The sequence below is a fragment of the Hypomesus transpacificus genome, chromosome 8 (genome assembly GCF_021917145.1).
Source record: "Hypomesus transpacificus isolate Combined female chromosome 8, fHypTra1, whole genome shotgun sequence".
NCBI classification, from domain to species: domain Eukaryota; kingdom Metazoa; phylum Chordata; class Actinopteri; order Osmeriformes; family Osmeridae; genus Hypomesus; species Hypomesus transpacificus.
The window spans coordinates 312,287-382,522 of NC_061067.1; the positions used below are offsets into that span (position 1 = coordinate 312,287).

The window sequence follows — 70,236 nt, forward strand, 5'->3', positions numbered from 1 at the left end:
CAGGCAAGACTGAATCACCAATAAAAAGTGTGTCTGTGTGTGTGGTGTGGTAGAGAGAGAGACAGAGACTCAGAGAAGTTACACAACACATCTTTTCATTCATCTTTTGTGCAACAAGCTCTCAAACCAACCCTCCACTGTGTTCAGTCACACTGCTAAGAGGAGGGCTCCATCTTTTCGTCTTACAGCAAGTGAAAGGGCCCTGAGGCGTGTGACAGTGCGGATGGAGGGATGAGAGAGAGGTGAGAGACAGAAACAGAGATTCTGCAGAATTCAATCTGATGAGCTCAGTCCTTATTGACTACTGAGTTGGGATGCAATTAGAGCAAAAGCTGGTGAGAATTGGGTTCATGCACAAACACACACACGGCATATTCTCCCTTAGCATGTTCTTCATTAGGAACACACACGCCACACACACACACACACCCTGAACATAATAAGATGATCCTTAAAGCAAGGTTGCATTTCAACCCTCCAGCAAAAACTCTAAATAGCATGAACGGACCCCAATCTGACACAAACTGCTGCTATGACAAAAGACAAGCTTAAATGAAGTAAAACACACATAAACACACACAGACAACCTGAAAGAAGATGACAAAAGCGGCAGCTTTGTGTGACACATCCAGGCAATAGACCATCCAGCCGGCCTAACAGCGTTCCAGTCAGCCAGCTATTTAGTCATTCAGCCATTCAGGCAGCCAGTCAGGCCCAGTCAGACAAAGAGAGCTGCTAGTGGTATCAGTCCTCCAGCTGTCCGCTAGGACCACCTCATCACTGGGGCTGCCCCATTAAAGTCAGGCTGTGATGAAGTTCACACCTCCTTTGGGACCACCAGAGTGGAGTGGCTCTGTGTGTGTTTGTTTGTGTGTGTGTACCAGGTGTGTAACGAAGGGCAGGGCGGAGGATATAGTGTGTGTGTGTGTGAGAGAGAGAGAGAGAGAGAGAGAGAGAGAGAGAGAGAGAGAGAGAGAGAGAGAGAGAAAGAGAGAGAGAGAAAGAGAAAGAGTGACAAAGAGAATTTGTGAGTGTGTGTTCTTCAATACCCCCTTGGTGGTCGAGATAGTTCTCAACTCTAGCTAACTGCCAGTGGGCTGTGCCGCTGGGTTCAGAGCCGATGTCAATATGGGCAGAATACATGGTGGCCACCCGGTCTAAATACAGCCCTGGGCCTGTGTGTGAGTGTGTGTGAGTGTGTGTGCAAGCCTGTGAGAGAGGCTGGCATTTTGAACCTGGTGATCTCATTGGTCCTGCTTGGCAGCAGGACTCCACAGCTTAGCAGGGCAGTGAGGATTGGGGTGAGCGCTGTAAAGAGGCTGTTGTGAGGGGAGCCGTTAGGTAGCAGGGCCAATTTTTTAGAGGATTTAGGTTTTGCATCAACAAGAAAAAGGTTAACGTGTAGAAAGCTGGTCTAGCTATCCGTGACTATAAGCACAGAAATAGGTGGTTTTACTTGGCACATGGTTGGTGTGTGTAGGTTTTGGTCCAAAATCTATTTCTGCTCAAGGAATGATGGACATGGTGTTCAGTTTACAACATCAAACCGGTTCAACCAGGTGATTCACCCCAATGTGAAAACCCAGACTGCAAACACATGCAGTAGAACTTCCTGAAAGTTTCAATGTCTGAGAGAGAAAAAGGAGACAGGGAGAAAAAGAGAAAGATAGAGGGTGGGTAAAAAAGAGATAAAGAGAGTGAGTGGGTGATAGAGATGTACTTTACTGAAGGAATAATAACAACTGTGAAACAAAAACAGAGGAAGTGAGGTAGAAAGCAAACTGGTGCTAGTTCTGGAGGAGTAGTGCGCAAGAGCATGTCATCATGGGAGAAGCGTCGCGACAGGTCCTGACAGGGGAAAGGCGTCTTGGATTACAAGAGGGAATAAGATCAGAACCTTTAACTCTGCGCAAACTGGTTTTGCCTCAATAGGTTACTCAATCTTCCTGACTCTCTGGTTCATAGAACCAGAATGACAGTGTCAGTCTGGGCGATGTTAGCTCGTTTGTTTCGCTCACGTCTTCTGTTGTACCTAGATGTATCAGATTGAGATTCTCTCGTTGAACCCTGTCTCTTCCAGGGAGAGACTACAGCATTGTAACATATGATGTTCCCATGTAGAAGGCTACATTGCTATCAGCTGATGCTAGTGGGTGTCTCCCCCCCTGGTTGCTACCCAGAGGAGGAAGGTAAAATTGCAGGACATATATCTCCTACCCTGTTATTACTGAGCTCAAAGAGGCCGGGAGGCTTAAACTACACATCTGTAATGTTCTTATCGTTCGTCTTCAACTGAAACGGTTGTAGAAACCCTGAGTCCAAAAGAGTGACAGTTTGGGTCTGTCTGTCTGTGTCTGTCTGTCTGTTACAGGTTGTTAGAGGCTGACAGACTAAAGTAAAAATATTTTTACAAAATCAACATAACCTGACTCGCCAGACTCTGATGGGTCCTAACCCTTTGGTTTGTACACAAACTGTAAAGTTGGAACTTGGCAAGATGGATTTTCACGTGGTCGTGATCTGGAGAATCCAGCTGTCTCACAAGGTTAGGAGGAACTTTACACACGCCCCGTTCAGATCAGGTCAAGCTCCCCAAACTCCTCCAGTCTGTAAAATCCACGAACACAGTTCAAACTGTGATGGATTCTATTAGCTTTGATTGTAAAGCCTGTTAGGATCAAGGCCCAAAACTGCAATAGAAGATGCCAGAAACTTCCCTAGCGCTCTCGTCTATAACTCTACTTCCCTTAGTCAGATATCCAAACCCAGAACCGTTCCTCTCTCTGTCCAAACCGCTCTTCTTGATTGGCTACAGCACATTAGCTATGGTTCATCAGATGGCGACTATGGAGGCTTACAGCGAGTGTGTATCATCTTGTTCCAGAACATCAGTGCGATGCGGGCAGCACAGTCATGGGGAAATCGCGTTATTACGTAACACTGGCCCTCTAAGCTACGGAGGCAAAGACGTTGCAGTGAAATGTGTTTTTGTTAGCAAGAAGCCACGAGCTCGTGCAGAACCACAAACACGTCCATGCAGGAAAATTAAAGACCGGAAACAGAACCAATCAAGGAATTAATGATTATTCAGAGGTTTGGCAAGGGTGAGCCATAGGGTGGGCTCACTACCCCAGTGTGATATAATAACAATGATCTAACTTGACAATGTAGCCTAATGGAGACCAGACTTGTGGGAAAATTATACGAAAAACAATTAGCCTTGATGAATACAACTCCTTTCAAGTCGTTAGCCTGCGTTGAACCTCGTTTTAGGGCTGGCTTCAGCTAATCGTTTGTTTCAGACTTCAAAAAAATAAAATGTGAACTTAATGATAGGCCTACAGTGATAAAAAATTGCCTGTAGGCATAGACACTACATCGGAGAACTGTGGTACACAGAGGACTGCTAATTAGCTGAAGCAGAACGCTTGTTCAGGTCTATTGTTTTCCCCAAAACATTTTTGTCCTTTTGTTTAACATCACATGACATTCATGCTTAATGTCATGTAATGTTTATACATTTAGTCATTTAGCAGACGACATTTGGTTTAGTAAAGCATATAAAGACAGTTTTTATCGCAGTCTCTTTGATGAAAGCTTAGCGTCACTAGACCCTTGACAGGCGAAAATGGTTTGTTTGTTGACCCAGGGGACTCGGGAGTATCTCTGTCCGCATCTCTGTCCGCATCTGCGGCTGAGCAGCAGAGGTGAATGACACGCCGAACATCCGGGAAGACCTCCAGCTCCAAGGACACAGTTCACTCTAACGCCATCTACTCTTCAGATCTCCATGCATTATTTACATGGCCTTAAACATAATCAGAACCTCCCTCGAAGCCTGGTTTCAAAGCCTGTGAGAGATATATGCTACTACTAGTAAAAAGTAGCCATACCTCAAATCATACATGAATAAAAAAAGACAGACACGCAGCACATTCGCAAGGAATCCTCTTTGACACCAACTATTTAGAATCTCCCTCATAGGTTGACCATGGGTGATCAGGATCGTCTCTATTTTCAGTCATGTCGACACCGACTACTTTCGTCAGAAATATTTTTTTCAACCTTTCGAAACTTTTTGTCATATTTTTTCATCTCTTCAAAAGGTATTTTCAACAAAAATCAACCTTTCGAAACCTTTTTTTCCAAAACTTTATTTTGATTTTTTTCAACCTTTCAAAACTTTTTTTCAAAACTTTGTTGTGCCAATCTTTCTTTAACCTTACGAATCTTTTTTTTAAATTTTTTTTACTTCCCATCTCTGAGCGGAGGGTTAGCGTAAACAATCGATCACTGCAAAAAACATTTTGCAGGTGGTTTTATTCTGTGAGGATTCATAAACTGAACGTTTGGAGTCACTCAGTGTGTGATTGAAAAAGCCGACTGTCTACAATAACAACGGGACTGTAAATAGAGAATCCAGGGAGTGGCTATTCCTCGTTGATGTTTTCAAACAGCTTTTAAATCAGGCAGTTTTGAAGCTGAGCGCTTAGTTCCAGGCATTCAACTCCAAGGGGGTTAAACACCGGTTTCTCCTGCGCAACGACGGCGTGTGAATAAACACCTCAGATAACAGAAAATACCCTTTCACAGACCATGCTTACAGGGCCTGATCCCTCGGATCAATCAAACACGTACTATACAGCTCTCTACAACTGTACTTTTGACAACTGATATGAGGCGGCAGACAAAACACATGGACACAAACGCACAATGACGAACGTGTTGCAACACCACCTAGCACATAGTTGGCCTTTGCTACAACTTGTCCTGTAATGCTTCCAGCTTTGCGTTCATTACATTAGCTTAAGGCCAAGGTTGCCGTCTCAAAACCACCAGAAAAACAACAATTAAAATACAGTAAAGAACACAGTTGCATAAATCTCAAACAAGTCCTTGTGTTTAGGCTGGCATCAAAAGCATCGGGCCATATTTTCCTCAAGTCCTAGCACTTCCAGAGCCTGATCTGTCATCTGTAAGCTGAATGTTCAGATGTTTTTCCTTTGATGAGTGGATGGCTGTCAAGTCATTTCAAGATCCACCCCTCCTGCATTAATAATAGGCCTAATAGCCTATTAATGTCAATAATGTTGTTGTTAATAACTTATCAGACGCTTTTGAAGCCAGGCACATGGGGATTCGAACCGGAGACTAACGTGCACCACACATCTGTCCACTAAAGCCCTGGACTCTGATTTGAACATTTAGACACTCTTATCCAGAGCGACTTACAGTAAGTACAGGGACATTCCCCCCGAGGCAAGTAGGGTGAAGTGCCTTTCCCAAGGACACAACGTCATTTGGCGCAGCCGGGAATCGAACTGGCGACATTCAGATTACTAGCCCCATTCCAATATAATAAAATAATGACATTGCACGTTAAAACTGTTTACGCGCCGACCTCACACTAGATTCCCATAAGAAATCCAAACACTCCTGATTTCTCGACCAGCGATGAGCCGTGTCATTTGGTGACGTCGTGTTGGGAACACATAGTTGTGGCTCTAACTCATGGATGACCATGCACACACTCACTTGGTTAAGGAAATATACACCGTCAATGTGATCATGATTCATGAGTGACACTGTAACATTATTAGCCAGACCAATAAAAATACTAGAGATAATAATAATGACATTCAGAAACTTTTATCCAAAGAAACATGTAGCAAAGGCAAGATTTGAACCTGCAACCTCTTTATCAGCAGTCAGTTGCTCTTACCACTGAACTATACCAGTGGTTCTCACCCTGGTATTCATGGCTACCCCCCCCCCCCCCCACCCCCCCATATGTTCTAGATGTTTCCCTCCTCCATCACACCTGATTCACATGGTCCTTACCACATTACCAGGCTTCTAGTGAGATAGATAACGACCCATTCATTTGAATCAGGTGTGTTGGAGGAGGAAAACGTCTAAAACATGCAGGACAGGGGGTCCCGAGGACCAGGGTTGAGATCCGCTGTTCTATATCCTCCCCACAGGTCCAGTCTGCTGCACGTGATCACGTAAGCTCTCTACAGGTCCCGTTCTCCTGCAGCCCCGCGACGAGATGGAAGGCTTGTTTCCATTCCAGCCTGAGATGGCTGCTTCCACAACATGCCATTATTCCATACAACAGGAATGTGAGCGCGTGTGTGTGTGTGTTAAGGGCAGTCCCCCCAAAAAAGAAAAGAAAAACAGCTTCCAAGTTAAGACTTGCATGAGAGGTTCATAAGGAACTGTCAAAACAGGCTTGGAGAAGGTGTCAAGGACAAGATGAGTGCTTTTTCCATTTTAATTCCATTAGCAAACACAACATACTCTTGTTTCTGAAAATACTGTAGGGACAGTATGTGAGACAGTACAGTAGATCCCACCCTGTTTTAGCTCTCCTCTAGAAAAACATTCTCGGTGAAGGCGATGGTGACAAAAACCTAACATTCTCATCCATTCTCACTTCAACTAGTCTTCCTGAAGAACAGCACAGCACAGGCCAACTCAGGTCTTTCAACAGTGCTGGAAGACACAGGTCATGTACATTAATCACCTTGCTGTTTCTCAACACAGTCAAACCTCTACCAGGGCAGAACCCCCTGGCTAAAAAAGGACTGAGGACACAGAAGGACGGTGTCATACACTTGGCTGTGAGACACGATGCTTGGACTCCACATAGTGTATTAGATCCAGGAACACAGATAAGGGTGATTCGTTTTATGTCACCCTGGAGGTGGCGTGACTGGGTGTGCATGTCTGAAACATTCACCTCTCACAGAAAGGCATGTTCTCTGACAATGGAGTTACGTAAATGCATGCATCCCTATCCAAACGTGCCCACGCTCTCTGCTAATGACTCACCTGAGCCAACACAAGGGGCGGCCTAGCATGGGAGGAAACAGGAAGCAGGGGTGGAGAGAGACAAGGGGAGGGAGGGAGGGAAGGAGTGCGAAAGGGAGAAGGCGGGGAGGAGTAAAGAAAGAGAGAGAGATACTTTGTGAGAGACAGACAGAGAGAGATAGAAGAGTAGAGAAAGGGAGGGAAAAATAATACAGACAGACGACAAGATCTTTTTAGACGCCAGCAGAAGGGTGTTACTACGTTCCAAACCTCAGGAGTGCCGTAACCCCGGCAACAGCTGTGGGGGAGACATGAAGTTGTGGAGTTCATAATACCAAGACTTGAACGACAAATAAAGGGTTCTGGGCCATGCGTTTTAACAGCTAACGTTTAGCGACCAGTAGCTAAAAGCTTTGAGCTTACTAGAATGTAAATATATCTCTTCAAGTTGAGTTGACACATATGTTTCTCCAAGGCTGTTTGGGGGGGGAGGGGGTAGCCTTTTTGTCATTGGTAGCTCAGCAAGGTTCTGTGCTTTCCAGCTCCTTTCATGGAGACTTTCCTTCCCTGCTTATTGTCCGGGCTAATGATTGGCCCAGCTATCTCTCCCAACGGGCTAATATTTCAACCAAGGTCCTATGAGCAAGGCCAGGCCGGAGCAGGCCAGGCCAGGCCAGGCCAGGTCAGGCCAGGCCAGGTCAGAAGGGGGAGAAGGGACAAAGAGAATGAGGCCAGCCAGTTACACCCACACATCACTGATCTCTGCTGGAGTCAAAATATCCTTAATGAGTCACACACAAACACAGAGCAAAGATAAGCTGTTAATCTGCGTCAAGGCCACACTGGTCTGTGAAGGACTCCTATCAACCAGGGTGTGGTTATGGTAGTCCCATGATCAGCTGTATATGTTTAATATCCCACAATCCTCCAGGTGTTCTACAGTACAAGGATGAACTGTCCGTCTGTGGGCTGACTACCAAGTTTATTATTCATTACACTCGGTTAACAGCCAATATCCATGACCACCTATGAGGGGGACGTCAATGATTACAGTGGATGTAAAATAAGCAGAGTAAAACAAACCTGCATCTGTCAGTGTGTGTGTGTGTCTGTGTGTCTGTGCCCATGCAAGCAGATGGGCATCTCTCTGACAGAGAAGCAGTGAGATAGCTCAGAGGTCGCTGGTGTTTGTGACCCCAGCTTGACCCCTGTGGAAGCTGTCTGCTAAAGAGAGATAAGGACAGGCCGTGGTGCTTTCATCCTCAGTCTAACAGCGAAAGTGAACCAGACACCCTGTCAGTCAGCACTGCAGGCAGCCAGTCTCTACATGGCATCACAGATAACTAATCTCTACCGACCCAAATTCTGACAAATATGGTGCTGCTGTGTAGTGTTTGATCCTGTATCCCACAGTAGAGTGGTAGCATTATAGGATGGTTACACTACTAATGCCCTAGACCAGAGGAAATCCTAAGCTTTATTAGTAACAATTAAAACATTACCCTTTAAACAAGCACAACCACCAGAAAGTGTGCTCACTGCCCAGCGACAACTAAATCACATTGTTTCATCTCTCTGTGTTTGAGGACGACTGGGGTGGGGGAAGGAACGTAGGACCTTTTGATCTGCAGCCAGAAGCGACCACTGAGCTGTTCCAACCCCCTGGGCTGCTGTGAACCCTGTCTGTCTCACTTCAACCCCAATGTTCTGTCTTAGAGTTCCACTGGTGTGTCACCCTGCAGATGCTGCCTGTGTCTCCAGGGGCTTTCACAGTCTCTGGGCCTGAGAGGTCGTCCCAGTGAGGTCAGGCTCCACACCTTCCGCTGGGGAAACTGGACCTGTGGACCAGCTGAGTGGAAGAGAGGGAGAGGTGGAGAGAAGAGAGGGGGAGAGAGAGGGAGAGTCAGAGAGAAGGGGAAGGGAGAGAGAGAGAGGGGGGAGAGGGAAAAAAATTGAGAGCTACAGAAACAGAGAGAGAGCGAGAGAGACAGTCAGAGGAGGAAAGGGAGGACTCCGCGGTGTCCTGTGGCCCAGATGAGTCGAGGGTTGCTGGGTTCAGCTTTGGACTGGTCCCTTGCCCCTCCCTTCAGTTCTGAACACGAACCTCTCCGCTTTCCAACTTCAACACAGACAACTGCAAACGCACGCTGAAAGAGCCGGAGCCAAGCTGCAGCCAGGGCTGATCACATCCTCCTCTGTGCAGCACTACAGTCTCAGTCGTTACCATAATAATATCACTGTTGTCAGTTTGCTGCCCTTGCGCTGACAGGATGAAAGGGGCTTGTCTCTTACGTAACCACGGGCCCTCACAGTGCATCAGAGCTAACGAGAGCTGACACACATTCCACAGACTGGATTCCTACTCTCCTTGTTTGGTGTTTGGATGCAGCTGGCTTCTCAGAGCTCCCCAGCGGAGGCTCAGCAGGGAGGAGGGCTGAGCTGGTCAGCCCCGTGTTGAGCCCTGACTGCCCCTCCGGAGGGGTCCGGCTGAGAGGAGGGGGAGCCGTGCTCACCGGCGTGGTGCCTTCCAATCAGGCGTGTCTCAGGACCTTCCTACTTCCTACACAAATCAGCACTGAGCTGAGAACTTCCAAGAACCAGTCTGACTGAGGGCTGCTGGTGTGAGGTCAGGTGGTTGTGTGTGTGTGTGTGTGTATACTGTGTATGTGTGTGGGGTTGTGTAGAACTTTATAAATCTCCCAATCCTGGGATAGTCTGAACAGTTCTAAGAACTGTACTGTGTGTGTGTGTGTGTGTGTATGTGAATTTGTGCATGTATGAAGGTTAGGAGAGGATGTCAAAGTGCGACCAACCAGAAAATGATGTAAGAAATGTGGCCATTCAGGGGACAAAAGGAGGGTTCCAGGAGAGTCACAGAGCCAAGAGGGAGGACACACTGAAAGGGGGGGCTGGGGGGGGGGGAGCAGGTCGACTTAATGGTTTGGGATGCACAGGAACACAGACTAAGACAGGGTCTTAAGAAACACCAACACTGTAGGTCTCACTTCTTTCAACACCTCTCTCTCTTCAGTGTCAGGGCTAGGCTATATCATATCCAAAGACTGATGTTGCCGTGTTACAAAGTAATAACACAAGTGAGTAGGGTGATCCCAACTAACGTAGAAAACCATAAACTTGCACCAGAACCTGTTATCTTCAGGGAAGAATCGTTTAGAGGGAATAACAGCAACTGCCCATGTAAAACTGGTGACTCACAGCACTCGTAAACCCACGACGGGAGGAGCCTAGAGGCCTGAACCTGGAGAGGACACGTGAGGGTGAGAACCGACACTGACATGAAAGACTCAAAGATAAATCATCATCACTCTTCACGGTCTGGCTTCAGCCCACGGCCCTCACAGCTTCTGCTCATGTGCAGTACAGCCACACAGCAACGCGAGCAGCAACATATATGGAAATACAGGGGGATGTTTCGACAAGATGTATGAGATGAACGATCCTCACGTTGGGTCGGTCTCCAGGAGGAGAAAGTCAGAGAACCGTTCTCCTCGTATCAAGCCGTTCACTCCCAGATGAGGTCACCACACAGCGCACAGCTAATCAAGATAGGAACTGAAGGGTTCTACCACGACATAAAACAATCTCACCTAAACTATCCAACTTGTGACCTGGGGGTTTCTCTCATCCTACAGATGGTTTCATAAGGCCTGGAGTGGGTGGGGTTAGCTAGAGGGCCCTGCTACCTTGTCGACAGCAGGCAGTAACACAGTCTCATGGGGTTCAAGACTGACAGGCCCCAATCAGACTGGATTTTAGAGGAGTCCTCATCAGCTGTCTAGCTGCTGCTCTCCACCAGCCAGTAAACTACAGAAACAGGCTGCAACTGGGTTTGGGTAGGCATCCATCTTATGTGGTGGAAAGGAAAGTGAGTAGATCTAGAATCGTCAAAGACTAGCTCAGCTCATAACAGAGTTCATGGTTCACCAGACCCCTCAGGTCGAGGCTTCCACAGCGCTGCACGGATCTGGCCACGGGGAACTGACAGCCGAGCGGCAGGTCCTGTTGGGGGTAAACCTATCCTCCGCTCTTACCTAATCAATGGAACAGTCGCCTACGTTCTGCTGAAGTGTGGGAAACCGTAGCCTGTGTTGGGGGAGGGGTCTTAGTGTCTTCGTCCATGAGGAGACGGAGGAGGCGCCGTGGAAGCAACAGCAGTTATGACACCATGGCTTTATTTAACTGAATTAAGCATGCTGCAAATAATCATCTAGTATTTATGGAGTGAGATTCAAGGTAACTTAAAAGTGTGGGCAAAGTAACTAGACTTGGTCAAAGTCCACATCCGCAGAAAAGCCTGATAATGAGACTAAGCGAGAGGAAGCATTTAAGACTTTGGTTTCATTCTTTATTCTCGGTATGGCAGCTTTATGAAGGGATTAAAACACATCTGAACGCTGTTGAATGACCAGGAACGCTACCCTCAGACAACCTTGCAAAGACTGGCCCGGTCTCTCTCAGGAACGAACAGGGAAACTGCTGAATACTTTCCACGAGAGAACAGCTCCCTGTAAATATCTTGGCCGTAGTACCAGCTTTGGTTCACCAAACTATTCAAAGCCCATGAAACAAAGGTCCATGACGTGACTCCAATACCAATGCAGCCCCATCACTAAGGACCAGTCAGTGTTGGAATTGGTCGTAGCAACAGTAACACACTTTCATTCATCCAATAGACATTAAATGGGTCTAACGCAAACCATTAAAATTCCACAATGAGAAAGTGTTCCTTTGAGGGCCCATTCAGTACTGGCAGATATTCACCAAGACCTCAAACAGGGAGAAATATGAAGCCATCACTGGATTAAGAAATGATCGTGGAGCAGATATCAAACTTTTGGTCTACAATGCAACCTTATGACATGGCGTTGCAAGGTTTGTCTACCTGCTTGACTAAATCACCACATTACAGTATCTGAATGTAGAAAATGACTCGTAACTGTCCAATCCTCTGAAACTGTCGGGCAAGAACAGACCTGAACAGAAGCAGGAACTGGCTCATCCAGGTAGGCAACAATCTGGATAACGGGGTGTATACTGAAATATGCATACATTACACAACCGCCCAATCAAATTCAACCCGAATCAAAACCTTTCAAATGATCAGACTTAATGACTGATATTATTAAAGATCTTTAGGAGGAGGTGTACTCCTAACATACTGAGGTTCTGGACACATTTAGCTTGATTGCTTTTTAAATGTCTTTGGTCAGCTCAGTTAGGGTCAATAACAAGTCCATTAATGAACGTAAATGTACTTCAGATCCCTACACAGTAGACTACGGAGATTGTTGCTCATTGGAAGCGGACTTACTATAGCCTACTATAACACACATCTACTCTACGCTACTACATTGGAGATCCAGTGTATCATACACTGTGTACGATAAATTCAGTTTATTAACAGCGACCTAATGTAGGCTGAAATGTAAACTATGTGCATAGCATCACGATATTTCCCATAAGTTCTCATGTCAGGAACTGCTCGGATGCTGCTGACACCGCGTTGCAACTTTGACACCACGCGTTTTCTTGCCAATGTGTCAATCAAACCGATCGACCATTCTTCAATCAAACAACTGTGCACAGTATTTCATTCGTATGCTTTCCATCAAAGTATCATAATCAGGTTGTTTTCTTAAGAAATGCGCCATATTGCGAAAGCAGCTTCGAGGACAGGCGAAAATGTTTCCATCGGGAATACACATCGAAAATGTTGAAAAGCACCATCGCTTACCTTGGCAATAGCTTTTTTATATCTTACGGCCGCTTGCTCGATAAGACAGTGGATTTTAATGTTTCCATTTCCACACGGAACGACCACCCTGGTCGTCCCAAAACACACAGTCACTTTCATAGTTTTCTAGGTCGCCCACCTGAGCGGATCGTTACTTTTTAAAGACGTACATTAGATTCCTTTAGAGTCGAGTAGGCTACATACAAATCCCAAAGGGTCGGGCGGCACGAATAATATCCTCGCTTGATATCCTTAATGTGCTCAACAGCTCAGACCACCTGTTCATTCCCTGAAATGCGTCTTCTGTGGTATATTCCGATCCACCACGAAGCTGGGTGGTGTCTGTCTTTGCGCTCCCGACTCCAAGTAGGCTAGGCTGTGTGAAGCAGCCTGGGTTGACTCATAAACCGAAACTTCCAGGCAGGCCTATCCATATGTCAGCATAGAAGACCAGGTAGATCATGACCTGGCAAACGACACCCTTTCTTTCGATTAATGTAGTTTGGCTTCTGACTCTCCTTTTGCATTCCGCAAAACATTGTTCAACCAACACATCTGACATCAAAGCAGCAATATGTTCCATGATTAACTGAAAAAAGGGTTATATTGTGTCAATTAATACATTATTTTTATTATTGTATAAAATGCTTGTAAAAACTAGTTTTAGCCAGTGGTTCAGATCATAAAACTAAGAAGAATATGAATATCGGTGCAGAGATATCTGGGCCCATAACGACTGTTTGTTAGGAGTGTCTGTGACCAGGCAAGTCACCCAAGTTATACAGTAGTTAAACATGTAAAGTGTAACCATAATTACAGAGCAACATTTCTCAGTATAACCACAGTAAAATTCTAAGTGTGACTTACTTTTACCCACCCTAAAACCACATCTATAACAGATCATAAAAATGACCAAAATCTCCCTTGTTTATACTGAAGTTTATGGACTGTCATATATCCCACAAAGGTTATTATTTTGGTTTTCTGGACCCCTATGGACTCGCAATACTAAGTCGAGATCAAATTGATCCAGTTGTCCCAAAGAACTAGACAGATGCCGTTAAATCGTAAGTAAACACACACCTGAAGACTCCCCCTACTGGTAGTGGTCAGTACGACTGACTCCCGCATGAACAAACCACAGGAATACAATTCTCACGTCAGAGACACACGCTTGTCCAAAACATTTTACATAAAAACCGTGTGTTTTTATTAATTTATTTGACAAGCAGCGGGATCATGTTTGTCACCTCAATTGTTTTTTTTTCTCTTTACATTTGAAAGTAGATACAATTATCAGTATACCAGTTTTATTACAATATTTTTCTAACTTCGATACATTAAAAAAAAGAAAGAGAGAAAAACACACACACACACACAACTGCAAACGTGTGAAAAGAAAGCATGGTTTCCATCTCGTCTCCACCTGCCATGTCACAGCTCTTTTCCCCAATTAATTTTTTTATATTTTTCGGTTTAGTCGACTAAAAACGTATTATCAGCTTGGCGCTCGAATAGCTATAGAGGCATTTCTTCTCGTTGACGCACTGGTGCGTGGCACTGGTGATGTTGTAAACAGCATAAAATCAGATTGGGCCGAAGAGGGTGGTCAGAAGTCAGGGGCGGGGCAGGTAGAAGGGCTGGGCGGTGTGTTGTGGTGGTGGGGTTGGTTGTCTGGCGTGGTCTCTATAACCCTTTTCCAAGATGGAGGCGCAGCCCCTCTTCCCCCCCCCCCCCCCCCCCCCCCCCACGAGAACACAAGAGACAGCGACAGTCCCAAAAATAAATGAATGGTCTCTCTCTCGTTCTCTCTCTTTCTGTTCCTTGTTGGCGGGTGAGCGCCGCCCTTCTCTCCTGATTCATGCCACGTAGCTGTACTCGTCCGCTGAGCTCTGGCTGCGCTCGATGTACTGCTTGTCGATCAGCACCTCGATGCACTTCTTGATCATGGCGATACTGGGGTTGAATCTGGCTTTGGACTGGTTGATGACCTGGGGAGAGAGAGGCAGGGCAGAAACAGGAGAGAGGAGGGTTAGACTGGTTGATGACCTGGGGAGAGAGAGGCAGGGTAGAAACAGGAGAGAGGAGGGTTAGACTGGTTGATGACCTGGGGAGAGAGAGGCAGGGCAGAAACAGGAGAGAGGATGGTTAGACTGGTTCTGTCTTCCGGCTCGGATCATCGGCTATGTTTCCCGATGCCTCGACTTCATCTAACCCCTTCATAAACACACAGAGAGAACTAGGATAGGGAAATATAACAAGTGTGTGTGTGTGAGCACTTTGCATCAACAGATAAATGTTTTTGTGCGTGCGTGTGTGTGTGCGCACTTGGGATGGACAGATAGATGTTTTTGTGCGTGTGTTGACAGCTAGCAAGGTGCCATGTTAAGGCCAGACGTGTCATAACGTTTTCCCAGAGACAGACACTCATTCCTGACACACGTGTCAGTCAGGGCTGTCTTTTATCATCTTAGGCATTCCCCTCCACGACACTGTGAAAGCCCCACTTCAAACAGCGACACATATAGGGGCTCTCTCCCTGGGGGCTAAACAGGCCACGGCGTGTGTCTTCATCCATGTAACACGGCTCTAAGAGAGCCTACAGAGAAGAGATCTTATCTTCTTGTTGCAACCACACAGTTGTTATTGGCCCTCTCTCACCTCCTGGATGAGGGCGTTGTGTCGGAGCAGTTTGCGCGCCTTCATGATTCGCACGATAGCAGCTTGTAAATACATTTTGCGGTCCTCGTCCACAGCACTCCTCGTCTGCTCCATCTCCTGCCAGGACACACACACACACACACACGCTCCGTTAAGACAGGCACAGGCACAAAACATTGCACCGTCAGCCAGGATGCCTAGCCGTCACACTCACCTGTGGTGTGTCTTTCTGCATCGACGTCGTGATCTTGAACTTTGTTCTTTTACTGGTAAAACTCATATTTAGCGAAAACGTGGATTCGGGCTCGATCTCCTCCTGTGAGGAAGGACATAAACAGCGTCAGAGGAAATCACGTTCCAGCAAGCAACGGTCAAAGAAGATCCTCTAGTAGGACAGGACTCCTAGTCCCAGACTAGCTCCTAGTCCCAGACTAGCTCCTAGTCCCAGACTAGCTTCTAGGCCTAGAAGTTTTTGGAGGGGCGTGGTCTGACCTTCTGGGAGTCGTGGTTGAGCATCTTGACGTCCAGCAGGGACCTGATGGTCTTCTGCAGCTCCTTCTCGTTCATCTGCGTGCTGTCCTGCAGCTCCTTGTAGCCTGCCGTGGTGCCGCTGTTGAAGGCCAGAAGCACGGCCATCTGGTAGGTGGTCACCATGGCTACGTAGGGCTTGGACAGGTAGTTCATCTTGACCTCGCCTAGGGGAGAGGGTCACACCATGAACACAGACTCCAGAAACTATTTATCTCCACTCTGTATTTAAAGAAGATACAAGAAATAGTCTTTGACTACCCCCCCCCCACACACACACACACACACGCACCCCCCCCACCCCCCCAGTCTCCCCCATGCATTCTAAAACAAGTTGGGATTAGGCCCCGATCCTTTAATAGCAGTCCTGATGTGCCCCCATACAGCAAGCTGGCACAGTCTCACTGAGCTGCTGCTCAAAAGATTAGCAAGTGCAGCGTTGGGTGGATCAGTGTGTGTGTGTGTGTGTGTGTGCAACCGTGCATACCTGTGCAGAGATAGTGTAGCCAAGTCAACTTCCTCCCGCTGAAGTGTTGATTATAGAACATCTCAAACTGTTGGGAAACAGAGAAAGACACACAGACAGACAAACTATCATCATCATATCAGTATCAGACTATAGAGCAGCTGAGGGAAGCCTTAGGACAACGTCCTCAGACAACCCCCCCCACCCACACCCGTCCAGGTCTGGACTGGGACTGAAAAACGGCAGACCAGCCCACGACCTTGTATTATTATTATAGATTTTTGTTGTTATTACATTATGCCACAGACGTTTGACCGACCGTTGACGGCCTGTCCGACCCCGCCCCCCACCCTCTGCCCCCCACCCTCTGCCCCCCGCCCTCTGCCCCCTGCCCTCTGGCCCCCGCCCTCTGCCCTCGTCTCCCAGAGCCACGCTCTCACCATCTGTACACTCTTCTCCAACTCCTGGGGGATGGCAAACGTAGAAGAAGGGACATGTGTGAGGGGCCAGGCTCCAGCCTGTAAAGACGCACACACACACGCACACACACTCACACATTGAGAACCCAACACCAGAGCCCTCAGCTAGAAACTTGCTGGAGATGCGTGACCTCTGAAGACTCCTGTAGAGAACTGTGTGGGAAAGTACCTCTGCTACTCAGATCCCAAGGCAAGACAGAAGAAACAGTGAATACTGATTATTCCATAGATGAAGGACATGGTACGAACCAGAAGAGCAGCTAAAACCTAAACACTGATTTAAATAATGAACATATTTTCTACAGTTAATTAACATTTTTTCCTATTCACCCTTCATCGCCTTTTTCTATTGGGCCGATCTCACCCCACCTCTAACCCCGGACCCTGTGCCCCCCTGCCCAGCCAGCCCCCACCTCTAACCCCGGACCCTGTGCCCCCCTGCCCAGCCAGCCCTCACCTGTAATACGTAGATCTGGAAACTGATCCCCAGGTCCACCACCGTGTCCTGGGTCTTGATAAAGTTATTGAATTTGTTGTTGAGGTCGGCGCTGACGCTCATGTCTGTGTACATTCGGTGGAGCTTGCTAGTGAACTCATAACCGCACGCTTGCTGCAGAGAGAAGAAAAGACAGAGAAGGGGTGTCACACAGAGGGCAGGAGAGGGGGGGGGGGGGGGAGAGGGGGGAGAGGGTGGAGCACAGGCATGCAGAATTTAATAAGCCTGTCCTTCACTGTTATCAGTCAAATATCACTCGCTGACAGAAGACTCAAAGCAGACTGGCGGGGGGAATCGCGTGATTACACACTCGTATCATTCAGCCAATGAGAATGAGTTCTACAGGCTAGACACAGACTACAATGAGGGTAATGGAAGGCTTTCAGCATAAGGACTTTGATTTAAAAACAGTTTAACTTTCATTCCCACCTTTAGTTTGTTGATCATGGCTTCTTCCGAGTCCATAGACAGAGACAGGCCATGTATTAACCTCTTTGCAAGCATTCTGGCGTAAAACTGTGAGAGAGAGAAAGAAAGAAAGCAACCAAATAGCACTATTCAGTATCAAATAGCAGCTTCTTATCAGGAAAGTAACATCTCCACATCCTCCTTCACTCAAGTTTGCAAAACAAGAAATATGGAGGATAGCGGCGCCAGCGGTCACCTTCTGAAACACGTCCTTGTCGTCTATGTACTTGAACACTGTGATGAAGCTGGTCAGCTTGTCCTCCACCTCGTTCTCCGTCATCCCCTTGGCGGATTTCTTCAGCAGATTGTCACAATACTTGGCAAGCTGTGTGAGAAAACAGGATGACAATAGGAGGAAGTTAACCTCGAACAAACACAAGGCGGAAAGATTCTGTCTCTCTGAGTGGCAGTTGGCTTCCACGCACCAGTTCTGGGGCTTTGCAAATGGATTTGGGCTCTCTGTAGTTTACCACTGATGTCAAAGCCTGAAGGAGAAAAACAATGATTTTAAGGTAACAATTAAAATCTCAGTCACTTTTATATGATTCTACAGGAATCATACACTTCAATAAGTTAAACATGTGTTTGTTTAGGAAATTGATTCTAAAGGCATCTGAGGTGAGACAATTACAGATCGCTCATTCCATTACAGGTGTTTTTAGCGCCATCTACTGGACAGTGGAGTCATGAAAAGCTTATCCCACTAAGGCTCTTTTCTCCAGAGTCAGAGGTTAATACCTTATCAAGTGCGCTCATAAAGTGCTGATCCCCGTTCAGCACCGTGTTAATGAGCTGAACAAATTTACTGTGAACCTCCAACACGGACTCCACAAACAGAGTTGGCATCTGTGAGGGGGAAGGGAAGAAAATGAAATCCAAATAAACATCTCTACTGAACAGAACTTCAGAATCTCACCAGGCAGAAAGGAACAATCTCTGAAGTCACTGGTCATTGGGAACCAATGCAATGAACTAGATTTCTTTTCTTGAGGGTATGGTGTTGTGTGAGCGTGCGTGAGCGCGAACAGGGGACTGACGTTTTCCTGAGAGAGGTTACTGGTGGCCCGAAGGCCCTCGTCGTGGATGTGGATCTGGAGTTCCTGGATCATGTGAGGTAGGCCACTGGCCACAGCCCGGAGCAGGGTGTACATGTTGGCCATATCTGCAGCAACAAGCACACAGGGGAAGAGGAGACAGGCAGATCTCAGGGATGGATAAGCAAAATGTGTGTGTAGGCCAACTGATGATGGACACAGATTGCAGCAGACGCCTGCTGGGGTGTGTGTCTGTGTGTGTCTGTGTGTGTCTGTGTGTGTCTGTGTGTGTCTGTGTGTGTGTGTGTCTGTGTGTGTCTGTGTCTGTCTGTGTGTGTGTGTCTGTGTGTGTGTGTGTGTGCGTGTGTCTGTGTGTGTCTGTGTGTGTATGTGTGTGTGTGTGTGCGTGTGTGTGTGTCTGTGTGTGTCTGTGTGTGTCTGTGTGTGTGTGTGTCTGACCCTCTCTCTTCTCCTGCCGGATGATGTTCTGACACTCCCCGTGGAGGAACTGCAGGTGGTCTGCCACCATCCTCTGTTGGCATTCATGGATGACTTTGGCATAGGAGCTAGGGTGCAGGTACTTCCGACACCTCACTTCCTCATCTTTCAACCGGCCCAACACCTGTGGGGGAGGGGGACACACGAGGAGCTCATTTACATAACATTCACTCAATGTCCCAGGGCGCATTGGCACTGGGACAAAAGAGACTTTTGACATCATCGAAAGCTACACAGCCCTAGTCCCTGATAGGCCAGGCTGCCAACAAAGCAAAACAACATGCAAACAAACAGGCTGTGAATGCAAGAAGAGGCTGTTGACTTGGATGTAAACACATCTAAATGGCTGTCTCAAACAGGATGTGAACACACTGTCATCTACATGGCTGTCCCAAACAGGATGTAGACACACAGTCATCTACATGGCTGTCTCAAACAGGATGTAGACACACAGTCATCTACATGGCTGTCTCAAACAGGATGTAGACACACAGTCATCTACATGGCTGTCTCAAACAGGATGTGACCTGTGGCTCAACCCCCATCATGTCTGTCTAAACGTGTGCTTTGCCAACGCTGGGCGGGGTGTCGTGATCGTGTGACACTGTTAGAGCTTTTCAGTTGTCACGGTGACAGATGAGTCACACACTGCTGCTCTGGGTCTCTTCAAGCTGATGACTGGCCGTGGTCTACAGGGTCAGGGTGACTGGCCATGGTCTACAGGGTCAGGATGACTGGCCGTGGTCTACAGGGTCAGGATTACTGGCCGTGGTCTACAGGGTCAGGGTGACTGGCCGTGGTCTACAGGGTCAGGAGACAGCCGACAGCTGGGATTTGTGAAATTGCCCCAAAGGGAGACTGTAGGCACAGCGACGCAAACACAGATTAAAATATTTTGTCCCCAAGTCAACAAGACCTCTGAAATATCCTTGCTACACTTTCCAGTTAGTCCCAGAGTTATAGAGCCTTTCTTTGACCTCATGACACACACACAGATGCACACTCACACACACACACATACAGATATACACACACAGATGCACACACACACCACTTCCACTTTCCAGTCAGCCTCAGAGTTATAGAGCCTTTCTTTGACCTCATGACACACACACAGATGCACACTCACACACACACACACACACATACAGATATACACACACAGATGCACACACACACCACTTCCACTTTCCAGTCAGCCTCAGAGTTAGCACAGAGTATATTTGACCTCATCAGACACACATAGACACACACACGCACACACACTGCCCCATGGGTTTTCTCAGAGACAAAACTAAACTCAAACTGTGCAGTGAGTCAGTGAAGCCACCACAGCACGTCATGAGACACAGAGCAGGTAGTGTTGGACTCAGACTGCCGTATTGCAGGGCCCCAGCTGTGTCACACCTGCCTGCATGTGCATGCATGCTGACCCCCTGACGCTGCGCTCGCTGATCCCAGAGCTGCACAAAGGAACAAGGACGAGCAACCGCTTACCTTTTCCATATACTGTGAACAATTGGACTCTTGCAGTAAATTGGAGGCTTCTTGCTTGTAGTACTCTCCTGTTTTTGTTAGAAACGGCCCTTCGAAGATTTCCTGATAAAACTGGAAGACAGGACAAGAGAAGAGACCCGTAAGCACCTCAGGAGTTAAGAGGACACACGCTGGCAGTGTATGGCACTCTGAGGAACCATTGATCTTTGTGGACTATCTCACCTTGTGGGGAGGATTAGCCAGGATTGAATCAGGGGGAGTGATAGTTGTCTTGAGATATAGATCTGAAAGACTTACCTTTAGAGGAAACTTTTTCTTGTACTGTTCAACATGAACAAAGGAGTTGATGACGCCGTGGATTACTTTCTGGTTGGGATCCTCACCACACCGATCGCTGACAGATCAAAACAAAACAAGCATTTGTGAAAAGGGTCCATGGAGACGACTGTTAACTTCTTTTTGCTTTGATGTCCAGGTCGCCATTATGTGCCAACCAATAGAAAACAAGGATGCAATGACTTACTTCTTGATTTCGTTCAGCAGCATGCGGATCAGAACGGCTTGAAGGGGCTCAATCATCAACTTCCTCCACATATCGAGTGCCAGCTGAAATACAAAGGAAGGCAAACACAGGCATGAATCTCACTAAAAGACCAAAACACACACAGCCTTCTTATACTGGGTATTAGGAGCTATCATCGCCTCCATGCTCCTCAGGTAAAGCACGGTGTCCAAGTTTGGTTAACACAGAGCTCGTCACCAATAGCAGCACACACTCCGTATGCAGCAGAGATCATATGTTTTACCTCCCCGATTTCCATAAGTGGTTCGTTCAGGTCGACCCCGCCATAGCCATACTGCAAGTCTGCCTCGGTGAGCTTGTTCTTCTTTATGAACTGTGTGTTCAGGTACCTACATAGGCAGGAGGGAAGATAGTCTGCATTAGTCATCATGTAGCGTCATAGCAACAAGCATAGACACATGCACTCATAAATCCCATCCTGTATCATATTCACAAAACTTTATTTACAATCTGGGGGAATTACCTATACAAGCAATCCATGTAGTCTGCTCCCTTACTATACTCCTCCCAGTATCTGTGGTACATCACTAAAACCTTCTCCTCTGACTCCAGAACTTTCTGAAATGTAGACAAAGCCAGAATATCAGTTACTAATGTGTCAGTCACCGTAGCCTATGCTCAAACTCACATTCACTTAAGGATCAATGTTTACCTTGTATAACTGTCCGACATGGTTCTCCAGAAACACTTTTGTCTCTGTGTACAATCTTTCCCCTAGTGGCTCCGGGTATGCGACACACAAGGCATAAATGTCACTGATATAAATGTTAAAGAAAGCAACATTGAGAAGAGAAACAGGTCATTACAACTAAGGCAAATTACGTAACGGTCCACACCCTAGACGGACATGAATCTCCTATTGGGCAACACATTTAGACAGCTCATTTCTACAGCAGAGAAGAACCAAGAATGGAGGATACGAGAAGCGGTCGTTCCACGTCGCCCTCTCCACATAGTCAAGCATCACAACTGCCTTGATCGTTGTCAGAAGCTTGTTCCATGTCTCATCGAAATCCACCACCCGCGGCTTCAAGGACATTGTATGGCTTCTTCACTCTGCAAGAGGAAAAAGGGGTTAAGGTGTTGGCTGAGCTTTTTGGGTGAAAGGCTACACCTTAATCTTTATTATTTAATTATTATTATTTTTAAAGCAATATGACTAATTCTGTAAATATGACTTTATATTGTATACTTAATCACATCATGCGACAAAAAAGTGTATGGTTAGAACCCCTTACAGAATCTTTGTTTAAAGTTGCGAATCCTACAACCCTAATATGAAATATACTTTCAGCGTTGGCCTCCTTCTGTCCATTACAATTTTGCAAGCGATGCGGCATATCCCACAACAAACCAATAGCCTTGTTATATAAATCTAATTATTAGCTTGTTTTTGTCACTGCACAATGACAAATTAATCCAAACAATGAAACCGTTAAACAATGCTAGGTCGCTTTTTGATTATAATGTCAGGACCGTCCACGAACGGCCACTGACAGTCACAACAAGACTGTAAACATTTGCCGAATCAGTACCTTGCCCGCTATTGGCTACAGTTACCTGTGTATGTAACTAGCTAGTGTGGTATTGTGGTAACTAATGATGTAGCTTCATTCCTTTTGGCAAATGCATAGGCCTTACTAACAGTACTGTGAGAGTGTTTGCGTGGTCTGCAAGCTTATTCGCAGATAATATTAGCAATCGAGTTCTACCAGCTAATGTCACCTGAAATGTGAGTTTAGCATGGCCTACCTAGCTAACATTCTAGAAAACGAGAATGTCAGAGAAGGCCTGGCTGGATAGCGAGCAAGCTAGCTTAGCTAACTCTAGTATCAATTTAATTCGTCATTCAACCGATAGTGCTAACGTTAGCTAACTAGCCTAGCTTTGCTAACTATTAAACAAGACAACATTGCATGTTGTGGTATCAGTTTTCATACTTATTGAATCTTGCTGAATATTAAGTATTTCAACTAAATTGTATATTGCCTTCACAAGCATTGACCACGATAAATGGCTAGGCTACTGTCTGGATGATCTGCTACCAACCAGTTGTGCAGGCTAGCTAGTTGCTAATGCTATCAAGGCAGCTGTCAAGCGAATTTGGGCATTGGGAAGCAGCGACCGTCTACGGTAGCTAGCCAGCTAGCACTAGCTTAGCGAGCTTTCTTGCTCCGACTTTCTTACACTTTTTCCTGACAGCACGGACCCAGGTTGTATTATTGTTTACAAATACATGTTAAAAAGGTCAAGCGATGATTTATGTGAGATACGTACCCCTGGCCAATATGTACTTGTTTTAATATCTCAAGTTTCGCCGATGTCACAAGCTTGATCTCTTTTACTTACAGGTCTTCCATTACCCCACCACTTGGATTATACCTTTGAATCAGCTGGAGGGGTAACCGGGACTGTCATAGTTCCGTTCTTTGTAATTTCCTGCATTATTTACAGGGCAATTTTGAAGGATTACCAACAATGTTCATATTTAAAATGTATGTTGTGTTAAAAATGTACACTTTACTGAAAATAAATACTTGAATACTTGCTTCCCAGAACAAATAAATATTTGACTTCCCTGTGTCTGATTAGTTTTGCCTAAAACTACGGGGGACTACTTGGTAACTTTAATCAAATTATTAATCGCATTTTTAGAGTTATTAGATTGCTTTCTGTTGGGAAATAGTACAGCGAGGTGTAATTCACATAATACAACTCGTGACATTTAGTGGGTTTATAAAGTTTTATATACTTTTACTGAACACATGATAAACATAAAAAATGTAAACTGATTATATCCTTGTGTGTGTGTGTGTGTGTGTGTGTGTGTGTGTGTGTGTGTGTGTGTGTGTGTGTGTGTGTGTGTGTGTGTGTGTGTGTGTGTTGTAGGACCTACATTCCTAAAGTTTTCTGACAGTGTGTGTGTGCATGGCATTATTTGTGTTGTAGCCCACAATTGTTAATACTTTCATTCAGGCATATATCCATATAAAGTACACTCATTCCATTTTAAAAGTTCCTACACCGGTGAGTGTTCACAGTCAAGGGAGCAGATGACCTTAACGACGCATTTAAAGGGTAGCAGAGGGATTTTGACAAGAATCTGGTAGGAGACGGAGAGCCATTGGAGGTGAGGTGGTGATGTGACAGAGTTTCGACACTCTAATCTGGATCGGGTAGCCCTAATCCAGGCAAAACAGTTGACGAGTTTCTCATTATCCTTTTTAAGATGGTATTTAGATGTGCACAGTATTTGACGGTGTTGCTGTAGCCTGTGAGGGACATATTAACTGACATGTTAATTGAGACGAATAAATGACTTGTAGGCCTACATTTGTGAACATTCTAAAGTTCACCTCTGTCTTGGTCTTGTATCCCTACATTACATCAGTATTTTTACATTGAGAAAATACGCAATAAGGAAAATATCACAACCGTATTAGAAATATCCATCTTTTCAAGAAAGTAAACCCTGGACCAATCAAAATCGTCAATGGACCACGCGCTAAAGTCAATGCTTTTTAAATAATTACGGTTATAGCTGGGCAAACCACCAGATAAACTACGGTAAATTTATCCTTAAATCGTAGTACTGTAGTAGCTGATATCTAGTTGGTGGTTTATGACACTTTGTTTTGTCAGAATTTTGGTTCTCAATCTTTTCCCGTTTCAAATCGCAGCATCATTATATTACGTATTTTCTACTGTACTGTAGGCCTACGTGTATTCTTCGCTTCAGATTATCCTAACAGGTCTGTGATCTTGGACTACTGTGTGTAGTGTACAGTACAGTACCAGTACTGTAGCTAGCAACTGAACTGTATAGTAGCCAGTAGAGCTACTAACTGTAGCTTTATCATCTCACAGATAATCAATTTTCAGACGAAATACTACATAACCTTACTTGATAGAATTAGCTAGCACTGTTGGATTTCGTCAGCTAGCAGCGAGGCACATCTACAGTTCAGTAGTGATGGATTGAGACCAAGTACAGTCCCAGTGTGGTCTTGATTTGCCAAAAAAAGTGTAATAGTCTAGCCTACCAGTATTGTCAACTGTACTGTAAATAATGGGCAGTACAGTACCATGGTGGACCATAATGGTATTATTATTATCCCCATTTATGTAGACTACTGTAACGTCCAGCCGTATCGTTACTAGTGTACTAGCAGCAGAACAACGGTCTTTGATTCGTTAAAATCAGGGTAGGCCTACATGTGTAGCTAATTATAGCTATTAATGTGGGCCTTTCTCTTTACAATAGTCAGCATGGAAAGTCTTGAGGGGCAGAACCACAACAGTGCTTCACAGTCCTCTCTAGTGCAGGTAAATGTAGGCACAAATTGGTTCAACGTTTCTATAGTTTCTGCTTAGCCAATAGTTAACTGAAAAGTGTTCTTACTGTATACAACTGTTGTTTAGCTCCACTGTCATGCACCATGTTTTTAAGAGTGTATTCTGGTCTCCATGTTTCATCAGTTGACAACTGTTCTTTACTATCTCAGGTGGCAACTAGAGCAAAATCAGTTGACAGGGAGTCCAAACAAGATGTTTTAAACCCACATAAGAGAAGAGAGGTTCCGCCTAGACGAACGTGCAGGTGAACTGAAGGGCATTTCTTTGATCAGAAGAAGGGATCCTGTGAAGTTTGTGCTGCTACAGTAGACATAGACAGAGAAGGCACACAATCACTTCGTTTGACAATAACAAAAATGTTTTCACTTTAGAAGAAATGCCAATGATGTGCAGCCAGAGGCAACAGGCATCCCCCAGATAGAGCAAGTGAAACCAGAAGCCCCCTGTAATATGCCGGCAGAGCCCATGTCAACAACTCTCTACCAGACCAATCATGGCCAGTTCAGTAAGTTCCTGACGATTTTGATTAAAGTATGACTCTACATACTACAATGTTAAAGGTTTCTAAATATGTACATCTTTTATTTCCTAACGTATAGTTGCTTTCACCCCTGGAGGTGCTATTCAGCTTTCTCAGACTGTGCAGGGTCTGCAGCCTCTGACCATGACCAACAACGGACAGTCTGCCGCTGTTGTTCAGTACTCTGCACAGCCAGGGAATAACAGTCAACAATACTACCACATGCCGGGCAACAAGGTGATGGTGCAAGGTAGGCTAAACACATGACTGAACATTACTGGTTGGTTCAGTCCGGTTGCAGGCATTTATAGTGTAAAGACATTTAGGACAGTCGTCTTGTATTTCTTAAAGATATCAGATATTAAATGTATAACTTCTCCAACCACCATTTTTGGTGTCAAATGAGCTATGTTCAGTTTGCATCTTTGAGCTTAATGACCACCAGGAGAGGGAGCTACAAGTCATATTGTTGAAGTGGAATCACCTCTAGTGGGTACATGACTAGTTGCTAAAGCATGTATTCACCCTCCTTTAATTTCCTCCAAATTTATCTCTGAGGGATTAGGCATGTCTTGTTTTTGAGGTACATATGTCATACAGAAAATATTTTGACAATCTCTCGACTGAATGGGCGACACCTGGTAATCCTCCAAAATGTAAAAAAAGAAGAAAGAAGAAAATATATATTAATACTTAAAGCTTTGTCAATGCAGTAATAGCTATGCCTTTAATAATACATACTTAGGAAATATCTACTTTTGCATTCTGTTCCAGTCCAGTGAAAATAATCAATAGAGAGTCAAGAGCTAAACACCAAGGATTAAGAGGAGAGCAAGGGGGAGGGGTCACAACTATCCATGACACTGACGTCAGGGGGGGCAATGATGTCATAGTGATGTCAGTGCCCTCAATTGTAATAGAACACAAGCTGCTTTTGGAAACATTTCAGTCAGTGACTTGAAGACAGGATTTATCTGGGAACACTTGGAGGGTATGGTTGTTACCGAGAGAGATGACACGGAGTCTGGTATGTGCAACTGTACTTTTATTTATTTCATTAATAAAGTTACAAAGGGACTACTGTACATGGCTTTATATTGTTTAGATGACTGCTTTCTGAAGCTCTGTTTATAAATCTTACAGTTCGGTTCTGGTAAATGGCCGAAACAAATTTCACCATAAAGATATTCTGAGAACATATAGCCAAATATCCAGGGATATTTGGCTTTTCATACACACTGCACTGTTGATGGTGTTGTAGAAAACACGCATGCAAACTCAAAATAACACCATAATAATGTTGTCAAGAAGATCGAGAGATGATGTTGGCTAGTCGTAAGAAATGTGTAGAACCAAGGATCTGATTATTCTCCTCGTTCTGAACGTAACCGTCAGAAATGACTGAGGATATTATCAATGTTTCAGCGCTATACTAACCCGCTCGCTTTCGCTCGGCGAAACGCTTCCTCGCTCGGCTCAGCCCACTCTGACACACTGGGGATGACTTCACCGGTGTTCCTGTAACAGCCCCCCTGTAGCGAAATGCACATTGACGTCAGTCACGGCCACACTGCGATTACCAGTTCCGTTGATGTTAGCAAATGAATCAGCGTTCTAGAATCTAGATGGTGCCACACAGCTTCCGTGCCAGTAAGAAAGCACCCAGAGCTAATAAGTAGAAAGGATTGCAACGTCTCAGGTTCCCTCGAATCGCTGTTGAATGCCTGACTTCACTGTCTTTTGGACTTGTATATAACTTTTGATACATATCTGTGTTACATTACAGGGTTGCTCAATTGAAATAAGGAAATACAATGAAAGCATATTGTTGTGAGACATTAAAATCTGTATCATAACACCAAATAATGTGTATTACCCTCCCTAAACACACAAATACTGAAAGTTCACAGTGACATCATAGCCTGAATCAATGCTGAATCGCATTTGCTAGTATGTTCAATATAAAACAAACTGCCTTTCTACAGACCACCCACTTAATTGCTGACCTCCTGTGTATTGACTGACCTCCTCTGTCCCGTGTGTGTGTCTGTTTCCCAGCTGCCACCGGTGACATGTCGGCCTACCAGCTCCAGACTCCCACCTCCAGTCTGCCCCAGGGCGTGGTGATGGCGGGCTCCCCCGGCCCCACACGCAACCCTCATCAGCTGGTCGAGGACGCCACGCGCAAGAGGGAGGTCCGTCTCATGAAGAACCGGTACGAGCCACCACAGCACCCTCATCTCTCTCTGTCTCTCTCTCTCTAAGTCTCTCTGTCTCTCTGTCTCTCTCTCTCTGTCTCTCTCTCTCTCTCTCTGTCCATCCCTGTCCTGCTCCGACGCTCCTCCCAGCTCCACACCCGCTCCCTGGTCACCTCTCCTTGTGCCTGCTGAGGGCTTGTCTCTCTGGGGACTCCCTGTCCTGTCTGCTTGGCTGTGTCCCTCACTCCTGTGAGCTCATAATCTGCCTCGTACACTTCCTGTTCCTCCGTGTGGTTTGGTTTTCTGGGGAGTACGAACTTGTAGTTCCTTTTGGCGCTTGTTTGCTTTCCTGTGATTGAAATGTCTGGCACCTTTGAAACAAACAAACATCCGGAGAACTTTGCTGCATGCGCCAGTGCACCGCTTGTCTTTGATTCATCCTTTTTTTTAAACGATTTCTCTTGAGCTAACCTGCCGCTTAGCCTCTCACAAGGTCCACTCTGCCTGTGGGGAAGTGAATGTCGCTTACTGTACAGTCGTACGGGAAACAACCAGCTACAAGCCTTTGTTGTCTCGCCGGACAGCTGCCTTGTCGTTTTGATCGATTGCATTCCCCTGAGCTGTGCACGAGTCTCCTCTGTAGGTGAACACACAGGGTGTTGTGTTGTCAGAGGGGCATATTCTTGTCTCTGCTGTGCTAAGAAGACTCAGAGCAGTTTGGTTCACGGAGGCTGTCTGTTCCCTCACTTCCAGGGAGGCTGCTCGCGAGTGTCGCCGGAAGAAGAAAGAATATGTCAAATGTCTCGAAAACCGAGTGGCAGTCCTTGAAAACCAAAACAAGACTCTTATTGAAGAACTTAAGGCTCTAAAAGACATGTATCACAAATCACACTGAGGACAATGTGATTATAGACTAATGTGGGCTTTGGAGTATGTTTGGTTTACATAATGGTCTGAGACCAACCACTTGATATCCAGCATTGTTGTCCAGGATTCATACACACACAAACACATTTTTACTGTGTCTTTTTACACAGTAGCCTATATAAATTGTATCCAGGTGTTACTGGATGATATTATAATAATGTACACCATATCTGTTTTTTTTTTATATGATCCACAATCATATGCCTTCTGGTCAGGTTAGTGAGTATTATGGGGTGTCTTTGTTGCATGTGCTCTTATCAGAGAGGCTGCCAAAGAGTGTCGTCGGAGGAAGAGGGAGTACGTCCGTTGCCTGGAGACGCGTCTCACCATGCTTGAAGCAGCCAATAAAAAGCTGATGGATGATCTTCAGTACTTCCACGAAGTATACGGCTCTAAGACAGGTTAGGAGAGCAGGAAAACAGATGTTATCTTTTCACACACGTTACTGAACATTGCTTACATCAATGCCTTTGAAAACCTGCCTGTTAATAACATTCCTCTGCAATCGGTTTAGATTTTCATGGATTGAAACACAGCTTCAAGCTTTTTGAAATGTCAAGTATTTGTCCCCAAAATACTAAATTGTCGGCACGATTCGGGTTAGATGACCCATCAGGGAAATGACCTCCTGTGGGGGGTTACGTTACAATCAGAAGCTGAAGTCCTGACACAAATGTTTGGTTTAGATAACTGTGATAACTTATAATACTGAGGCCTCAGCCTACCTTACCTTCACTGTCATTAAACAGAGACACCTACTGTACCAGCACAAAGCCTAATGGCGTTCTTACGAGTCATTTAATATTTTTAAAGATTTTAGTTTTATTTATTGGATATTTATTAGGTTGTTGTCAGTCATTGTTATGTACTGTAGCTTTGACTTTGTATTTACATTGTGTGCCTTTCTTTGTTTTTTATCTTCCAATGAGCCTTGTTGTTGTCTGAATGTGAATGAATGTACTGTTTTTCTATGAAACTAAGCACAACTTGAAAATGCTAAGAACACAGAGTTCCTTCACTCAGTGGTTAATATGTTTGTTTTGTTAGATTCAGATTAAATTATACTCTTGTTTCTATTCATATGAACCTGCTTCGAATTCCATTTATTTCACAATTGGAAAATGTAATAAACTATGTGCATAGTATTAAAAGCATATCTAGCTTTGCTTTTATGTATACAATACAATACACAGTCAGTAGTCAGTGCTGCCGAATACTATTCAGTGTGACAAGTTAGCCAAATACTGTAATCAGACATGAAGCCTCAGAACAACTAAGAACCGTTGAGATCTAAGAAATAAACTTTGAAGGCCTCATGATTCATGGCAGACTTCGTGTATCACAGATTTTCAACCTTGAAGCTGTCTCAACAGAACATGATGTGCTGTCCTTTTGAATAGGCTGGCAAGAATTACAAAGTACCGGTATTTGTGTAAAACGTTTTAGGAGTAAAAGTAAAAGGTTGTTAGAAAAATAGTGAAGTAAAGTACTGATACCAGAAATGTCTACTTAAGTACAGTAACAAAGTTTGAAAACACTGCATCACATCATGTTACAGTTCATAATATTTTATTACAAAAATAAAAAACTACAGCTGAATAAAGTCAAGATTCATGTTCAGGTGTACACAAGTAGAATACCAGAGTGAGTTTAATTTACTCACTATGTTGTTTGTTATGCACCAACCTACCAAAGGGATTTACTTCTTTGTGTGAACTTACTTGGCAATAAACCTGATTCTGATTCTGATTTAGAAAATATAAGTACACAAATGTAAATGTACAGTGTATATGTACAGTCATTATATTTGTAATATTTGAGCTAAATGACTTCAGATAGTGTAATACATTAAGAACGTTACGCTCCCTGAAATTCACTCATGTTGATCTTTGTTCTGGGGATGTTCATGTTAGAGGCTATTGGTCTTCATAACAGGAAGGTTGTAAACACCAAACATGCTGTTCTACTGTTACAGAGAGAGGAGGAACCATCTCTAATGACTATGCTGTTGTACTGTTCCAGATTGAGGAGGAACCATCTCTAATGACTGTGCTGTTCTACTGTTACAGAGAGAGGTGGTACCGTCTCTAATGACTGTGCTGTTCTACTGTAACAGATAGAGGAGGAACCATCTCTAATGACTGTGCTGTTCTACTGTTACAGAGAGAGGTGCTACCATCTCTAATGACTGTGCTGTTCTACTGTTACAGAAGCCTTCACTGGTAAGATCCTCAGAGAAGAGAGAGTGCTCCCATTATAAATGTATGGAAAGACTCTCTCAGTGAAGGTGTGTGTGAGTGTGTGCAAGTGTGTGTTTCTATCAGGGTCAGAGAATGACAGCTTTCCTCTGTCCCAGTCCAGCTGCACTCTGATCCTCTGGGGGTTCTGTCTCACTGTGAGAACAGTGAATGGATCTGATAAGGATTCTGATGTGTATACAACACTGTTGAAGCAGATTCCACAGCGTTCATCCTGTATGTGTCCCTTCCTCTGGACAGACTCTGCTAACACACCCAGGTCCCAGTTTGTACTGTCTCCCACCTCAACATCCCAGCTGTGTGTCCCTGAGTTAAAGCCCTCAGAGCCCAGGACAAGTACAACATCAGCAAAGTCCAGGTTTCTATCAGAGCAGAACGGTGAATCTCAGAGCCTGTCAGTGAGCAGAGAAACACTGAACTCTACTTCCTGGATTCTGTCCTGAAGGAAGGAAAACTCATATTTTTTCTAAGTTTCAAAAAACAAGTTTCGAAAGGTTGAAAAAATCATTTTGAAGAAAGTTTCCTGAAAAAGTTTACAAAAATAAAAATTAGCGCATGTTATGGATGAGACAGAAGGAATTAGCGATGTTGAAATGACAGAATAGAGACATTCCTGATCACCCATGACCATATGTGAGATAATGGCGGTGTCAAAAAGTATTCCTTGCATATGTGCGGCGTGTCTATAGTGTATTTTTTTATAAATGTATTAATGTGATGTGAGGTCCAACAGGTAGTAGTAATGGCTACTTTTTACTTGATAGCCTACAACTGCACATTACTGTCATCTTCATTTTATTGTAAGACTGTACTCAAGTAAATGAGATGTTATTGTTGCACTGTAGTACTTTAGTGTTTCCCGCGCTGATGGCTGAGATGGGGTAGTAGAAAGGACACTTCGTGAAGTGTCTCTGACCAATGAAATAGCCTACTGTTGAAGAATGCACTTCTTTTACCCTTGATCTTCTGCTGAACTTTCTATGCACTGTTTGTGCAAGATTGTGCTCAAATGGGAAGTAGTTTGAAGCCGTGAATAGTCTCCTTAAAATAATTGCTTGAATTATACTTTTCTAGTAGTATAGACTGTTCCTCAACCCTGATCACGTTTTAATCAGAGAATATGTCTCCACCAAGTGGACAAACATTTAACTACATTTCCACTGTCCATTCAACTTGGTCTATTAATGTTAAGTGTGTAACAGGAGCAACCAACCGTCTTAGATTCCAAATCCAGCCTCACCCCCTTAAACCATGTTTTGCTACCAAACTGATTATGAAAAATGGAACTCGAAATTGTGTTACGGTAATTGAGGGATATTTATGTGAAAATACCATATCCATCCGCAAGGCAGTATTCCTATATTCTGACACGGTATCTCAAAAATCTGTTATGATCAAGTGGTCGTTTTGTAACTTTTTAGACTAAAAGAAAGTTTATTGTTTGTAATGCGTTGTCTACACCAGTAGGAAGCACTAAAACACTACACCAAATCAGTGTTGTAGTGTACTCAAAACAAAATTATCACAATGTCTCCATGGATAAAACCCAGAATTCTGTAGAAATTGATTTCAAATCGATCATCTGGGCCAGGAGTGATTAAAATTATGATTCGCTTTTACAGGAATAACACACCAATAATCCATTATCTAAAAGATACATTCCAGAAGTTATCTGTTTACCCCTATGCACATATTTTGAAGAATAAGAGACACAAATTGTACAGTATGGCTTACGTGTGCATTGCATTGCACTGTGGTTAATATGACATTGACATAATGGAAATGTTATCAAAATTAATGACATCCCATCTGTATGGAATCTACGGACGGTGATGCAATCACACAATAATACAAAAACACATCAGGGTATACGGACAAACATTGGCCTATAAGTTAGCTGTAAAGTCACTCATATAAGTGACATTACAGCATTTATTTTGCAATTTCAAGTCTCTGAGAGTATATTTCCCTGTCCATATAGCCTAGCTTACCAGTCTACCTGACAAACAAAAATGGCAAAGAAGACCCACTATGATTAAAATCGTTTAAAAATGCAAATTATCTGGAGAGGAGATAAGAGTTGGTGCGTAAAGTGTTGCCTTGGTTTTTTTTGCCTCCCATTTGACCCGGAACCTTTTTTATTGGAGCGTACAGTAGCCTAGCCCCGGCTTCTGCGCGCCGTCTCTTCGCTTGCGCTTTTTTTTTTGCTCCGGAGACTCAGTTGCAACAGCGGCCATGCACTAGCAACAATGTAGCGCACATATCACTCTCAATTGTGACTATTTCCGATTAGCTTGAAAATGTTCAAAATACAGATGGACAAAATATCTGAATTATAAGGGGTGTGTGGACGAGAGCACATCTAGCAAATGCGTGGGAAGAGCATCATTTTGTGCGTCCACATTTGAAAAAGATGCGATATTGATTTATTAGTATTTCTTCTCACTTTTTGAATGGGTGTACCTTTACCTCCGCCTGTCGGAATCGTTCACTCATCGCCATAAGTATCCGCGTTACCGCCCCATTTTCGCCTGTCTCCGAGGCGCGGATAAAAGGAATTAGATAATTTTTTGCTGTCAGGCGGCTACTTCTACTGCGATCTGACGATGGGGAATACTACCTCCTGCTGTGTGTCTTCAAGCCCAAAGCACCGGAGAAATAATCATTCAAGGCTTGAACCCTACCGCCCTGAACAGCAGCTTAGTAGGGAGGACACGGGCTGCAACCTTCAGCACATCAGCGACAGAGAAAACATAGACGGTAGGATTAATGAATGGATGCATTTATGTTTGTTAAGCTCATTAAACTGTCTTAACCAACACACATTTGTTATATAGGAATTAGAGGTAGAAGTAAGAATATATTATTGTTTAACTAATATCTTGCCATATTAAAACAACGTAACTTACACTTGACGAAATTGATATAACATCGTAAAAGCCTGCAAGCTATTACAAGCATCAAGCTCCTCTCGTGGGGTAGGGCACTGTCTGAACATCCAACCAATGCAAAAATCCCCCAACTTTCTATTTTGGTGAAGGGTGTGCAGGAAATAATTATTTTACATGATTGTCCCAGGATGGTTGTATGTGTTTGTGTGAGGCTGGTCCATTCTTCATACAAGGCCCCAACAGGAATTCTACAGTAGATTACTTGATGTAGGCTGTAGCCTTCCACCTGTGTTCTTTGTGTGTGTGTGTTCAGTGTGTGTGTGTGTGTGTGTCAGTGTTCATAGGCCAGAAATGTGTGACACACGTATGTGATGGTGCCAGGTACTGGCTGCGTGTTAGACAGTGTGTGTTCTGCACGCTCATTAGGGGAGCTGTCCGCCAGCCTAATCTGATGTTACGTAGCGGGCGTTCTGGGGCAGTGGTGGGCGTTCTGGGGCAGTGGTGGGCGTTCTGGGGCAGTGGTGGGCGTTCTAGGGCAGTGATGGGCATTCTGGGGCAATGGTGGGCGTTTTGGGGCAGTGGTGGGTGTTCTGGGGCAGTGGTGGGCGTTCTGGGGCAGTGGTGGGCGTTCTGGGGCAGTGATGGGCGTTCTGGGGCAGTGGTGGGCGTTCTGGGGCAGTGGTGGACGTTCTGGGGCAGTGATGGGCGTTCTGGGGCAGTGGTGGGCATTCTGGGGCAGTGGTGGGCGTTCTGGGGCAGTGGTGGGCGTTCTGGGGCAGTGGTGGGCGTTCTGGGGCAGTGGTGGGCGTTCTGGGGCAGTGGTGGGCGTTCTGGGGCAGTGGTGGGCATTCTGGGGCAGCGTTGGGGGTTCTGGGGCAGTGGTGGGCATAGAGATTGCAGAGATTGGGAGGTAATTTGATCCCTGTAGAACATCCAGGAGTTGATGGACTGGACATAGTGTCATTGCTTTTGCGGAAAACAACTTTAACCATGTGACCATGAAGCAACCAACCACGATCACATCAACCCTAGATTGCAGTCATCAGTGGTGAACAGATCACAGCTTGAAAACAATCTGATGATGGAGTGGTCATTCCATATCAGTGTCATCAATGCCTGGGCCAGTGATGTGTGTGTGCCAGATGCATCTGCCAGGTGCCGACTGGCCTCCAGGCCTCCAGGCCTCCAGGCCTCCAGGCCTCCAGGCCTCCAGGCCTCCAGGCCTCCAGGCCTCCAGGCCTCCAGGCCTCCAGGCCTCCAGGCCTCCAGCCTGTCGGTGGCAGACTGAATCTGCCCAGTCTCCTTAAATCCCCATGGTAAGATAAACATTGACCATTGAGGTGAGTTAGTGCTCATTAACATCAGCATGATGAGCTGGAGCGCTGAGTCTCAGTGTTTTCTGTGAGTCACTCGCGGAGGAAGCTCTGTTCACAGATAACAAAGGCTGTGTAGAACGCAATTAAACAGATACCCGGAATTTGATCACAACACCCACTTTTAATTCACCATCTCTGTTATCACGGTTTGTTTTTGCAGATATAAGATTTGAGTTATAAACTACATTCTAATATTAATCTACTAACAACCTAGCCGATGTAACAACTGAGAAAGAACGCACCATGTAGACCAAGCCCGTAATCATAATACACATTGGGGGGGACACAACAATACATATTGGGGGGGAGGCAACCACGCAGAGTGAGAGAGCCTGTCTCTAAACCAGGGCTGCATGGTGACAGAGCCTGTCTCTATACCAGGACTGCATGGTGACAGAGCCTGTCTCTAAACCAGGGCTGCATGGTGACAGAGCCTGTCTCTAAACCAGGGCTGCATGGTGACAGAGCCTGTCTCTAAACCAGGGCTGCATGGTGACAGAGCCTGTCTCTAAACCAGGGCTGCATGGTGACAGAGCCTGTCTCAGGTGTTGCTGCGAATCCAAGCAGACACCCGGTGGTCCCAGCGCTCTCACTAATGTAACCTCACGGCTCGTCCTTCAGCTCTCCTCTTCCTCTCCCTCTCCTCTCCCTCTCTCTCCTCTCCCTCTTCTCTTTCTCTCCCTCTTCCTCTCTCTACTCTCCCTCTCCTTCTCCTCTCCTCTCCTCTCCTCTCCTCTCCTCTCCTCTCCCTCTCCCTCTCCCTCTCCCTCTCCCTCTCCCTCTTCTCTTTCTCTCCTCTTCCTCTTGTCGTCTTCTCCTCTTCCTCTTCCTCCCTCTCCCTTTCCTTCCTTCCCCTGTACTTCATACTGAGTTGTTTATCTTCAGGTATTCACTCCACTGATTGGGTTTGACCTGTTGACCGTCTGTATTGGTGTCCGTGGGACATTCCAATGTCAAGTGACTCCTTCAGGAGTATCTGAACTTGTAATCACCCCGTGCCTTAATAAGAGGGCTGTGGAGATAGACGTCTGAATGCAGTGTCAATTCTTGAGGTATTTTGAGACATTTAAGTAGCGTGCACACATGCGATAATGCCATGTCTGTGTTGATAGTGCTGTGAATAGTAACATTGGGTCAACCTGTGTGTACGTTGGCACGTATGAATGGACTGTGATATGAAGGAAGTGTGATAATGCAGAGGTTGCATGAGCCACTCGATACTGATAGCTGTGTGTGTGTGTGTGTGTTTAGGTCTGCGTATGACCCCAGCACTCTTGTGTGACAGTGAGAAAATCAGCCATGGGAACTGCTGACTGCTATGACCAACCACCCCCCCCCCCCCCACACACACACTACACACACACTACACACACTACACACACAACTACAGACCCAAGCCCTACACAGCACTCTGTCTCTCCATGTGTCCTCCAGTTTAATGGCAAAGCCGACAGATCCCCCATACCAAAATATCAGACATACCCCAGCATAATCCCCCGTGTGAATACATCACCCCATTACAACTTTACCAGGGGATAGAAGATGTAGCGTGAGGATCCATCTGTCAGCCAGGCATCCTGTTGATGTGGAAGCAACAAGAGTGTTTATTCCTCTTCAGCCGGGTGAGCAGTGAAGTCTTGAATCCAGTCCTCTGGTAGCAGTCGGAGAGAGATGGTTGTGTCTGATCTGTTAATAGACCCTGGCTTCATCTAGGGTGACACCAGGTCACTGCAGGAGACTTCCTCTACAGAAGGGATGGAGAGGTAGATGAAGAGATGAACACATAGGATGGTGATTTGGTGAGATGGGAGCGATCACAGGTGGGAGAGAGGAACAGGTTGTCCAGAAGTGAGTGAGAGACTATGCCCTGGAGAGGAGAGATGAGGTGAAGAAAGGAGAGAAGAAAGAAGACTGTGGAAGCTAAAATATGAGATTTTCTTAAGGTAAAGGATGGACATAATTATCTGTCTTGGGGAGACATAAAAAGACCAGTGAGATGTTTTTACCGGAACCATCTATTGAGGAAGTTATTATTTTGGAGCGATAAGCCTGAACATGAAGCATGCACATGTCTTTTAGATAGACCAAAGAGCCCAGTAGGTGTTTTCTAGGAATAGCAAGCAATGTGCATGATTAAAAATGATGTCTAACCCAGTTGGGATTTGATTCAACATTGACACAGCCCACAGGCAGTTCTCATTAGCAGGCCTAGTCTCACCAGTGTGAACACACTTGTTTTAGTACGCAACTGTTATCTGAAATTACTGAATCATGTCTGGCTGAATATGAAAGAGCAACACACACACACACACACCGCTTCATATATTTGCTTGTTCTCTAGTCCGTTCTGTCAGAGCAGACACACACCCACCTACACACACACACACACACACGGTCCCCTGTATGCAAGTGTGGGGTGATTATGTGACATTAGCCTGGAGCTCACAGCAGGCTGGTGTGTTCTTGTCTCCCAGTCTCCCTGGGGGAGGAGAGGGGGGGGGAGAGCCTCTCCACAGCCTGGTTCAGCCTGGTTCAGCCTGGTCTGGCACGGATCATCTCTGTCCTGGGCTCAACCCCCTCAGCTGGACGTTTCGGTTTGTCTGGAATCTTCTCTCTCGTCTTCTCTTTACTGCTTTCTCTCTCTCACACACTATATCTTTTCCTCTCTATGTCTCTCTGTGGTTGGGGAGCATTTGGAGAGGTTGGCAGTTCTGATTCTTATCAGTTATTTATAATTTAGAGAGACAACCCAACATAATCGTATTCATGGTATTTCTCAGGGGGTGCACACCTTCACTCTTGTGAAAGAAGCTGTGTAAATGTGGTCTGGCATTAGAGGCCTCTCTAATATGTTGGAAGGTTGTGAAGAATGTCTGTGAAGACAGACATTAGCAGAGAATATATATTTTTTTCTATAAAGAAGGGCGTTTTGTTGATTGTGTGTTAAAGCCCATTGGAACCATCACCTTGGTAACATTTAACATCAATCTACTGTTATTCCTCAAAGGAATGACACAATTTCCGCTCAATGGATTCCAATTGGCTGATTCACAATGCAGTAATGACAGAAAAATTGCCTTTTACAATCTCATCTTTTCCCCAGTGGAAAAGACTGTTGTTCTGGAGAACATTGGATTATAATCACTGGCTCCCAACCATATTGTAGTCATGTTCCAGAATGTTCAGTGAGAAATGAAGTATTTCTTTGTTAATGGAGAGACGTATTTCCCTAGTGGGGGAAAAATAAAGAAAAAAGCTATCTCCATTGAAGATCCATTAGTGCTCGTGACGCATGACAGCGGAAACGGCTTCTCAAATTTTAAAATGTCCTCAATCACTGGTTTCCACTGAGCTGATTTGTCACAGAAAAAGGATGTTAAACTTTAGGATTATTTGGTTCCGGTTTGAGAAGCGTCTCAGTTTTAAATCGCAAAAAGTTCAAAAGTGCATGTTCTGCTTTTGCTTTTGAGATCTAAAGACATAAATGCCTGGCGCTGGGCTGTAAAGTCCTAAAATATGAGCTGCCTGTAACGTCACTGTCGATTCACACGGGTGCCATCGAGACATTGACACAGGAGGGGTGTAAATATATATTTTTTTAAAACAGCTTTTAGAGAGGATTCTGGGAAAGGAAAGAGCAGTTAAACAGCAGGAGTTTGACTTTGGTCTATTTCAGACTTTTACATATCTGTTTGAAGATCATATAGAACTTCTTGGTTTGATATCAGCCCTCACTGTGCTCCACTTAATGGCTTCTCAAAGGAAATTTTGAAAATGTTCTAACATGGCAACATATTAGACAATAAGGCTTTTTTGAATTTGAATTGAATTTGAATTGAATTAGAATTTCTCCCTATTCCCTATGCTAGTACTATGGTTCCACTCTCAGGGAACAGGAAGGGGTTGTGAATGAGGACTTACACGAACTGGTCGAACTTGATGGCAGGTTTTTTCCTGGATGCATGATGGCTGGTTTGTAAATGGGACCAGATCTGAATGTGTTGGCATGAGCAACATCAAACAGACTATCCTTTTTAACCCACCAGTAATAGGCTTCCAGTCTTCAAACACATAGCAGCAGGCAGCATTCTAGTCACCTTTGGTACTTTGAGTATGACTTTCAAAGTTACTGTAGCTTTAACACTGGCCTGTTGACTCTGTTGATACTGCCAAAGCTACTGGTGGACAGACAGCTTCTCTGGTGAATAAATGGGCTGATGTTTTGTCTGAAAGTAATTATCTTCCCTGATTACAAAAGAAAAGGACTGTATTGTTGTGTTTCTTTAGTTTCTTTCGTGTTTTCGAATACCTTTGTTACCGGAAGAATCACTTTTATCTGTGGTTCTCGTAGTGTCTGGGCTCAGACTTCAAACGATTCAACAGAATTGTGGTTTCACTGTAGTTTGTGAAGATAAACATTTTACTCTCCTAAAGCATATTGAGGCTATTGTCTGCAGTGTGTGAAGGCATCTGTGTAGTGTCTGACTGTGCTGGATATCGGGTTCAACAGCGATTGGTTTTGGTACTTTATTTGATTTAGAGATCTGTTCAAGGAGGCTATACTGCTTGTCCACTGGCATCAGCTTGTCTTCTCTCCTGCAGGGAATGTCCAGATAGTATCTCTGGCCCTATTCCAGTGGGTATTGATAAAAAGAAGCCAGTGTTAAAATGGAATGGAGAGTTGCGTGAGAAAATAGTGACTGTTTTTTTCCGGAACGAATACTGCGTTATTTCTACACCCTATGATCCATACTTTCCTAGTTGCACACTGTTATTCAAAACGTGTTTTTCTCTCCTTGCAGGCAATTAAAAAAAGAGAAAAGGGCTAATCCCTGAGGCTAATTGCGCGCGCAGCAATCAGGGTAGCAAGCTAGCTAGCAGGTGTGCTGCCGATGTGATTGACAGGTCCTGGACTGTCTGACGGCGGCGCGGTGCAACCAGGCTTTCATGTTGCGTATAGTCATGTCTCAGTTCTGCACAGGGAAGGTAGAGAGACCACCGGGAGTAGACAGAGGAGGGTCAAGGATGAACACTTTGAACCGTCTGACGCGAAGGTCTGCCTTTGATTTTAGCGGTCCCTTATCGTGGTTTCCAATGAACGTGAAACTTCGGGGTTAATATTTCTGGTGCTAGTGACAGATGGATGATAATGTAGACAAAACCTGTGTATGTGTCTGTCTGTGTGTGTCTGTCTGTGTGTGTCTGTGAATGTCACACAGACAATTTGGCACACAGAGCTTCCGGCCGCCCTCAGCTCCTACCACAGCATGACACATGACAGATCTCCTCTCTCCTAGACAGGATAGGATTAACCTGAGGGAGGGAGAAAGAGAGTGAGAGAGAAATAGAGATGTTGAGACTAAAGAGAGGGAGGGATGAGTAGAGAGGGAGAGACAAGTAGAGAAAAGGTGAGATGAAAAGAGCGAATGAGAGTTGAATTAAGGGAGAAAATGGATAGACAGTGATGGTAGAGAGAAAGATGGAGAGGATTAAGAAATGAAGGTTGTGGAATAAAAAGACAGGAAAGAGGTTGGAGAGAAGGGAAGATAAACAACAGGGGGAAAGAAAAAGGCTGATGAATCACATGTGGGAGATAAAAGCCTCACGCCTCTCTCCTGTAGATGAGCAAGTGTTTGTTTAGTAAACCGTCTTGGTGTGCATGGCCCAGGTCCATCCCTTACTAGGGAGAACATCTGTCTTGCATGCTGCCTCGATGCTTCCTCTGCTTCTCTCTGAGGAGATGGTGTTGTAAAGAATCTGAATGAGAACCGTTTCACCAAACAAACCTGCTACTGTTGAGCAACAAAAGCATGAACATTGATAGAGTTGTAATCGGTGTAAATCAACAGCATCAATTTGAGTCTTTCCCCTCAGGATAAGAATTAACCTGAGCTCCACTGAGCTCATGCTTTTTGAAGCCATTCAACCCTGAATGATTTGGTGTGAAGTCACACAAACACACCTAAACAAACACACAGTCGCATTCACATGTATAATCGCACTTGCACTCAAACACAAACACACACTCCCCAATCATTGTGCCCTCAACAGCTGTGTGGGTCTGGCCTTCCCCTCACACAGCCCAGCTTGAATTGGTCAGCTCCCTTCCTGTGTGTCACCGCCTGCAGGACCCCAACCTCTCACTGAGGCGTCCATGTTACTGCCTGACCAGCTGTGGCACCACTCCCAGGGGAATTATTCTCATGTCTGCTTTTCTGGAGTGTGTGTGTGTGTGTGTGGTGGGGGGTGATACCGCAGGTGAGGTGTGTTTCTACTCTGACAACTGACAGAGCAGGATGTTATTGTTAGCCGTGTGGTAAATTGGGAGAGAAGAATAGAGGGGGAGTTAGAGAGAGAGTTCCTGATGAGATTGGCTTTGCCAGCGGAGTCTTTTCATCCCTGCGTTGCTTGGTAACGGGGAGCGGAGTAGGAAGGGCCGGGTCTCCTCTTGCTACCCCCTACCACAACCGTCACACACGCACACACACGCACACACACTGAATTAAGCCTCACCTAGACAAGTTAGTGAGACCATTGAATTCAAGAAGATTAATGGTGCATGCATCTAGATACATGCTTCTGAGTAATAAGACCCAACTCAGACTGTGTGTGTGTGTGTGTATCAGGCATGTGTGTGTTTGAGAGTTGGCCTTCTCTCTCGCCGTCCTCTCTCTAGCACACACTCCCCAGACAGCGTCCTGGTTGTTCGGCTGGGCTCATGCCCTGCCCTCACGCCTCCCCCCGTTGCTAGGGAGCCATCGCTAGAAGCTGACGGTGTGTGATCCACTCTGCCAGCCCGGCTCTCTGGCCACACACACACTCACAGACACACACTCTGACACGCACACACACTCACACCAGCACACACACACACTCACACCAGCTCAACACATTGGTATGCATGACAAAGTGTCAACAGAGACATTCACACTATCAGCTATACTGAATTAAGTTTTCAGATGTTTGACATTCATTTACATCATTAATCTTCTTAGGTTTTGAGTCTTCTGCATTCTGAGGTCTTCCAGTTCCAGTGTCCTTATTACCGTCTTGGCAGTGAATGTCATGAATGTTTCAGTCTGGGCATGACGTTATCATCACAGGGGTGAGAGCAGGATGTGACCCGCTCTCTGAAACAGGAAGTGCCTTCCCATCTGTCAGTGCTCACAGGAAGTGAGCTACATGCTGGTGTGCTTGGCCTCCTCAGGCCAGATGGCTGTGAGGAATGACTGATGTCCCTCCTCCTCCAGGCTGGAGAGCATACTGCCCGGCCCGGCCCCTCCTCCCCCGGAGGACTGGATCTTCTCAGCCTCCTGCTGTCTGCATGACGTGCAGGGGTCGCGTAGGGTAGTGTGTGTCTGTCCGTGTTTTTGGGGCATGGTGGGGTTTTTTTCCTCCTCTTTTTTTTACGTCAAGGCCTTCTCAACCACCATATGGACCATGAGTCAAAGTGTGTGTGTATAAATATTGCCTCTGGAATGGCTGCTGACTACTGCCCACTGTGTTCCCCATCAGATTAGCTCTCTGACGGACATCCATTGTTAGCCCAAGCCAGCTGAGTGCTGACCTTCAGAGCTGGGTGTGTGTGTGTGTGTGTGTGTTCGTGTGTGTGTGTGTGTGTTCGTGTGTGACTCCAGATAAGGTCAGTGTTACCAGGTTTCTTTGAGTCCCGAGTCCCGAGGGAGAATAAATGTCCTGAGCCGAACCAAAGCAACAGGCAGCCCCCCACTGAAGCTCTCTCACACCAGACATGGTGTTGAACCAGGGGTAGTTCTACCCCCGTCCTATAGGGGCCAGTGCCCCTGTCACAATGTTCCTGGCCCCCCCTATGGTGTTTTTCTCCTTCAAGTAGTCATCATGAAACGAGGAAGGGACTTTGCAGCCTTTTTTGCCCCAGTAAATAAAAAAGTTAGAGAAACATATCAAGGTATTGAGAGAGCTGAGGAGCTGGAAGAGGGAGAGCCAGAGCCGTTTGTATGATTTTTATGTTAAGTAAAATTAAAGTATTAAATGTTTTAAATATCACTACTGCTCCTTCTACCTTGACTAGGGGAGTCAGATGGCTGAGCGGTTAGGGAACCAGGCTATTACTCAGAAGGTTGCCGGTTCAATTTGCGGCCATGCAAAATGATGTGTCCTTGGGCAAGGCACTTCACCCTACTTGCCTCGGGGAGAATGTCCCTGTACTTACTGTAAGGCGCTCTGGATAGGAGCGTCTGCCAAATGACTAAATGTAAATGACTGTGGTCCTTTATGGAGGCAGGCTACTTATCTCTGCAGAGGTTTTGATGTAGACCGGTGATGCGTTCCACCCTAGGAGGTCTTATTACAGATAGAAACTACCGAGCTTGGCTACCGAGCTGCTATTGTATTAGCTCCCTGGAAGTGTTAATTAGCTCAAATCTATTTAATTATCTTATAATGATGACAAATGACTTTTCTAAGTACAGCATAATGGTGAATCATAGCTAGTGTCTCTCCTGACTCGATTAAACACGGGGTTTCCGGCCAATAGACTTTCTACAAGTGCCTGTCGTCGTTCTAACACTGATCATCAGTTTCAAAAAGTATCCAACGGAATCGGGTTTGATTCTCTGAATCAGAACTGACCTGGATCTGGGAGGAGCCTGTCCGAGCAGAGCGAGAACCACATCTCCTAGGACAGATCTCCAGAAGGTCACGTGTCCCAGGGTTCCCTGGGGAGTCTGTGTGGCTCCAGCACCTCCGCAGACACTGAGGGATGGATGGCAGCAGGTCCAGGTGTGTGGAGCAAATCAGATCCTATCAAAAGATCACAGGTGCACATGTCCTTCCCCTCTCTCATCACACACACACACACACAGACACACACCCACACACACACACAGACAGACACACACCCACACAGACAGACAGACAGACACACACAGACACACCTCAGGCTGCAGCTCCTCCCGCCACAGTGCTCTGTCTTTCATCCCTTATCAGGTTTCCCACAATGGCAGGTCGGCCAGTGCAACACACCCCCAGCACACCTCCCTCAGATCAGCAGTGGGTGATCTCGACCCTCCTCCCTCAGATCAGCAGTGGGTGATCTCGACCCTCCTCCCTCAGATCAGCAGTGGGTGATCTCGACCCTCCTCCCTCAGATCAGCAGTGGGTGATCTCGACCCTCCTCCCTCAGATCAGCAGTGGGTGATCTCGACCCTCCTCCCTCAGATCAGCAGTGGGTGATCTCGACCCTCCTCCCTCAGATCAGCAGTGGGTGATCTCGACCCTCCTCCCTCAGATCAGCAGTGGGTGATCTCGACCCTCCTCCCTCAGATCAGCAGTGGGTGATCTCGACCCTCCTCCCTCAGATCAGCAGTGGGTGATCTCGACCCTCCTCCCTCAGATCAGCAGTGGGTGATCTCGACCCTCCTCCCTCAGATCAGCAGTGGGTGATCTCGACCCTCCTCCCTCACACCCCCAGGCACTCTGGCCCGGTGAACTCTAATGTTCTCCTCTGTGATTGTGAGGTCGATTTCTCCCGGGGCTTTTCATCCGTAACACAGGCGCTTCTTCAAACACCTCTTGCAAGTCCAGCCAAGTGCAACTTGGCGGATTAATGATCTCTCTCCAGGTGATTGAAGACATTTGTGTGTGTGTGTTAGACAGGCATACAGGGAAGAGAGCTTTGCTCATGTCGTGGAGTAAGAGCGTATTTTCTCCTCTTCTGATTCACAGAGGACGACTTCACTGAGTACCTCCCACGACATACTCCTGACCTCACGTCTCCCTCCCCCACATCCCCCTGCCCCTCCCCCACTCTTCCCCACCCTCCAGACAGAACAGGGAAACTGCTAAACTACCATTTAAACACAGCAAACCAGATAATCACCACTACCTCTCAGGACATGAAAGCTTCAAAAAAAGAAAGAAAGTGTATGTTGTGGTGTTGGAGTGATGGAATTCAGACCAGAGGAAATCCATGTGGTTGGAGCACAGCAAGGCAGCTTTGATGTGTGTGTGTGTGTGTGTGTGTGTGTGTGTGTGTGTGTGTGTGTGAGAGTGTTGAGAAGGCCCCTGGCTACACTGTGAGAGCCTATGAAAGAGATCATTGCTTATGATGACTCAGCAAGCCGGATTTAATGGTTTAACGGAGTATGGTTCAAGACCAGGCGAGGATAGGAAGAGTTTGTCATCACTGGGATACTAATTCTACACACACACACACACACACACACACACACACAGACACACACACACACACACAGGTAATGTCGGTGATCCAAAGAATAGCATGAGACACAGGTGGAAACCCCAGTGTGGATTACACCGGCATTTACCCTCTTCCAGACAGTTCTCTCAGTCCAGGTTTATATCTAATCCATGTTCTATATCTCTAATCCACGTTCTACTCCCCCCCTCAACACCAACCGAGGCAAGAGATTAACCTCAGCCCCTCACAACCACACTGGTTTAACTACCTGAGGACCTCCATCAGGGCCCAGTAGGCCCCCAAAACTCCCTCCCTCCTGAGGTGCCCTGAGCAGAGCGGGGCTAAACTCCCTCCCTCCTGAGGTGCCCTGAGCAGAGCGGGGTTAAACTCCCTCCCTCTCTCTGTCATCCAGGTGCCCTGAGGAGAGCGTGGCTAAACTCCCTCCCTCTCTCTGTCATCCAGGTGCCCTGAGGAGAGCGTGGCTAAACTCCCTCCCTCTCTCTGTCATCCAGGTGCCCTGAGGAGAGCGGGGCTAAACTCCCTCCCTCTCTCTGTCATCCAGGTGCTCTGAGGAGAGCGGGGTCACCCTCCACCCCGGGATCGTCCGCTCATGCTCTCAGCGAAGCGTCCTGTCCGTGGGCGATAAGTGAGAGCAGGCGGGCGGAGTTAAGCTGGGGTGTTTTTTATATATTTTTCTTGTTTTAACTGGCAGGCTGAGGGTTTAGCAGAGGAAAGGAGGAAGAGGAGAACAATGAAATGGAAAGGAGAAGGCAAGGAGAGATAATCTCTGTTACAGAGAACTATATTCATCATGAGATACACGCTTCAAACAGCCCCTGTCAAAGTACACTAGCAAAATTCAGCCTCATTGCCTAAGTGACAGTCCATTGACAGCCCTCCAAGAGGCCCTGGTAGGACCATCTGGTGCCCCCTAGCTGCCTCCTCAAAGGCTGCGGTGAAGAAGGCCCCTCCTCTCTGGAACCAGGTGTTGCTGTGGTGCCAACCAGGGTGTCAGTTTAACCAGCCAGCCAGGCACCATGCCAACAGCCATCCACCAGCCAGCCCCAAGCCACACTGGCAGGCTGGTGAGATGGGCATCATGTGATGGACAGGAAATCAGGCAGGCAGACAAGTGGACAGGCAGGCTGGCAGGCAGAGATCGGAAGTACAAAAAGTATAAAAAAATAGTTAAAGGTTGAAAAAAAATTTGGGATAACGTTTTTTTTTTTTTTACAGACTTTTTTAAAGATTTCAAATCTTACCGGATGTCGCTGTTGCGTAACACGAGTAAACAGCTTCCGCTAGCTAGCAGTTAGCTACTTGGTTCTCTCGCACAAAATGCTGTTTTTGTCGAGGAGTTTGGATTATATTCCCAAAATGACAACTAACGATGTACATAGGATTCTATGTTGCTGCACTTCAAGCAAGAGGGAAAAGGGGTTCAAATTGTAAGTTTCAAGCTACATCGACAATTACAAAGTTCCAGTTTATCTAACTCGTGTGTCTGTGTGTGTGTGTGTGTTTGTGTGTGTCTGTGTGTTAAAGGGCAAAGGGGCTTTGTCCCTGGTTGGGACACAGGAAATGAGGACATGAACAGTTCCCTCTTTTGTCAGAGCTCTGAAACAATGGAGGTTTGGTGTAACCAGCTCCTCTGACTTACTTCCTGCCTAGCTTCCTCCAACAAAGGAAGTGCCGTTGTGGTGGGCGGGGCAAGCAGGGTGGAACTCAGTCCAAAGAGGGAGAGGGCCACTCCAAAGAAAACGGCTGTGATTCAAACGCCACTGACACCAGCCACAACTCGGTGTGTGCTTCTAGTGCTGCAGGGTGGGTGTGGCAAACACCACGTATCCACAGAGCAGAATTCTGATGCCCCAAACAGACTTTCCTTCCATCTGAATATTAGTCCTCAGTTATTGTCTCTCAAGCATCTCTTTTTGTCTCCCCCCCACGCACATTCGTGACGCTACATCTTTTATTTATGGCCGTTGCTTCGAGTACTGAGCAGCAGTAGCTGACTGGAGTGTGTGTGCGTGTGTGCGTGAGGAGCTGCGTCCTTTGAGGCTGAAGGGGCCTCTGAAACACAAAAGGACGGCAGTTTAGACGACAGGGAGCACAATGGTCGGAGCTTCAGCCTGACCGGGCCTTGTTGGGTCTCATGTCACCAGTGTTGAAAAACCACAGAAAGTGGCCCTCTCCCTCCCCACGTGTCCCCTGTGTGTGTCAAGGAAGTGTCTGCTCATCAGGCTCCAGGAGGCTAGTGGAGCCTGTGGGCGTGTGGCCCCACTCCAGCCACACTCTCTCCTCTCATCCTTTCATGACCTCACTCGCAAATTCACTCTCCCCCTTCCCTCCCCTTCTTCCCTTCCTTCTTCTTTTCTTCTTCCTCCCTTAAGCCCTCTCTGCTACTGTCGTTCCTGTCTTTCTCTCTCGCCAACACCCCTCCCAGACTCCTCCTCCTCCTCCTCCAGCTCTGCACTGTTTCTGCGGCTGGTGTTCCTGTTTCTGTGGCCCCCGCCTCCATCCTGTGGTGAGGACATCCTCCCTGGAGGCGTGGAGTGGCTGACAGGGTCACGACCCAGGCCCTGAGAGGGGAGGATCTGGGAGGAGCCGGACACAGAGGTCATGGACGTGTGGAACAGGCCTCACTGTAGTGTTACTTTATCCTGGAGGGAGATGAATGGCGTCGTCCCAGGTTACACCCAAGAGCTATAAAACCAAACACTGTGGCTATCCTGTCGAATTGTCCGTGGAGATGAGATATTTCCATTGGACCATAACGTGTGCCCCGCCTGGTCACTGCTCTTTCAAGGCTGTGGCCACCTGCTGGTTGAGTCGTGCAACTTCACCGTCAACATTATCTTGGGAACAGATGACTCGTGTTGTAATGTGTGGAGTTGAAAGAGTGCAGGGTTTATTAGACACAATATCTCCTTTGAGTCTCTCGGCCAGTACGCTGTCTGTGGTTAACGGCACCATGCACTCGGCTTTACAAACAAATCAATACGCTGCTTTTGAGTGTGGTAGCTTTGAATCGATCTACTGTGTACTTTCAGTGAACGACGGTCTGAACTGCATGCTGTGAAACTGACAGCTTTTTTCCCTTCTCTTTGTGTTATCAGAGATGAACATGGAGTACAATCCTTCAGACCACCCGCGAGCCAGCACCATCTTCCTCAGCAAGTCCCAAACGGATGGTGAGTAGGTACAGGCCGATGCGCACAGCAACAACAACACTGTCGTATCCAGGTTTAGCTGAATGGTTTGATGCCGTATTTACCCTGCAGCGTATGTAGATGGGTTTGTGTTCACTGTGTGTAGCACTTAAGGGTAGAGGATTTAATCCTTTCTATAACTCTGTCTGTGCTCTCCAAAAAATGGCTTTTCATTACGTAAGAGCATGCTGTCCCAGTTCTTTCTGTCTCTCTCTGTCTCCCTTTTTCTGTCTCCCTTTTTCTGTCTCTCTCTCTCCCCCTCTCTCCCCCTCTCTCTCTCTCTCTTTCTCTCTCTCTCTCTCTCTCATATTTAGGTAGATTTAGGTACAGAATTGTTTTACGGTTGACCTGCGCGTAGCAAAGAATAATGTAAACAAACGCACAGCATGCTGATAGCGTGAGTCTCCTCCTGACCAGTCTAAATAGCCTGTCGCTCCTCCCTGTCGGTCACACACAGACAGCTCCAACTTTGTGTCTTTTCAGTTGCTGTCCCCAGCAAGAAAGGTAAGAGTGAGCTTGCCAGGCTGGTTCAGTGTGCTTTTGTCTGTTTAAGGAAAGTTCTGGTAAAATACTTTTATCCTGTCCCTGCAGTCCTTGTGCTTTTGGAAAGCTGTGTGTCTTTGCAGTCATGGATATCTTTGGTGTGTTGGTGTGTGTGTAACATACTATGTGTGTGTTTCATATACAGAGCTGTGCTAAATCTGTGCGCCCACACACACACACACACACACACACACACACCCTGCTCCAGCCCCTCTCCAGATTTTTGGCTGGAGATACGAGAGGAGAGAACGTCACCAGGCGTGATGCTGCCTTGGCTGTTACACCGCCATCGGGTTTCTAACACACACACACACATGTGTCACACACACACACGTCATACATGACATCAGGGAAACCTGCACTCCATTGCCTCCAAAACCCTCTACTTCCTACTGCGGACATCTGTTTGGGACATGCACACACACACAATCAATGGCCTTACCAGACATGGTGTAAACCATTCACATCAGCACAACTAGTTAGGAAAATGGGCAGGACGTGCTGCATGAGGACCTGAGGATTAGACGGGGCTGGATCAATATCAGAGAGAGGGGCAGAGGGGCAGAGGGGCAGAGGGGCAGAGGGGCAGAGAGGACATGTTTTAAGCACATGAATGAAATTCTCCGTCTGCTATTTCCTGGAGACCCATTAGGAAGAAAGAAAAACAGAGTAGTAATTAATCATGCAGCAATCTGCTGCTTTCGTTCAGGCAATTAATTCCCAATCACCATCCATTATCCCCCTCATTAGTTAACTGTTTTGAAAGTCGACAATCTGTTTAAATGAAAATGCTCAGTTATGCCGAGGAGAGGAGCTCTCTGATATTTTAGCCAGATCGTCTGACCGTCTGGTAGACATCATACATCAATCCTCTTCCCCCTCGGATGGTCATGTGACGTCTTGAGGCTCCCTCTCCCAGCTGTCAGGACTCCTGCTCCACGGCGCCCCCTGTCTGTCCGGATGGAGAACTGCAGCCAGACTTGAGGCCTCGTCTCAGTCTTAGCTCTGTGTCCACTGCAGGGATGATCGATGTTCCTCCATAGATGAATACAGTGTTCATCAGTAGGGTTGCCTTGCTGTGACATCGCTAACTCCAGACCTTTCTCATTGCAGTGCAGGAGAAGAGGAAGAGTCTGTACATAAACCATGTAAGTGAACCATCCTGACTCCCCCTGTAATCAGCTTACAGTCTGGGCACATGCTGCATACCTCCACACACAGCAGCAGTCCCCCTCGCTCTCCTCCACACCAGTCTCTGTGGACCAGGAGCCACTCTTTGTGGATATTACATTAGATCACCGTGGTAGAGTGAAGACACTCTTGTGGGGGTGATATGTGGGGGAGGGGGGGGGGGGCAGTGTGCAGGTGACTGATCAAATAAACGATGTGTTACGGTAGCTCCCCCCCCTCCCAAACGAACGCTCATCCTGTTATAAAACCCTGAAACTGGTGAGGACAGATAGAGGTGGAGGGAGAGGAGGAGGAGAGATGGAGGTGGAAGGAGAGGAGGACAGATAGAGGTGGAGGGAGAGGAGGAGGAGAGATGGAGGTGGAAGGAGAGATAGAAAAGTGGAGGGAGAGGAGGAGGAGAGATGGAGGTGGAGGGAGAGGAGAAGGAGAGATAGAGGTGGAGTGAGAGAGGTACAGTTGTCATCTTGGGCCCCAGGTGCTCCAGTTTCCCTGGTTATTTGGAGCTCGTCTTGGTTTCAGGGTTACTGAGATAATACAAGGTGACAGGTGTTTGTTTTTCTGTACGTGTGTGTTCCTGCATGTGTGTGTGCTTGTTGGTGTGTGCTTGCTTGCGTGTGTGTGTGCTTGTTGGTGTGTGCTTGTTGATGTGTGTGCTTGTTGGTGTGTGCTTGCTTGCGTGTGTGCTTGCTTGCGTGTGTGTGTGTGTGTTGCAGCACCAGCCAGGGGGCCCAATCAGGAGAAAGTACAGCTCGTGCTCCACCATCTTCCTGGACGACAGCACGGTCAGCCAGCCAAACCTCAAATACACCATCAAGTGGTAAACACACTTCTCAGTCCTCTCACTATGACATCACCGCACTGAAGCACATGAAGCCATGTTCCTTTACATACTCATTTGAATATTCACATACAGTGCAACAGACATCAAACAAAATATAACAATAGTCCCAAAAGCAGAAACTTGACAGGTGAAAATTGTCTGAATTGTGTGAGATGCATGCCTCCTGTAAGTCTCACACACAAGCTAAAGCTGGACAGATGTTAACACAACTGCTTGTTCTTCCGCAGCGTGGCTCTGGCTATATACTACCACATCAAGAACAGGTGAGGCGTCCTGGCAGGTGCTCCTCTCTGTGGACAAGCTGTCCTGACAGGTGCTCCTCTCTGTGGACAAGCTGTCCTGATGGGGTGCTCCTCTCTGTGGACAAGCTGTCCTGTCCCCTCCAGCTCCCCCAGAAGACTACCCCCTCCTGCCTCTTCACATCAGCACCAGGGGGGTCGAGGGTCACACATGAAACGACTAGGTTCCCTTTGACTACAGAAATAGCCACAACCCCCCCGGCCCCCCCTTGCCTGGCCTGCCACAAAGGTCAAAAAGTTATATTTTTTCTCTTGTGACTACATGTCAGGAAAAAGCTAGACAGGTGCTCCACATACCTAGATGCTGAGCCGGGATTAATGTTCCCATGAAATTGTATGCGACCGTGATTGGTTCATTTTTTTGTCATCCTTTTTTCCGTGTTGCTGATTGGTTGTTTCTGTCTTGTTGTTGCAGAGACAACGATGGAAGAATGCTGTTGGATATTTTTGATGAGAAGCTTCACCCGCTTACGGTAAGGCTGTTACAGACACCCCCCCCCCACCCACACACACGCACACACACACACCTGAGACGCTCCTCTCTCCTGTCTGCAGAAGTCAGAGCTCCCGTCGGACTACGACAAACACGACCCGGAGCAGAAGCAGATCTACCGCTTCGTCAGGACGCTGTTCAGCGCCGCACAGCTCACCGCAGAGTGTGCCATCGTCACCCTGGTGAGAGAGGAAGTGACATCACCACTGCACACCCAGTCTCTCCTTCCTTCTCACTCTGTCACTCCTCCTCCTCTTGGTCTGCCAGGAACAACACCTGCTCATCCTGGCAGAGGAGGGCGTCCTGTGACTGGGACACCAGCATGCATGGATTGTTGTGTCTCCTGTTGTGTCCCATGTGACTTCACAAGCCAGCTATCTCACCCGCCATGGTTTCCTGACACAAGCACACACGTGCGTGTGTGTGTATGTGTGTTTCAAACCAGCCTTGCCACCACACACTGCATAGTCCACCTTCCCAGAGGAGAGCTGAGATGCCTACTGTAGTTAAACAGGGTGGTTATAGGCTTACTCTCGTTGTGGCTAAGTATAGATGGAGATGTGTGTGTGTGTGGTTGAGAGGGTGTTAGCATGCTTCTTCCCTGTCTCCTTGGTTACGTAGCTCCTGTCCTCTCCAGCGTTTGACTCTTCAGGAAGTTGAGAAGCAGAATGTGTGTGTGTGGTGTGTGGTGAGATTACATGAAAACAGCAGTGTCAGGTACGGTTTCAATCTCTGTCTAGAAATCTACCTGATGTGCTTGTTAGGGACAACTATCAGGACCCTTGTTTGCCACACTCCCTGTAGTCGTGATGACAACACACACACAATCTATAGAACATTTACTAACTGTCTCACTATTTAAACAGATCCAGTACTGCAGTTTAGGGGAGGGGCTCTTGCATATAGTATGCTCTCACACACCTCTCTCTCTCTCTCTCTCTCTCTCTCTCTCTCTCTGTATCTCTCTCTCTCTCCGTCTCTCACACACCTCTCTCTCTCTTTCTCTCTCTGTATCTCTCTCTCTCTGTATCTCTCTCTCTCTGTATCTCTCTCTCTCTGTATCTCTCTCTCTCTCTCTCTCTCTCTCTCTCTCTCTCTCTCTCTCTCTCTCTCTCTCTCTCTCTCTGTATCTCTCTCTCTCTCCCTCTCACACACACCTCTCTCTCTCTCTGTATCTCTCTGTATCTCTCTCTGTATCTCTCTCCCTCTCACACACACCTCTCTCTCTCTCTATCTCTCTCTGTATCTCTCTCCCTCTCTCACACACCTCTCTCTCTCTCTCTCTCTCTCTCTCTGTATCTCTCTGTATCTCTCTCTGTATCTCTCTCTGTATCTCTCTCCCTCTCACACACACCTCTCTCTCTCTCTCCCAGGGCTTTCTGTTCTACCTCAGCATGCTACACCCAATTAAACTGCCCAGTGCTGTGCAAGTAGGCCACAACTTTGATTGCGGTCTCAAAGACAGAAAACTCATTCTTCCCTCGACACCCCGTCCTTCCTTCCTTCCTTCCTCCCTCCCTCCCTCCTTCTTTACTTTGCGTTCTCCACTAATGAGAACTATCCCTGCTGTGTGCTGTTGTAGCAGCTGTTAGACTGAAGCTCGAGGGTTTAAATGGACTGCAGTGTGACAGTGTTGCCACTGGGATGTGGATGTTTGGTAGACGCACTCACCATCACCTCTTCCTGCTCGCATAACTCCCCTCAACAGCCAGACCTTTGTTTAAGTCGGGGAACATTGTTGATATTTCTCTGCATAACTCAATAACTCAAGACAGTTATTTGTGTGGATGAGTCTGTGTGGTCCGGCTTGTTTGATGATCCACAATGTGAATCCAGAGATATTCTGCTGCAGTGGGCGAGAAAATATTTGAGGGAGAGACAGGGGGGGGGGGGAGTGGGAGACAACAATAGAGGAGGGAGTGTTGAAAAGAGAGAAACATAGAGCAGAATGTGAGTCCTTGGAGATGCCTGCATGAATAGGTGAACTGTCTACAGCACATTTCCATTTGTAAGTCAGACATTCAGAAAGGTTTTGTAAAAACACCCTCATCACACAAGAACAAAAGCCTCACCTGTCTCTCTCTCTCTCTCTCTCCCCTCCCCCCCCCCCCCCCCCCCCCCTTCTGTTTCCAGGTGTACCTTGAGCGGTTACTGACGTATGCTGAGATTGACATTGCTCCGTGTAACTGGAAGCGCATTGTGCTGGGGGCCATCCTGCTGGCCTCTAAGGTGTGGGACGACCAGGCCGTGTGGAACGTGGATTACTGCCAGATCCTCAAGGACATCACCGTGGAGGACATGTGAGTCTGCACTGACCTCTGACCTCTGGTCTAACCTCTGACCTCTTGTCTGACCCAGTCTCGGCTGCACCTGGCACCCTAAAGGCAGCCTCCAGTGACCTTTGACCCCGTCCAGCATACTCTCTCTGTTGGTTGTGATGACCTTCTACAGGCTCAAATCACTTAGCTCTGCCTGTTACACAGAACCATGCGATTCTCTCGGAGGACTGGAGAGGAGAGGAGGAGGAGGAGGGGAGGAAAGACGGCAAACATTTTTATTAGACAGCATTTCTTCACTTCGGGCTATATTTAGCTGCAGTGTTGCCACATGGTACGTCTAAAAATGCGTGTGTAGGCAGAGAAGAAGGCTTGGCGTTCCAGCAGTATACTTCAGCTTTCTCACCTTGTGATCCAGCATGAGATGTTTGGAGGTGGAGGCACTGGGTCGTGGAAGGCCTCTCATGGGAGAGGTCCGGTCAGCTGCAGGAGATACACTGTATGACATGGAACATATGATACACTGTATGACATGGAACATATGATACCCTGTATGACATGGAACATATGATACACTGTATGACATGGAACATATGATACCCTGTATGACATGTGGAACATAGAGATTCCTGCTGAAACTGCTGCCAGCAGGTCAAGGGTTTGTCCACTTACTGGTCTTGTGGGTCAGTTGTGTTTCCACAGAATATATTGCTAAACACGTTATTTATTTGTCGTTCTCGCTCTGGGCCTCCCCTTCCACCCTCTCGCACTCCCTCACACATCCCCATCCTCTCTCGCCCCTTCTCACACTTGCATGCTCTCCCCCCCCCCCCCTCTCTCTCTCTCTCTCTCTCTCTCTCTCTCTCTCTCTCTCTCTCTCTCTCTCTCTCTTTCCCCCCTCTCTCTCTCTCTCTCTCTCTCTCTCTCTCTCTCCCCCACATGAAGGAATGAGCTGGAGCGTCAGTTCCTGGAGCTGCTGCAGTTCAACATCAACGTCCCCTCCAGCGTCTATGCCAAGTACTACTTTGACCTGCGCTCTCTGGCCGAGGGCAACAGCCTGAACCTCCCTCTGGAGCCGCTCAGCAGAGACAGGGCCCACAGACTAGAGGTGACACACACACACACACTCACATAGACACACACTCACACAAAGACACACTCACACTCACAGACACACCCAGACACCAACACACAGACAGACAGACTCCCAATGACTTTATATAACACATTGTGCAGTACTGAAAGCTCTATACAGTATGTTAACATGAGCTTGTCTCTCTGGATGACCATGCTATGGAGACTTCAGATCACAAGTTACATGATATTATCTTATCGTATCTTATATCCTCTTGATTTCCAGGCCATCTCCAGGTTATGTGATGACAGGTATAAAGACTTGAGGAAGGTGGCTAAGAAGCGCTCGGTGAGTGCCGATAATCTAACGGTTATGCAGTGGACGCCGGCCATCATATCCTAACAACAGGCCCCCGCCCTCCCGCCCCTCCAGCCCTCCCGCCCCTCCAGCCCTCCCGCCCCCCCACTCCCATCGTCAAGGAGACCACCAAGAGACAGATGCTGTCTGGGACCGTTTTTGAACAGACAAACACTTTAGTTTGGAGTTTGGGTTGAACACCTCGCCACGGCCTTAGGGAACACTGTACAGACAAGACTGCTCCCCTGCTCAGCAGAGGATAACAGACTGAGGATCAAAAAGACCCGCACTGACACAGTGGAGGCTTCAGAGAGTGAAGGAATACGCTTGACAAGGGAATTTTGGGGAGAAATCGGCACACAAACAACTGCATTCCACTTGCCCTTTTAAAGGTCGACTGACTTGTGTGGTTGAGATCCAAGTATTTGAACGAATACTTTGTACATTCCTTAATTTTACAACCCTCTCAGATTGTAGAGTATTGCTCAAATACAAGATGGCTATTATTTATCTACTGGCAACTCTTTATTTACAGAAAACATTCCTGAAGCAGTGATGTTTTTGTCAAGGAAAATACATTTGCTGCTGTTTGTTTGGAGAGAAATCATCTGCATTACTTCCCACAGTCAGTGTAGAACATGAATGTCATAACATGACATTGCCAAAACTATTCTGGTGGTGTTTGGACAGAACATCTATAAAATACACCAAGCAATATTTAATGTGCCACTATCAAAACCTCGCACATACACAGGCTCTCCAACAACATCAGCTTCAGCAGTCTAAGAGGTTGTGGAGGGACAGCACTTCAGCCACACGAGCAAGTCTCCGTCTTTTCTACCGTGAGCTACTGGTGTGATATGTTCACTGCCATTGTTCTGACCTATTGGTGCCTGTGAAAGTATAGTGCAGCATGTTGACCGTACGTCCCTGTTTACCTGAGGAAGAGTGTAAATCCACTAAGGGGACTGTTTATCGTTCACAAACTTGAATATTTCCTTGTCGTCACAAAGAAAAGGCACGTTGACTTTCTGAAACAAAGTCTCTCTGCATGTTTTTCTCTGGTTATGTCCTGCTGTGTTCTAAAGCTCTTTAGGACATTTTTAAACATGGACACTTCTCACAAAAGCAGTAAAAATACAGTTTGTTGACTATTTTGCAAAATGACGGTTTTGTACAGTGTATATGACATTCCAGTGTGCCGAGCAATATCACACTGTAACTTTCAAACAATGAGCAGTTTGTTTAAGTATTTCTATCTGAACCGACTGTTGACAGATTGAGGATAGTGTTGGACCAAGGACTATCAAACCACAGGAAATTTACATTCTCAAAATATTTGATACAGATTAATATTGTGTGGTATTCTTCAATGTGAGACCAATTTCATTTCACACCCAAACATTCCATTTAGACAGATAAGGCCTTTTACCTCTTACACTTCACATTGATATGGTGTTTTCCGTGTGATTGTATGACATTTTATAGGTCTGTAAGAACAGCAATTCACACACGTGACTTTCATTAAACAAAGATACTGTAAAAAAGGATGGAATGCCAAAGGAGTTACGAAGGACTATTCTTTGCCGCTGTTATTGTACCACTGAATAGTCTGGCTTTTGCACAAGATAAACCAAGTGGAAAGACCTAGAGTTGGAATACATGGTGCTGTGAAAGACTTCAAGTCCAAGTGTCTTCTAGGGGAAAGAGAAACTTAACAGTCACTTGAGGCGTTGGTTGTGAGTCAAAGATGTTCAAATATTGTACAGCCTATTTATTGTGTGTGTGTGTGTGTGTGTGCATACAGTGCAGTCCGATGATGGCTTTCCTGAAATGAATTCAGCACGTCCATACAAGCACGGCTAAACTGGAAAATGCTAGGCTGCCCATGGTGTGATAGTCTTGTGCACTGAACTCTACCTCTGCATAGGGTTTATGCTTATATTTTCTCTCTGTCTCTCTCACACACATTTCTCTATCAGAATTTTAGGATTTTGCTCATTCAATTCTAAGACTGCTGTAGTTGTGAACTTTTCTTTTCATAATTTCTTTTTTTTCCTTTACTTTTTAAATGTTTTATATGATTTGTAAGACTCTAATGTTGCTGTTTGATTCTACTTCCCGGTAGGTCTGTTAAGTTTATCCTTCTAAGTTTGCCAAAAGCAGATCTCTCTGTCCCTCTGCCCATCCCGTCCAGTAGTCGAACTGTAACTTCTGTTCTGTGAAGTGAACCTGGTTCTGCATCCCTGCAGTTCTGCATCCCTGCGTTTCAGCATCCCTGCGTTTCTGCAGCCCTGCGTTTCTGCAGCCCTGCGGTTCTGCAGCCCTGCGGTTCTGCAGCCCTGCTGGGCTGGAGACCAGCATGCAGACTGTCTTTTCTTTCTTTTTGTTTTTGAACTATGATTTCAACTGGCGCTCTCCATTCCTCTGAAGCAATGTTTAGAAAACCTGCACAATAAATAAACTTTTAAACCTTGCAATAAAAGCATTCTCAATACAGTTAATTATTAAATCAATATCCCTCAATTGAATATCAGTATCATTTGCTCTATTCGTTTAGTTTTAAATGTTGTTTGATGTCCTGTTAAATATCTCCCAGAGAGTGAATGACCTTCATACTATAGCCGCCCCCCCTCCCCCTCCCTCAAACTTAGTAATGGTACCGTCTGCTTAACACTTCTAAATGTGTCTGTGATGAAACGCTCGGTTAGAGGTGTGGGGGGGGGGGATTATCACCTTCCGGTCCTTACTACAGCCACACTTCTACAGGGCTCTGTCAGTGTCAGACTCAGTGGTTAATCACTGCTTCATGCCTCGTGAAATTGGGTTAGATAGGAACAGAAAGAGTGACACAAATCCAGTTAGTAAGATTGCATCAGTAACACGGTCCCCAAACACGCTAGAATGTTTGTCATGTTTCTCTGTAGGGGAGTGTTAACTCACTGTTTCCGTGTATCTTGGTGTCAAATTGATAAGGAAATCACTGCTGGGCACATGAGACGACAGTGGAAATGCGCACGTAAACATTTGCACTCCAAGATACAGACTTGAATTTGTATTTAAAGACAATGCCTTGATTGTTTTTGCTGCCTTTGGGACGGTGAAATGACTTGGGCTCAGAAGAGAATATTGTTAGACTAGTACGAATTAGTGTTTAGCCTACACAATAACACAGTTATTAAGGGGCGTGTCTAAACACCCACATTTGCTTTTCAAATAGTGTAATAAGTAACATTTTAAATAACTCCACGAGTCAATATATTTTCTGCACTGACATTTTAGGACCAAACCGAGGGATAACTGGTAACCATATCGCTCCCAACCCACACCCAATAACACAGGCAAACATTCTCACTTCAATATTGACATGTTCCCTGAGAGGCATCGCAAACCTCACTGCAAATCCTCCACAGTCATCGTACTTAACACGGATCTGAAAGTGAAAGCGCTATACACAATGTAATATCTTCAAACATAACTCACCCCACTAACTCCATATGGGAGGCATGTCCACGCCGTCAAATGGCATTTTAGCTCAGAATCAGCGTAAAGCTCCAGTGATTAGAGGACAAACCCTGTCTTTCCCTGCCGTGTGTCCCGTTTAGATGCCCTGCTCTCCTGGAGGGACGACGCACGCAAAGGGGGACACGTCCAGGCTCTGCAACGTCTCTGCCCGGGACAAACACACGATGGGAAATGAAAGTATGAATGAATGGAGGAGAAAAAAAAACTATACACTCACTCAAAGTCAACCCCCTAGATTATTATTTCATATGGATGATCACCATGTGGACAGTAAGGCTGGTCAATTCTTACTTTGGTTTAATAAATACAGAGATGCAGACATGTACAAAGGACACCTATCAATTATTGTGAAATTGGCTCACTATCAATTATTGTGTATTCAGTGTCAGACATCTTCAACTAATGCCATTTATACACAACCTATCTCAAATCAACAACCAGTGCCAAGTCCACGATCTTACACATGATAAGATGATGACACTCTGACACCCCAGAAGCAGGTATTTGCCCTAGCTTGGGTCTGGTTCTTACATACCTTCCATTGTGCCTCAGAACTTAATACATCAATTTAGAGGAGAGTAATCCACCGGCTTGTTATTCTCCTGCAAGGACAAACAACCCTGAAATATCTCGGCAATGCCGACAGGATAGCAACGTGCCTTGGCCAGTGGTAAGAATAGCCCCACAATAGGGCTCACAACTGCCATCTTCTGTTGTCTGAGAAACAGTTGTCACCAGGACGGGGGCAGAGACAGAGGCAGGTCTGAGGTGCTGGAGCTCTGGAGGGGGGCCACCGCTGTGCAAAGCCCCAAGGAAACGCCCTTGGCTCTGGGTAGGATTACCCCAGAGCAGCCCCTGGAAGATTCCACTTCCACTAGCAGGACTACCGGGCTTTCACCTGGTGGAGATTGAGGTCTGTCTAAGGGGGTTGGCTACAGTGGCTGGAGGAGTTAAAGCTGCCTGGAGCAGACTGGACACGGAGCCTCCAGTGGACTCTCTGGGCTGGGGAGAGTTTTTTGGTGATCCTGTGGGTGGGTCCTGTAGGGAGGACAGGAGACAGGCTTGGGCCTGCAGGAAGACAGGCTGGACTGAAAGAGCTGCGCTCGGCAGATGACATGGGGAGGATGAGCACTTCTGAGATCCTCTTAATTTCTGTCAGCCACAACATTACCCTGGTTGGTGAGTATGGCAGGTTGTGTAGATGTAAACAGTGCATATAGACTTGGTCAGATATCGAAGGAAGGTGTCTTTTTCAAAACTGACCAACTGACAAAAACTGTTCTAGTCACACTCACAGTGTACAAATTGAATCTTAAATTTTTTGGCCAGCAAATTGTATTTCATGTTTTTCATACGCTTAGTTAGTGCTGTTCTGCTGACAGTGTTAAGTGTTTTCATGATTGACTGTATGACACGAGGACGATCAGAGAACAAAGTGAGATCGATGTGTTCTGGCTGGTTCACGCTAAGTGACTGACATCAGAGTGTATATTCTTGTTTTAACACAGTTGAGAATCTGATGACTCATCTTCTGTAGTAAAACTAACTGCCTATCCGTCTGCAACAGCTTTCAACCTAATGACTAAACTACTTAAAGGCCAACGGGGAAAAGGCAGATCTCAAGATGTATTTCAAGCATAGGATAGGATCATTAAAAACCTTTTGAACATGAAGATAATCCCAGGTTCAGACACGGCTAGCGAGATACGCAACCAAGAACATCAGAATGTCTCCCCTACAGTGTACTTGTATTGGAGCTGTGTCTTGGTCCCCCAGGGAAGGTGTGGCTGATCCTGATGGTGCTGCTGAGGGTCGGGGTCCTGCTGCTAGCCGGCTACCCTCTCTACCAGGACGAGCAGGAGCGCTTTGTGTGCAACACCATCCAACCCGGCTGTGCCAACGTGTGTTACGACCTCTTCGCTCCCGTCTCGCTCTTCCGCTTCTGGCTGGTCCAGTTGACCGCTCTCTGCCTTCCCTATGTCACTTTCATCATCTACGTGGTGCATAAGGTTTCGTCAGGCCTCGATCTCGACACCTCGGACCCACCCGGCTCTGGACCTCTGTACAAGATCCGCCAGGAGTCTTTCAGGAAGAAAATCTTGAGGAACGCGGTTCCTCTGAAGGCGGACCAGCGCTTCAACGGAGTCTACATCCTCCAGCTTCTCTTCAGGATCTTGCTGGAGGCTGGCTTCGGGGCGGCTCATTACTATCTGTTTGGGTTCTACATCCCCCGCAGGTTCCTGTGCCAGCAGAACCCCTGCACCACGCAGGTGGACTGCTACATCTCCCGGCCCACCGAGAAGACGGTCATGCTCAACTTCATGCTGGGGACGGCGGCTCTGTCGCTGCTTCTCAACGTGGTCGATCTATTCTGCGCCATCAAACGATCCCTCAGGCAGAGGTGCCGGAGGAAGATGCTGGTGGAGAATCTGTACGAGGAGGAGCACTACTTCCTGTCGCCAGCAGGGGGCACAGGGGTGGATGCCACCCTACCACTATCCCAGGATCAGGGAGAGCCTGGCGGAAGCTTCCGGAAAAGACCGGCCAGTAAGTGCTCCAGCACGGTCGGTGGGGGTTCAGTGGGAGCCCGTTTGGATCTCCCTTTACCCCCTCATGGCACTCTGTCCCCTGGACCGACAAGCTCCACCCCCCTAGGTACCAGTGACTTCCCCCCTCCCCTGGAGGAGGGGCCTGAGGCAGGGGGGAGCGAGGTGGCGCTCTGTCCTCCTCCGCCCACGAGATCGCCACTCCTCATACGGGTCAGTAAACGCGGTCGCCTCAAGCCGCCTCCGCCGCCCAGACGAGACCTAGCTCCACCCCCGGGGCCAGGACCCCTGGACGCCTCCGCGGCGGTGCGCACCCGGAGGATGGGTCAGTACACGCTGGTGGAGCTGATGAGCGGGGGGGAGCTAGGGCCGAGCGAGGAGGGGCAGGATAAGAGGTCTGAGTGGGTGTGACTCTGAGAGCTGGAGCTGGTTTCGTTTCCCGAGGAGGACTGAGGAATGTCACGTGAGACCAGGGAGACCGCACTCCTCAGGGTTGTGAGAAGATCATACATGGGCTACAAACATGGGATGCCTTCCCAGTATCACCCCTCCCAGTTCATTCTTACGCGAAGGCAACAAACCAAAGGGTTCAAATTCTGCATTTTGTTCACTTCTGCCAACTACACTCTCAAAACAACGCACAGTGAACATCACAAAAGAGACTGAATGACTTTGGTTTCTCAACAGAGGAGCACTAAAGTGTAGGACACACAACGGCGTCCTTGAGTCAAGCCCAACCTTGGGTGGATCTATAACTGTGTAACCACCTGTTGCTAATGTTAGTGAGTCAGGGTTAGCTAAAGCTGTCAGTGAACAGAGACATACCTTGACCTGTCCTGCTCTCTCTGGTCACCTGCCTGGGGCACTGACACTACTCCTGAACTCCCAGGCACAGGGGTCAGAGCGGAAGTGTCAATATTTGGTTGTAATGAGTGGTGTAAAAAGTCATTAGTGGACAATAATAAATTGTGATTGCAGGGTAAGACTAAGTTGGAGCATTGAATTAACGAGATAAAGTTACACAAAGGCTTGGACAGACTCCCAGAAACGTGCCAACCAGCCAGCCAACCAACCAGTTCCCAGTAAGGTGTTCCTCCAGATCACCATGTCAAGGAGGAATGAAGACTTTCCTTCAGAAGTGAAGGACACAGCAGCTTTCCAAACCTGGGGGCTCACAAAGCAATTACAGCCCCCGATAGGGCTCTGTATTTATGGTGATGGCTTGTCACTCTATTTCAGGGACTCCAAAGGCTTTGGAGTTTGGGCTTCAGAGACACACTGGACACTGAAAATAGAGGGCTGTGCTCCAGTGAAACAAGACACTGGTATCTTACAGCCCAGTCGGTCTGCCCTTCAGGTTGCGGGATGTCACTCACTGTGGCTTGGAAAATAGTAGCCCACGAGTAACCAGTGTCTGGCGCGCTGACTGGATCTGTCTCGTGTCAAAAATTGTGAAAAGCATTCGATGTCTTTGACACGTTATAACATCTGTCATGGCACCACACTAAAGTTTTTATTTAAAAAAATTCATCCATTTGATGGAGTACCCTTGGGCGTGACTGACATTTTCGTATAACTCCTCTGTATTAATGTCCTTTCATTGCCAGACAGACTTATTGCCCCTGATATAGGAGACATGACATGTGCTATTTCATCCAGTGAACCGTCGGTTGAGCAGATCTCATATGAGCTTTGTTCCTAGGTTACTGGCATCCCATTCAGTGTCTCCTGTATCTTGAGTGTTGTGGTGTCATGACTAAAACCAGTGATGGAGGTTTATATTACGTAGCAGAGTCCAAGATGAATCTGAGTCTCACAGACTGTGGTCGAGTTTGACGTTGCCAGGGGGAAGACCGGGTGTAAGGGGATCGCTCTTCTTCTGTCTGTTTAGTCGTTCTCTGTTCTCGATCCTCTTAAGGGCTCTTTGAAGACGACAACAAAAGCAGAGTCTGATTTGTTGTAATGTGAGTGACCAGTCTGAGCCTCTGTCTCTCTCCCCCTGGTCGCTGTTGTTCTAGGATGGGGGAGAACTGAACTGCTGTGGACTGAACTGGTAGAAACACTATATGTGACCGCACCTTTTAAGACGCGGATAACAAACGTTGCGGGTAGGCTACCTTTGTTTCACGGATATGGCAATGTTCTATATGTCTTATTTACTTTACTATGACTTTGAGAGTATTTTGTTTTTGGATGATTTTAAATGTGAAGATGATTTGACCATGGCTACTAAAGTATTAAAAGTATTAACCAAATTAGAAAATATCTGAGTAGCTTATATTAGTGTATGTTATATCCCCCCGTGTCAATGAAATGCATTGATTTGGTCAACTGATGGAGTGTTTGAGATTTTCGAAATATAACACACTGCCCTCCAGTGGTACAAACTGGAATGTAAAGTTTCAACTGAATGTCAGTCAGCTTTTATATAGATCACATTTCATGCAATTATTAAAATGTGTATTGTTACTTATGAAAATGATGGGTTTTAGAATTTTGTTTGCATTATAAAAATTGTTTTATTTCATGTAGGTTATTTGTTTTCCAGAGATACTTTGTTAGTGTAGCTAAGTCGATTTTTCTGGTATCAGTACTTTACTTCACTATACCTTTTTCTGACAACTTTTTCACTTTTTTAACCAAATATCTGTACTTTTTACTTCTTATATTTTCAAGCCAGGCTCATTACTTTTATATGGTGGCATTACATCTCTCCACACCTCTCATTTCACTGTGTGAAAAAATATTTGTGGAAAAAAAAGTTTAGAAAGGTTGAAAAAAGGTTTTTCAAAAAAAGAGAAACTTTTGTGCTGTGTTGAGTGTGTGGGGGGGAAGTTACAATATTTTTGACAAAAAAGTTCAGATCTTTTTTTTTTAAAGGTTTACAAGAAAAGTTTTGAAAGGTTGAAAAAATGTTTTTGATAGGGTTCAGATTTTTTTGGGGTGTCAAAACCAAAGGTTGGATTTTTGGGGGGATATAGAACTTTCGAAAGGTTGAAAAAAATAACTTGTTATACTCAGGTTGTATTTACTCCCGGTGAAGGTCACAGTTGAAACAGTCCTTCTAGAGTCTGGAAAAGCATTCAGCCCCTCAGATATCAGACAAACTTGTTCCATGAGTGTCTCTAAGTCATGGAGGGCAGAGAGAACACAATGTTCTGATGTGTGTGTGTTAGAGTGAACTCTGGATTCATTGATAGTCTAATAATCCACTGTAGGGTCATTGTTACAGAGTAGACAGTCTGGTAGTCGTGCTTGAAACCCATGAAAGTGGCTGTTGCTTGCTGTATAATGATGTAAAAAAAAAAAAAAAAAGAAGCACATAAACATAAATATGTAGGAGGGGGTGAGAATTTTCCAGTAGGAAGGCATTTCCATTAGAACAGATCCCTTCCTGCATCTAAATAAATTATACTTTGCAGCTCTTTTGCAGTTTCTATCCCCATGTGTATGATCACATAAACGTCTGACAGGGATATCTAAGAACCCCATACTCCTCCAACATCTGTGTCTCCAACGGGCCTTCAGGGAATGAGAACACGAAACCAGGGCCCCAAACCTTATCGTTCATGAGGAGAGGGTCACAAAGTTGAAAAGTTACACAGACCTCAATCTACATAGATGTGGACTCCAGGGACTGTGAATATGTAACTGGTTGTGTGCTTCCATAGAGTCAATCATCTACTTCTAAAATATTTACATCTACACTACATCGTCATTTACACTCTGTTTGATCTTATAGCGCAATTAATATAAAATGCTGCGATTCCATAGCAGTCAAGAAGTTACAAAGGGATTGATGACTTATCGACCAGGCCCGTTAGGATTTCTAGGGACCAGATGATCTGAGTTCACTGTGAAGTGGCTGCTCCTTCCCAGCGGTCCTCCCTTCTCTATGTATTTGTAGTAATGCAGATATATACTTCGTCCTCCACCCTATCTCCCATCATGCTCCAGCAGATTAAATTCTTCCAGACCGGTATTGCCAACCAGCCAGCGATCAATAGCATTAATAACAATGACCCGGCTATCACCCCGCTCAGTTCCCATGTCTGCTTCTCATCAAACGGCTAGATTAATATTTGATGACTAGCTATGTCAGAAAGCTTCTCCCGACATGAGAGAACACAAGACTAGCCGAGCTGGAGGCCGCTGATTAGGATAGAAGACGAGTCAATCACCGCGCTGCGTCGGGGTCGTTTCTCGGCTCGTTGGGCAGGCCTGAGGACATCACACACACGCTTCATTTTATAGTTCTCATTCCCTGGGTGTTGTACGTGGGTTCGCTCCAGTAACGGCTTAATCGGTCATTTCAGCGGTCATCCGCGCGCACTCTTTATTTGGACAGTTGAGAGTGTAGACGCGTTAGAATTGTTGAGTGCATGATTGGATATGTCGAAGCACTAAATCGGTTCATTTGCTCACTGCAATCATAACGTAATTCATCACATTGTTTATCAGTAGATGCATGAGCTGAATCAGGATACTTAGCCTACATTATTTTGGAGGTTGTAACTTGTCGCCATAGCACAAAATGCCAAGACATTTGTACATTACTGTCTGTATAGGCCTAATAGTTGAGGATATAGGACAAGAAGGTCTGTTTGATGTGTGTAGATGTTTGAAGGCTGACACACCAGATAAACTACTCAAAGAACATGTCGAGACATCAGGCATAGAGTAATTTAGCAAACATTGAATTAAAACCATCCATGAAACCACAGATGAGAAACCATATGGCATCCTTGAACGTGAACATCCTTTGGATCAATCTTCTGATCCATGTGAACACTATCCAAAGGACACTCCCTGGCACTGTTTAAATTAACCAAATACAATTCCCGAATAAGAATCACGGCCTCCAGCAGAAAAAAAGCCGTCTCTCATAATTATATTGCTGTGTCAATCCGCCAAACAATGCTAGCTCCGCGCCTGGACAGTGTCATCGCAAAGGCAGAGGCACCGTCTAACTTTCGCCACAAGATGGTAGTATGAATCAGTGTTTCTCCAATACGTGACGGGAAATTGGATTACTTGTCCCCTCACATAAATCCAGTTTTCGTGAAATCGTTTAGAACAGTAAACTCGGATCCATTAACTCAAACGAAATAATCCAAGTCTACTTCAAGATTGCTCAGATACTTTTGAATTTTAACAACAATGTGTTTAACGGTTGGATTGATGTTCATGTGTCAACCTACAAGAAAAGATACCAATATGTGATTAGAACTTCAGAAACAAGTGAACACCTGAATGTTGTCTCAATTTATCAAAAAAGAAAACACTGTTTGGTTATGTGTACTGAATACACACTTAAAGACAGCTGACTTTCCATCTGCCGGAGCAGCTACACATTCTAAGATATTGAATATTACGTTCTACAAGGGAAAAACACAGTTGACGTAAAGATTAAAGACAGTTCTACATTGTATCATCTAATGCTAACTGCATTGGGTTAATTGGACATGGTGATACATTAGTAGCAGAGCCACCCTCACCCAGAGGGGGTTTAAGATGTGAGATCATGCGGACAGACCACCTGTGGAGCTTCCATTGCCATTTCAATATCATTCATGTCTAAGTCTTGTCTCCTCTAATACAAGCGTCGTTTGATGGGGAGATGTTTCAATTCAGCTCTATGAAATACTAACAGTGGCTGAGGCCTAACTGCTTTCTCCTTTCCTCTGACAAACCAAAGTCCAGAGTCCAAACCCCTCTCTAATTCAACGTCCATCAGAACACAACGGCGCAAATTGGACATTTGGGAAAAACTTGGCACATCTGACAGACACTTCTAACTACACGTCACCTTTATTCTTTGCCGTTGAAGAAAAGATCAAAGTTTCAGCAGATGAAAAGGGCCTGTTCCCTACATTTAGACTATTCATTCGCTCCTCTTTTACTAAATAAAGAAGCGAGCCTAGGCAAGCACGTAAAGAGGAGTTTAACAATTACAGAGATGTTCCAACTCAACCCCTGGCTCTAATTACACTTGTTTGATGGTTGAGAGTTCCCTTTGACAGAGTCTGTCAAAAGCAGGCTACCGCCGCCCTTGGTGTCCACAATGCAACACTGAGACTGGTAGGAGATTCGAAATACTAGGTTACACAGAACGTGACATTTATCAAATGTTTTATTGTCAAAATAAAAGTCATGTTTGCTTTTAACAAAGTGACATCTACACTTTATACAAATTTACATAGCTTATAAATTTTCTTTTGTACACAATTTACAAGTTTGTACACAATCATTACATAAATACATTTTTCAGCAATAAAAAAACGACCCGCACAATATTTGGGCATTATTAAGGCTTAATTTAAACCATCTTTGACACTGATTGATTTATACAATTCTATCCACTTGGCACTATGTAAATGGTGAACCCAAAGAAATTCAGGCTGAAACGTTTCCCCACTTAAAAGACAGAACAAGTAATGCCCATTATACGCAAAAGCACCAGTCTGACAGTCTGCACTGTTAATACATATAAATGAAGCGGAATTAACCGGCGTTAATGACAGATACATTGTCAGAACCAGTTATTTAACAAGTCCCTTACAGAGCAGCCATCAACAGCTCGTTACTATGCTAATGGTGGAAGGTGCTGGGTTATCTCCAGAACAATTAGCCGTCCATAAGTCCCTTTCAGACCTGGGACAATGGCATCTGCTTGGGGCAAGATACCGAGCTGGCAGTGCCGGATCTCCACGTTAGTCCGGTACTCACGTCACTATACATTGAGCCACTGGTGCCTTTGCTGCCCCAACAACAGCGAGTGCAGAAAGTCCTCCATGATTCTAGTGTTTTCCCCGACCAAATCCACACGCCGGACGTGATGCCCACCAAAAGGCACATAAAGTACTTTAACATAAAAACAGCATAGTCCGGTTTCTTTAAGTCCTGCTCCGACAAGCAGGAGCAATTGTGGGTTATTTCCCAACTTTGTCTGTTGTGTTGTTCGTAGAAGTAACAAGCTACTATGATAGTGGCAGGCACAGTGTATAACACTGTAAATATACCAATCCTTATCATCAACTTCTCCAGCTTGTCTGTTTTAGTGCCACCTTGTTTGATGACGCTACGGATTCTGAACAGGGACACGAAACCCGCCAGGAGGAACATGGTTCCGATAAATAAATAAATCACGAGCGGAGCCAAAACGAATCCTCTCAGATTGTCCAAGTTTTGATTGCCTACGTAACAGATTCCGGCCACAGAGTCTCCGTCCACAGAACTGAGGGCCAAAACAGCAATAGATTTCATGCTGGGTATGAGCCAGGCAGCCAGGTGAAAATACTGGGAGTAGCTAGCAATGGCCTCATTTCCCCACTTCATCCCCGCGGCCAAAAACCAGGTCAGGGACAGAATGACCCACCAAATGGAACTGGCCATGCCAAAAAAATAAATAAGCAGGAACACTACAGTACAGAGCGCGGGGCCCGTGGTCTCGTAGTGTATGTGCTCCACGTCATACTCCCGGTTACAAGCCACCTTCTCGTGCCCAGCAATCAGTCTGACTATATAACCGACAGAAACAAACATGTAACAGGCGGAGAGAAAAATAATAGGTCTCTCTGGATACTTAAAGCGCTCCATGTCTATTAAAAAAGTAGCAACTGTTGCAAAGGTGGACACAAAACATAACACAGACCAAAGTCCTATCCAGAAAGCAGTAAACGTCCTCTCGTCTTGTGTAAAATACGGGTTGTGGCAAGGCATTGCACAGTTTGTAATTTGACCGGTCTTGACCCGGTTATAGAGGTGGTGTCGGTCTGTGTTTACCGGCACCATGGGTGTAAGACACTTACACGCTGGTTCGCAAGGAGCCGCCGGTGGTTTGTATTTACCGGGAACCGGGGGTCGGTTGGATCTGTCCTTGTTTCTTTGT

At 46.1% G+C, this 70,236-nt stretch overlaps 5 protein-coding genes and 1 long non-coding RNA gene across 7 annotated transcripts in view; 3 read left to right on the plus strand and 3 right to left on the minus strand.

Moving 5' to 3' along the window:
- Positions 1 to 13,726: 13,726 nt before the first annotated feature.
- cul2 (cullin 2) lies at positions 13,727 to 23,684 on the minus strand. Its single transcript, XM_047023744.1, has 21 exons — positions 23,559 to 23,684; positions 22,202 to 22,337; positions 21,934 to 22,036; positions 21,745 to 21,839; positions 21,505 to 21,610; positions 21,222 to 21,304; positions 20,996 to 21,092; positions 20,699 to 20,809; positions 19,163 to 19,325; positions 18,707 to 18,831; positions 18,408 to 18,515; positions 18,095 to 18,154; positions 17,866 to 17,994; positions 17,631 to 17,717; positions 17,163 to 17,315; positions 16,667 to 16,744; positions 16,248 to 16,314; positions 15,725 to 15,927; positions 15,447 to 15,548; positions 15,233 to 15,349; positions 13,727 to 14,562 (listed from the first exon to the last, which is right to left on the minus strand). Exons 2-21 carry the CDS (start codon positions 22,318 to 22,320, stop codon positions 14,431 to 14,433), a joined length of 2,238 nt encoding a protein of 745 aa, XP_046879700.1. The 5' UTR covers positions 22,321 to 22,337; positions 23,559 to 23,684; the 3' UTR covers positions 13,727 to 14,430.
- A 3,389-nt stretch (positions 23,685 to 27,073) lies between these two features.
- LOC124470281 (cAMP-responsive element modulator-like) lies at positions 27,074 to 30,368 on the plus strand. Its single transcript, XM_047024089.1, has 3 exons — positions 27,074 to 27,184; positions 28,216 to 28,372; positions 29,109 to 30,368. Exons 1-3 carry the CDS (start codon positions 27,151 to 27,153, stop codon positions 29,248 to 29,250), a joined length of 333 nt encoding a protein of 110 aa, XP_046880045.1. The 5' UTR covers positions 27,074 to 27,150; the 3' UTR covers positions 29,251 to 30,368.
- LOC124470282 lies at positions 27,188 to 29,115 on the minus strand. The gene is made up of 2 exons (XR_006956396.1): positions 28,183 to 29,115; positions 27,188 to 27,689 (listed from the first exon to the last, which is right to left on the minus strand). It is a non-coding gene; the product is annotated as an uncharacterized LOC124470282 (long non-coding RNA).
- Positions 30,369 to 33,719: 3,351 nt separating the features above from the next.
- On the plus strand, positions 33,720 to 58,751 carry ccny (cyclin Y). Of its 2 annotated transcripts, XM_047024031.1 has the most exons (11): positions 33,720 to 34,300; positions 49,107 to 49,181; positions 49,683 to 49,703; positions 50,856 to 50,890; positions 51,647 to 51,750; positions 52,002 to 52,037; positions 52,489 to 52,546; positions 52,629 to 52,748; positions 54,700 to 54,866; positions 55,788 to 55,950; positions 56,203 to 58,751. In XM_047024031.1, the coding sequence occupies exons 1-11, from the start codon at positions 34,147 to 34,149 to the stop codon at positions 56,317 to 56,319; spliced, it is 1,050 nt and encodes a 349-aa protein (XP_046879987.1). In that variant the 5' UTR covers positions 33,720 to 34,146; the 3' UTR covers positions 56,320 to 58,751. The 2 variants fall into 2 exon arrangements, with proteins under 2 accessions (XP_046879987.1, XP_046879988.1); XM_047024032.1 differs by lacking the exon at positions 49,683 to 49,703.
- A 1,804-nt stretch (positions 58,752 to 60,555) lies between these two features.
- Positions 60,556 to 64,774, plus strand: LOC124470199 (gap junction delta-4 protein). Its single transcript, XM_047023969.1, has 2 exons — positions 60,556 to 60,978; positions 61,576 to 64,774. Exons 1-2 carry the CDS (start codon positions 60,915 to 60,917, stop codon positions 62,754 to 62,756), a joined length of 1,245 nt encoding a protein of 414 aa, XP_046879925.1. The 5' UTR covers positions 60,556 to 60,914; the 3' UTR covers positions 62,757 to 64,774.
- A 3,692-nt stretch (positions 64,775 to 68,466) lies between these two features.
- fzd8a (frizzled class receptor 8a) overlaps positions 68,467 to 70,236 on the minus strand; it is a 2,723-nt gene continuing 953 nt past the window's right edge. Inside the window, exon 1 of the mRNA XM_047023743.1 lies at positions 68,467 to 70,236. This exon is cut by the window's right edge and continues 953 nt beyond it. Coding sequence (XP_046879699.1) covers positions 68,994 to 70,236 — 1,243 coding nt within the window. The 3' untranslated portion in view covers positions 68,467 to 68,993.

Excerpts from the sequence above, each read along its gene's own strand:
- cul2 (XM_047023744.1), bottom strand. The coding sequence starts at position 22,320 with ATGTCCTTGAAGCCGCGGGTGGTGGATTTCGATGAGACATGGAACAAG. Across the intron at positions 20,810-20,995 it reads AGAAAAAGTTTCCTCTAAAG|TTTTATCAGGAAATCTTCGA; the intron begins GTAAGTCTTTCA and ends CCTGTCTTCCAG. Across the intron at positions 17,995-18,094 it reads TTTGCAAAGCCCCAGAACTG|CTTGCCAAGTATTGTGACAA; the intron begins GTGCGTGGAAGC and ends TTTCTCACACAG.
- LOC124470281 (XM_047024089.1), top strand. The coding sequence starts at position 27,151 with ATGGTTGTTACCGAGAGAGATGACACGGAGTCTG. Across the intron at positions 27,185-28,215 it reads GAGAGATGACACGGAGTCTG|CTGCCACCGGTGACATGTCG; the intron begins GTATGTGCAACT and ends TCTGTTTCCCAG. Across the intron at positions 28,373-29,108 it reads GTCCGTCTCATGAAGAACCG|GGAGGCTGCTCGCGAGTGTC; the intron begins GTACGAGCCACC and ends CCTCACTTCCAG.
- ccny (XM_047024031.1), top strand. The coding sequence starts at position 34,147 with ATGGGGAATACTACCTCCTGCTGTGTGTCTTCAAGCCCAAAGCACCGG. Across the intron at positions 50,891-51,646 it reads AGAGTCTGTACATAAACCAT|CACCAGCCAGGGGGCCCAAT; the intron begins GTAAGTGAACCA and ends TGTGTGTTGCAG. Across the intron at positions 54,867-55,787 it reads GACATCACCGTGGAGGACAT|GAATGAGCTGGAGCGTCAGT; the intron begins GTGAGTCTGCAC and ends CCCCACATGAAG.
- LOC124470199 (XM_047023969.1), top strand. The coding sequence starts at position 60,915 with ATGGGGAGGATGAGCACTTCTGAGATCCTCTTAATTTCTGTCAGCCAC. Across the intron at positions 60,979-61,575 it reads CCACAACATTACCCTGGTTG|GGAAGGTGTGGCTGATCCTG; the intron begins GTGAGTATGGCA and ends TTGGTCCCCCAG.